The sequence below is a fragment of the Lemur catta genome, chromosome 17 (genome assembly GCF_020740605.2).
Source record: "Lemur catta isolate mLemCat1 chromosome 17, mLemCat1.pri, whole genome shotgun sequence".
Classification (NCBI taxonomy): Eukaryota; Metazoa; Chordata; class Mammalia; order Primates; family Lemuridae; genus Lemur; species Lemur catta.
This window is the reverse complement of record NC_059144.1, coordinates 20,982,457-21,041,472: the sequence shown is the minus strand read 5'-3', so window position 1 is coordinate 21,041,472 and position 59,016 is coordinate 20,982,457. Positions and strand designations below refer to the sequence as shown.

Here is a 59,016-nt window from a genome sequence, read left to right as displayed (position 1 = left end):
CTCAGCCTCTGTCCTCTGCTCATTTCTCTGTTCCTTAGTATCACTCAGCCCTGAGCTGCTTCAGCACCCCCGCACCCCCACCTGGGACTGAACCCCCCTGGCTTCCATCTCCAGCCTGAGCTCTCCTCTGGGATCCAGAACCCAGAAGTCCCGAAGGCAGCTAATACTCAACACACTCAACAGGCAGCTCTTCTTATCCAAAAGCTGTCCCTTCGCCACTTCTCATGGAGAGACACTCCCGGCCAGCAGACCCAGTAGATGCCTGGGGTCTCCCTCCAGCGCTCACTTGCACTCACCACCCCCATCCACAGTCCAGCCTCAAGCTTTGGAGACTCGACCTCCCAATGGCTCCTGCAACCTCCCAGCTCCACCACCAGTCCCAGTCCAAGCTGCCACCAACCCAGGCTGGATGACAGAAGAAAGTTGCCTTCTTGCAGGTCTCCCTGCCAACAGGCCATCCTTTCCTCACTAGAAACCAGAGCAATACTTTTTACATGCAAATTGGGACAAGTCACCACCTTGTTTAAATGCCTCCAAAGACTCCCCATTCTTCTTGGGAAAAAGCCCCAGTCCTTGCCGGTTGGCTGACCCCTCCAGCTGGGTTTCTCACCCTGCCCCCCACTCATCCCCTGGGCTCCGGCCTCATTGGCCTTCTTCCCTTCCCCAGAACGTGCCCTTTCCCTCACACTGCCGGCCCCGTGCTGGTCCCTCCACCTAGAAGGCTCTTTCTGATTCCTCCTAGCCTGGTCGATACCCGCTCATTTTTCAGATGCCTTTTGGGGGGTCCCCTCACTGTTCTCAGCACCACCCACCCATCCTTCACGACCATCAGTGTTCATAATTATCCATCTATCCACAGCTGCATCCCTGTTTGCACTACAAGCTCTGTATGGGCAGTACTGTGTCTATCTGGTTCCCACAGCCCCCGCTCCCCCCCACAACAGCTAGCAAGCACACGCAGGAGGTGCTCAAAAAATATTTGTTGCATTGGGTTGAAAACTTGCTCTTGATTCCACACCTCGCTTTCTAGCTCCCAGACAATCCTTCTCCAAACTTTTTTAATTATCTAAACTTCTGAAAAAAGGCCATCGTCACCGAGTGACTATCTATCATCCGCAGGCACTGCAGTCTGGGTTCCGCTCCATCACACCCCCGAAACTGCTCTTGCTGAGGGCTCTGATAGCCTCCTAATTACCGACTTCAGTGGGTGTTTTTCCATCCTGCCTTATTGGAATTCTCTGCAGGGCTTGATATTGTTGATCACTCTCGCCTTCTTGAAACGCTGGGCTCTCTTGGTTTCCATGACAACACCCTCTCCTTGTTTTTAACTTGTCTCTATGACGACTTTCCCTTCCCGGTCTCATTAATCAGAGCCTCTGACTCAACCACCCTTGAAATGTTAGGGTCCTGAAGATTCGATATTGTAAAGATGTCAGTTCTCTCTAAATTAATGTACAAATTGAATGCCTTCCTAATCAAAATCCCACCAGGATTTTTTAATGGAATTTAATAAGCTGATTCTAAAAATCATATAGTGGAGGATGGGCAAGAATAGCCAAGATGATTTTGAGAAAGAAAAACAAGTTGTGGGAACATAGTAGGAGGAAAAGGACCGGATTTGCCCTACTAGGTAGCATATGGCAAAGCAATAATGTAATTAAACAGCGTGGCAATGGCACACGGATAGACACACTGACCTACAGAACCAAGGAGCTCAGGATCTGACCTGTGTCTGGAGGGAACCTGCCATATATTAGGAAGGGCATTTCTAATAATGGGCATCGGTTGCCAGGAGCCTGAAGCTCCCCAATACTTAGCTCTGAGGTTCTTCGAAAAGAGCCCACCACCCAGACAGCCTCCCTCATGCTGGAATATTCTATTTTCTTTCCTGGGCTTCCCTCCTCTCCCACCTCAAAACTTGTCTGATGCAAGTACCATTTCCTTAAGTCCAGGCTCTTATTTTTTTTTTCTGTTTGGTTTTTCTATTATAAAAATAATACATGATCTTGGATGGTGAGTATATTGTATTCATTGTATTGTACTCCTTCTCTTCTGTATTTGGGAAATATGTTATTATAAAAGCAGTGATACCCAAACATAGGCAGAAAATTGGGAGAGTAATAACGCATGAAGAACTAAAAAATCTTGACGAGAATCCCAGCATCCACCGTTGAGTTCTGTGAAAATGCATCTGACAATCACGTCTCTTCTCAGGCTTTTTTAAATGCATTTGTTTATAATAAATGCTTTTATTACATATAATTTTGCACCATCCTTTTACACTGATTATATGCTGAACATTTTCCTGTGTTAGTCAACATTCTTTGTAATTATTATGTTTAATGGTTGCCTAATAATCCACTTAATGAACGGAACATAATTTGGTTAACCATTCCCCTGGAGCTGAACACTTTGATAGCTGCCTTTTTTTTCTTTTCCTTTTTTTCTTTTTTGCTCTTATAACTAAAGCCACAATGCACATCTTTCTGCACAAATTTTTAGCCATTGCTTTTGATCATTTTCCTGGGATGAGCTTCCTGCAAGTGGAATTTACTGAGTCAAACAGTATGAACCTGTCGAGGCTCTTCACACATTTTAAGCAAATTGCCTTGCAGAAAGGTTTTGCCACTTTACAGTCCTGCCAGCTGTGCATGAGAGGTCCCATGCCACCGGGGCTGAACCAGAACTGCGAGCTCTTGTTTTGTAAAGCACTCATTCGATGAGCCAAAAGTGGTATCCCTGCATTCTAATTTACATTCATTTTATTATGAGTAAGTTCAACATTTTCAACTGAATTTGCCTTTTCAACTTCATCTTTCATAAATGGACTCTTACAGCCTTTTATTGCCCCAACATTTCATTATGAAGATTCTTATTGCCTCTGTGAATGTTTTATTTATGAGAATTTTCAACACACAGAAGCTTTATATTTCCTATAGTCAATTATATTTGCATTTTCCACTACAGTTCTCTCTATTGCGGTGAATGCTACAACGGCCGCCCTCACCCACAGTTTGGATAATGAATCATTTCCAATTTTTTCTAGTTATTACTGTGCTTTTTTTTGCATTTAAATTACTTTACCTTGATTTTGGTGGCTGTTATAAAGGGAGATAAAAATTGTTTTTTGTTTCCCAAGTGGATAAAATAATGTTCCAGGCCCACGAAGTGACAAATCCTTCCATTCCCCATTAATATGTGGTGCCTGTGCTCTCATGAGTCACCGTGTGAGATGGTCTTAAGATCTGCACTAGGCTTTCCATTCTGTTCCACTGGGATGTCTTTATCTTTCTTTCTTTCTTTTTTATTTTTTTGGAAAAAATTGTTATTTTCTTTTATATTATGCCGCACTATCTGTTAGGGTTAGAACCCTTGAAATCTCGATCTCATATCAGATCAGTTGCCCACGTGCCCGACTCCCATATCCAATTTCCATTTTGCTATCTTACCTTGAGTTTCCACAGCCCTACTTTTTCCACCTATACATGTTTTTCTAGCTGTTTCTTCTCCCTGGAGCACATTGTTTCATTGCGCTCCATAGGAGCGGGCCAGTGGTGGGCACAGCCCTGAAATCAGGAGGCAGGGTCAGGAGACGTGGGCTTGAGCCCCCCTCCTGCCAGCCACGGGCTGTGTTGAGCCCTCCCCACACTGCCTGGTCTCTGGACATCTCAGCTTCCTTTTTGGTAAAATGGGGTTGTGAAGACCACATGAGGTAGAGGATGTCCATACAGGTTTATTCTTCACTCAACAAACGTGTGCTGGATGCCAGGGATACAAGAGTGGGCAGGACAGAAATGGTCTGTGAAGACATGGCCTGTGGGGAGCTTGCATTCTGTCAGGGGAATGTCCTCCAGCACAGAGGAAAGAGGCCATTGCCAAAGGAGGAAGAGCATGGAACGTTGAGGGAGAACATGCGCCAGGAACCCTGCCTGAGACAGGTGGCTGGGGAAGGCCTCTCTGAGGGGACGTTGGAGCTGAGCCCAAAAGGCTGAGACAAGGGTGGGAGGAAAGCCCTCTCCAGGCGTGAAGAGCAACACAGGCAAAGCTCTAGGAGAGCAAAGAGCAAAGAGCTTGGGGCACTCCAGGAAGGAAGGATTTGGTTGTGGCTGGAGGACAGTGACTTGGAGCACCCAAGGGAGTTGAAGGGATGGACAAGGCAGGGCAGGGGAGCCTTGCCGGCCTGGAGAAAGAGACCAGGTTTTGTTCTGAGGCCCATGGAAGTCAAGGAAGGCTGCTGATGAGAAGGAAAATGACACAATCCTGTTTGCATCTGAAGAAGTCTGGTTTTGCTTCTGCATGGCACTTGGTTGGGTGAGAAGGAGAAAAGAAGGTGGTGAGGCCATCGCAGTGAGGAGGTAGGGGACGGGAGGCGGCTGGGACCAGGAGGTGGCACGGGTGGAGGAGAGGCCAGCCTGGGGATGATTCTGGAGATAGAACTGCCAGGATTTGCTGAGATTGGGTGGGAGGGGTGCGGGCCAGGGAAGAGCCCAGGGTGCCTCTGAAGGATCTGGTTGGGAAACCGGGTGGAAGGCTCGGCCATTTGCAGAGATGGAGAAGACAAGCCGGGGTGTGGGGAGATATTTTTGGGGAGAAGAAGTTAGCATTCTGATTGTGGCAGGTGGAGCTGTCACGGAATAGTTGGCTATGTGAGGCTCGAGAGGGCAGGGCTGAGGGCATGAAATTGGAGTCCTTAGTGATCACTCAGCGTGAGAATACAGAGAAAATGGCAAGCTCTCAGATGCGAGCCTTTAGATGGAGGAGGAGCAGTCATCGAGGGGGAGGTTACCTGGGCAATGATGGTGTCATGATGGTGGTGTCATGGACTCCAAGGAGAGTGATCGGCTCTGGGAGGGAGTGATCAGCTGTGTCAGAGGCCACCATAAGGCTGAGGCCAAGTGAATTAAGGGCCGAGCAGCATTTGCTGGATTGGGCAGTAGAGGTTGTTGGGAAGAACGGCAGCAGTGAACAGGTTGGGGGAGGCCAGGAAGTGGGTAGTGCAGTGTCAACTGTGACCAGGGGCTGCATAGGACACGTCATCCTGGCCCTCGCCTCTACCCCATGCCAAGCACATCTCCTGGTGCCCAGCTATGAGATTAACCTGGTGACATTTCCATCCCCCAGCCCTGCCACCCCCACCTAGCCCAACACCTCCTTCCCTGTAATGTCACTCCCTCACAGCTGCCACAATGTCTTTTTGGTAAAAAGAAAAATTTCTGAACCTCCATTTCAGACTGAATTTCAAGCAGAAAATAATTATTCTACCCCTACCTAGCCGGCTGCCTGTTGCTAGGTGCCGAAAGGTACAAAATGAGTAAGACATGGCCCCAGCCACAAGGCAGGATGAAACCACTGCTAATCAGAGTGAAGCTGGTACCCAGAGGGCAGAGGAAAGGCCTCCTGGAGAACATGGAGATCAGGTTACCTGGTAAAATGTATGATTTACTCCTGTCCCTTCCCACCAACACAACTAATCCCTTCACCTCAACACTTAATCCTGCTGCTCCAGGGCCCCTTTCATTGCCTGTCCCTGCTCCCCCAAGTCAGCTCCCCCTCCTCCCTGCAGGGCCCTGGGGAAGGCCCAGCCCAGCGGCTTCCTGGCCCTGTGGCCTCCTCCAGCTCCCCCTCCCTCCTGCCTTCTCGGCCAGACTGGATATTGTCCCCCACCCAGCAGGGCTTCTGCCCCTTCTCCCAGAGTTGCTGTGGCCAATGTCCCCAGAGGCCAGGTCCTGGGGATGCCCTTGCCTCCCCTGTCTCTGTGCATGTGGCTACCAGGGGCCACTCTGGGCTCTGGAAACTCTCTCCTCTCTGGGCTTCTAGGACCCCCTCTTTTCCTGTCTTCTCCTCTTTCTCAGGTTCCCCTTCCCCTGTCCAGTGTCCGTGCTGCCCTGAGCTTGGGCTCCCAGCTTCTCTCCCATTGTGCACCTTCCCTTCAGTCTCGTGCACCCCTGGAGCGCTCCCTCCTCCTGGAGGCCGACTCCCAAACTGAAGGTCCAGCCCAGTCCTCCTTTGAGCTCCAGCCCGACACACCCATCTTCCTCTCTAGCGTCCACTCTTCCAGTTCCATCCCAGAGCTCTCCTCTGAGCTCCAGAAACCGACGGCAACCATCGCAGACATCTCAACAACATCACCCAAGTGAAATCCCTGGTCTGTTTTTCTTTTTTCACTTAATTATCCCCTTTAATTCAAATTCTGAATCTTTATTCCCCCACTTTGTCCTTGATTGTTGTTTGCTACTTTTGGGAATGACATCACCACTATGGCAAGAGACACTGGGCAGCTCCTCCTCCTTCACTTGCCACATCTCATCGTGAGGCCAGCCGATCTTACCCCCAACCACCTCTGTCATCGTCACCAGTGGCTCAGTCCAAGCCATCCTCTGTCATTCGGTCCACTGCATTACCTGCTAACTTTCTCCCCAATAATCCAACTCCCACAGAGCAGCCAGAGTAGCCTTTTTGAAATACACATCTTTTAAAGTCCACCTCTTACTTGAAACTATTCAATGGCTCTTAGACAAAGATCAAACTCTGATTTCTCCAGCCTCGTTGAACACCATGTCCCGCCTCCGGCATGGTTTCTACCCAATGGTCATTTCTGCTTGGTTCTTACTAAGCCACTCTCCATGTTTGTCAACGGAGGTGGGCCTGGTCCCTTCCAGGTGGTGGCTCATGATTGATCTATGCCAGCCATGCTGGGCAGGCCACTTCCCTTGCTAGTGATTGGTTCCTGCGTGGGTGTTTGATGCAAATCAGACCAATAAAAAATGGGGTGAGAGGTCTTCTGGGAAAGACTTCTTAGTCCTTACAAAGAAGTATAACGAAGAACCATTTTCTTTCATTCGTCTCTGGACGTTGGTATGGTGGATACAATACCTGGAGAGATTGCAGCCATCTTATGACCACGGTGACAGGAGCCCTGAAAAATGGACAGAACCTGATGACATTTGAGCCACCTTCCTGGCTAATTTTTTAATTTTTTGTAGAGCCAGGGTCTTGCTCAGGCTGGTCTCTAACTCTTGATCTCAAGCAATCCTCCCGCCACAGCCTCCCAAAATGCTGGAGATTACAAGCATGAGCCACCGCGCCCGGCCTGGATTTCTTTATTGACTTAACATCTGGCTCCCTCGCTGGACTGGCAGCTCCACGCGGGCCGAGACCACATCTGCGTTCGCCCACCACCGTGTGCTCTGCCACAGAGCCAAGACGAACCAGTTCACTGATTCAGGTACGGCCCTGGGACGGGGGCGGGGGGGAGATGTTGCACTCCAGAGGGTTTAGCTGAGACGGGTTTAGTGAAAGGACTCGTCACAGAGTACAGCTGGGTGCCGGGGCTGAGCAACAGCTGGCAACCATCACATTTCCAGGCATGAAGAGGCGAGGGGAGGGTGTGGGCTTTCAGAAACTGGCCAGAAGGCTGCAGCTTTCAGGAAGAGGCCCCACCTGTGGCCATATGTAAAGTGACCCCAACTGTGGCCATAAGTAAAGGAATGCAGCCACTGCCAACCCACAGCCCTGGGAAGGCAGCCAGGTGAAGCTCACTCCCCTCCCTCCCTCCAGTCTTCCCCTGGTTCCCCCACTGGCCAAACTCAATTACAGATGTTCCTCAACTTACCGTGGGGCTGTATCCACACACAACCTCCGTAAGTTGAAAATATCGTAAGTCTAAAATGTATTCAACACCCCAGTAAACCCACCATAAAGTCAAAAAACCTAAGGTGAAACTATCCAGAGTCAGGGACTGTAGAAGCCCGAGGGCAAGGCTGGGTGGTGTACAACTTAGCCACTTGGGCGCAGTCGCCAAAGACCTCCTAGCTACTCAGTTCAATGTGAGTTTTTCCTTTCTTATGCGTCTTAACCAACCTGCACAATTTGATAGTGTAGTTGACCTTGATTCCAACTTTCTCAGTGTGGGAAAGGGCACCGCAAGAGAGTCTCTTCCTTGCACTCCTCCCTTGAGGCCTCTCCAGTCACACCCGCTCGCAGGATGGATCCCAGCTCACTTACAAATCTTTTTCCTTATCATACTCGCCCTCTCTGCTGGTGCCTTCTTTCGAGACCAGAAAATTCTGGGGTCTCTCCTGTTTTCAACAGCCCTCCCTTGATCATCCACATTTTTCTTGTTACCACCCAACTCCTCCCCTAATCATCCAGCCTTCTCTAAGGAGGGGTCTGCAGCTCCGACACCTATTCATTCCGCAACCCCTGGTGAGCTAGCTGTCACCCCGTCACCCACAAAACAGTTTCTGACAAGGTTCATAATAGCCCCTTGATTGCTAGATTCAAAGGACTTTGTTAGCTTCTTATTTTTCAGAGATTTGGGGCAATGAACTGTGTTGATTACTTTCTCCTTGAAACTCCTCCCTACCTTGGTTGCCATGGCAACCCCTCTCCTAGTTCGTTGCATCTCTCAGGTCCTTAATTTTCTCTCTTCTCTGTCGCCCTCCCACACCTCAGTGGGCCCCTCAAATGTCTCTGTGACTCATGATTCTGCCCTGGGCCCTCTCCCATTCTCTCTCTCCACTCTCCGCCTGGTGCTCTCGCCCCTCCACCTCTGTCCCCACGTTGGTCCCTCCAGTCGAATCTCCTCCTGAGTCCCAGACTCTGGGGTCCAGCTGCCTGCTGGGCTCCTCGTGGCTGTGCCCCGGCCCCTCTGCACTATTTCCCGGAGACCGAGCCATTGTTGCCTCCCTCAAACTGGCTACCAAGCCATGTCCCCATCCCAAGCACCTTTCCGCCATCTGCTGAGGTGCCCAAGACACATGGGAACTGCCTTTGGTTCTGCCCTGTCTCCCACCCTAACAGCCAACAGTCATCATGCATTTCCAACCTTAATTTCTAAATTGGTCTCCCTAGCGATTTAGGGACAGTCACCTTCCAAATACAGTCTTCACACTGACCACCACAGTGATCTTCCCAAACCACAGATCAGAACACCCCACTCTGGTGTAAAACCTTTGCATGGTGCCACTGACTGCAGGGTCATGTCCAGACTCCTTGACATGGGTGGCATCCAAGTCCCTGCCGGGCCTGGTCTCTGTCCACTTCTTCAGTCCCTCCCCTTCTCTCATAATCCAGGAAGATCAAACGCCCTCAAGCTCACTCTTGCTGCTTCATTGCTGGGCCTTGCTTGTGCTGTTCCCTTTGCTTGCAATGTTCTTCCAGTCCCTTCTACCTTGCTCATTCCTGCTCATCTTTAAGAAGTCAGACCAATGGTTACCTCTTCTGGAAAGTTCTGTGTATGTCTATGTTCCACTCCTGCACTTACAATACTGGATTGGGATGGTCTACTTAAATGCTGTGTAGTAGGATAGGATTTGATATAATATTTGATGTGCTTCCTCCCTTTCCTTGCCTGTCACTGTTTTGGTGCATAACGAACTACCCCAGACTTCAATGGTTTAAAAACAGAATTTTATTTCTCATGGTTCTGATGGGTTGACAGAACTCAACTGGGTGGTTCTTGCTTAAAGTCTCTCATGCAGCTGCAGTTAGACGGCAGCAGGGGGTTGGGTCATCTGAAGGCTCAGCTGGCCTTCGTGTCCCAGAAGGCTCCTTCACTGCTGACAGTCAGTTGGGGCTCGCCGAGGCTATGCACCAGGAAGCCCACCTGGGGATCACCGCACGGGCTGGACTCCTCACAGCATGGCAGCTGGGTCACAAGAGGAAGTGTTCCAAGGCCAAGGATCTCAAGAGGCCAGGGCAGAAGCTGCAAGCTTCTTATGATCTAGTCTCACAACTCCCAGAATGTCCCTTCTGCTACATTCTATAGGCCACCAAAGTCACGAAGGCCAGCCTAGGTTCACAGGGAGGGGAATTACTCTCCTCCTCCTTATGTGGCAAGCAGTATGTCTGTACAGGGAGAGCAGAAATTGGTGGTGGCCCTCTTTGGAGACCAGCTCCTGTGGTCACTCTCTCCTGATCCAGTCAGAGCTGTATGGGAGGCTTTGGGGGTTATGGCTTGAAGGCAGTGAGAAGACAGCCAGTAGTTTCAAATAGTCTCTTGAAACCTGCAGCAGAGACAGGGTGTTGGGTCGCGGTAGCTGGGCTTTTGTAAAAAGAAAAGAACCGGAGGGACTCAGAGCTTGAAACTGATGCCATGAACAGTAAACAGGGAAGAACACAGAAGCTGTCTTTCTGCCTAAAAGGAAATAAGTCTGACCAGCTAATGGGAGGAAGGGAATCACATGGAGATGTAACTAACAGTAGATATTAGATCTCCCAAAGGAAATGTGAGGTGTCCTAGAGCAGAGGGGACTGTTGCCTGGCTCCTCCTGGGAGACCAAGACCTCCTGGCACGGGCTGGAGAGGTGGAGGAGCCCTGGTGGGAGAAGGTGCCTGACGATGGCCTGAGGGTGTCCTCCAGGGTCCTGTGTGCCCTCATAACATGGTGGCGACGGTGAGCGTGTAGAGAAGTGGGGGAATGGAGCCGATGGACTTGGAAATGCCTTGTGGTCAGGCACTCAACAGGGATGCCTTGGTTCAGTGGATGGCAGGGGACAGATGCTGGCAACCCCGGATCAGATGCACAACCCCGGCCCTGGTGCCAGGGCAAAACAGGAGCTCCCAGAACATGGACCACCCGCAGGGAGAAGGGAAGGAGCAGTGGGACACAGAGGTGCTGGAAGTGGACCAAGAATCGATTTAAGAGAGACTTAGGAAAAGTTCAGCTGTGACTGTGTTTACCTTGAACTGACAAAGATTAAGTTTGTGCTACCGAACAGAACGGGGTGGTGGTGGTGGTGGGCTGAGTAATAAAAAAGTGACCTTTCGGCGAGGCTCTGTTTGTAGCCGTTTCTGGCCAGCATCTGGGGCCATTATTGACCTTTCATTCTCTCTAATCTCTCCTGTGAGGTTGGCGCTGGACCCCCTATTTTTACCTCCGAAACTTCTCCTGGATCAACTTCCTCTCCCTGCGCACTGTCATTTACCTCAGCCTGCATCACTCCTCACCTGGACAACCGCGCTGTCTCTTAGGGATTGTCCCCACATCCAGGCTGTTGGGATGGCAGGACACATTCTCAATTGTTTTCTTCAGTTAGAACAGTGTCAGCCCTCCTGGCAAGCATTCTGCACTCCAGCCTATTTTCTTTGAAAGGGATTCACCTTCTTATTACATAACCCACCTTACTGGCCATCAGTGATTGTCCAGGTGTGAGCTTCGACTCAGGCTGGGCAGTGGGAGCCTTTCTCTCGATTTCTGGACTTGGGAACAGGGGAAGCTCATAGCTGACATTTATGGAGCACTTACTATGTGTCGGGGTCTGGGCTAAGCATTTTACAGGTGTCATCGCTTTTGACCCCCACAACACTCTGAGGCTGGTGCTGTTATTGTCCCCATTTCACAGACGAGGACACTGAGGACAGAGAATTAGACAAAACAGTGAGTAACAAGCAGCGCTGACTTGAGTGTGGCCTCTTAACCAAGCTCCAGCACTCCCACCTCAGTCTCTCTGTGGTCATGAACATGAGCGATGCGAAACACTGGCAGCCAGGAGTGCCGGAGTGTGGGCGACACGGGCCTGAGAGAGGGGGGCTGGCAGGCAGAGAAATGTGCTGACACGGAGAGGGGACAGGGACAGTTTGATGGTTGAGTCCCTGGCTCCTGGGGACCTGGAGGGCCACCTGATCCTAGCCTGGCCTGTGGTTTGATTATGGAAGCTAATTAAGTTCCTTTCTGCCTGAGCTGGTTTTGAGTTGAGCTTCTTTCACTGGCAAAGAAAAGAAACTTGACTAAATGAGAATGTGATCACACCCGTCTTCCCAAACTCTCCCCCCAGAGTGTGTGATCACTGCTCCTTGCCGTTGCCTCCCCAGCTTAGAGCTCTTAGGTTGTTTTAGGAAGGATGCTTTCACTAGAATGTAATAGAACACCTAAGAGTGGCTAAACAACAAGATCATTTATTTCAAATAACGAAAAGTTCAGAGGTCAGTGGTTCTAGGTATCTGGGCTCTGAGTGAGCAGAGAGCCATGGGTCTCCTGGCCGTCCCCTCCTGGTCACAAGATGGCTGTCACAGCTCCAAGCATCATGTCTTCACTAACTAGCACCTAGGCAGAAAGAAAAATGGCAGCCAAGAAACCTGTCCAGGTGCATCTCTTTCATTAGGAAGGAATGTGGTTCCCTGAAGCCTGCTGAAGATATCCTCTTGCAAGTCCCAAGTCAAAGTTGGGTGGTGGGAGTTCTTTAAAGAGTGTCTGCTGCACAATATTTCTAGTTTACAAGATCCACTGATGTCCCAAGTGACAGATTAGGCTTTGAGTCACTTGGAAACGACTCCCCGCCATCCTGTTTCTCCCAGCACAGTTTTTACGTACCTCTATTGGTTATCTTTTTAAGAAATCTACTTGCCCTCTTCATTCCTTGTCTCACCAGGTGTCCACAGAAGCTCTTGCCTCCTGCTACTGTCCCTGTCAGCCTTCCTACCCTACTCCCTCCACTGCTACTTCCCAACTCCTGTGTCTTTACTTTCACACTGTGATGGATGGTGATGTTGACATTCTATTCTGTAACTATGATAAAATTCAGGTCAATACAAAAATTGAATGTCAATGAAAACTGGAAACGACAAAATTCTCATTATTTGAGACAACCACGCCATGTATTTCCTGTGGGTACCTCATCTATGTATTTATAAGTTTTAAAGACAGTCTCAAAAAGTACACATTGAACCTATTACAGTGGTTACCTCTGGGGAGGAGGAAGGGAAAGGGGTGGCAGCAGGTGGTCAAAAGGGACTTCAGCTTCATCTGCAATGTTCCATTTTTTAAAAAGGAGAATGTATTCATGTTTCGCTTGTGTCATTAAACTTTAATTTTAAAAAATTCCTATTCATTTTCAGCCAATTATGCTGGCGCTGTGTGTTTGGCTGTGCTCGCGTGTTTGTGCCCAGGGAGGAAGAACATTTACTTTATGTGTGTCTGTGAATGAAGTGCCTCGATTAGTGAGTGGATGAAAAAGAAATGTAGCAAGCAAAAGCAAATAGAAAAGGGAATGTGGAGAGAGCTCATTCACAACAAGAATAAAAGCTATAGGAATAGCCCCATTAGGGAACAGGCAAGTTCTTTATGAAGAAAATAATAGTGCGTGAGCAAAGGACACACAAGACGGCCGCAATGAATGTAGCCATCTCCTGTATTCACGGATTGAAAGGCTCCGTATTGCATGGATGTCAATTTCCTCCAAATTAGTCTTCAAATTCACAAAACTTGACAGCAGGTTTTAAAATTCATGTGGGGGAGTTAATGTGCACTACTAGTTCGTTAAGATAGCTGAGGGGAAAGCACAATGGAATGTGGCATTTTACTTAACAAATATCAAAAGGTGGGATAGCAAACAAAATAGTCTGGTATTGACAGGAACAAACAGATTGGTGGAAAAAAACAGGGGCCTCCGACCCACCTAGACATGGTGACTCACTGTATGGGGGAGTTTTACTTCAGATTAGTGGAGAAAGGAGGACGAGTCCGTCCATTGTGTTGTGATAATTGGCTACCCACTTGGAGAAAGGTTAGATCGCATCGCTAGTGAATCATCAAAATATATTCTGTGAGCTAGGCTGACGCTATGGCACTCTAGCCTGGGCAACACAGTGAGACTCTGTCTCAAATAAAAAAAAAAAAAAAAAAAAAATTCTGGATGACTTAACCAAATAAAAATAAAATTGTAAAATTATTAGAAAATAAGAAAGAATATTTAAATCTTAGCAATAGGGAAGAACTAAACATAATATCTACACAGAAAAGAACAAGACTGATAAATTTGATTATGCCAAAATTAATAACTTTCTAAAAAAAAATTCTACAAAGAGTGAAAGGCAACAGACGAGCTGAAAGAAAATATTTGTCACATATTCACAAGAGTTTAATATCCAGATTAGATTAGAAAATTCCAAAAATCAATGAGATAAAGACAACCTAATATTTAAAATGAGCGAAAATAAACAGGCAATTCAGAACAGACAAAATATAAATGCCCAGTACACATATGAAAATCTCACTAGCAAATAGGAAAATATAAATTCAAAAAAGGATTTAATTTTTCACCCATGAGATTGGCAAATATTTAAAACAACTGCTTACAGCGTGGGGATTAGAGTCCTCTCGTACCTCTGGCTGGAAGTTTAAATGGTACAGAAATCATGGAGTACACTTGGGTAACATTTGTTAAAACTGAAAAATGTGGAAACCTTGACACCCAACATTCCGCTTCTCGGTCACTACCCGAGGGAAACAGTGCAGAGAGGAGGCTGTTTCGGCAATGCTGCTCACGACCTAAGAAAGCAGTTGAATGTCTGCGGGGAAGATGAAAGTATGGTCCGTCCACAGAAATGAATGCAATGCAGCCATTAAAGGAAAGAGATATATATGTCCACACGAGTATATTGTAAAAATGTAAGACTCAGTGAAAAAAAAACTTACATGAAAATCCCTATAATGTGGAGTGAGTGATTCATTTACAATACCTACATCAATACTATGCGTTACTATGGACAGAGACACACAAAACCGCGGAGGAAATGAGGTCTTCGTAGGGCAGCCAAAGGGGACTGTATCTATCTTCATATTGCTCTGTTTTTTAAAAAGGAAAACGTATTCATGCTTTACTTGTATAATTAAAGAATAATTTGAAAAGATTCTAATTTGTTTTCAGCCAATTATGCCAGCTCCGTGTGTTTGCCTGTGCTCATGTGTTTGTGCCCAGGGAGGAAGCAGGTTTACTTTGTGTGTGTCTCTGAATCGAGCACAGTGATTAGTAAACAGGCTGCCGTGGAATACGGAAAAACAAGGGCCAAATGTTTAAGAGCAGAGGGGAACCTGTTCGCAGGTGATAGCAAAATCTGTAATATCCCTAGGAATAAATTTATCAAGAATAGGCAAGACTTTAACCAGAGAAAACTGTAAAACTTTCTTGAAGGACATAAAATATGAGCTGAACTGAGAGTAGAGCAATATGCATTAGTAGAAGATGCTATATGATAAAGATGTCACTTTTCCTTAAATTTATCCATAAACTCAATGTAATCCCAATTACAATCCCAGCAAAAATTCTTCTGAAACTTGACAGGCTGATTCTAAAATTTACATAGTGGGACAAACATGCAAGAATGATCAAGGCAATTTTGCAAAAACAACAAAGAGGGTGGAATTTGTCTTTCCAGTTAGCAAAGCATATTATCAAGCCCGGGAGCAGACAAATAGATCAGTGGACCAGAGAGAGCCCCGACACAGACCACAGACCCACAGTGGGATTTAGTGTCAAACAAAGGTAGTGATTTTAAATCACAGGGGAAATGCCAGATTATCCAATAAATGGTATTGAAAAAAATTGGTTAACAATTTTGAAATTTATTAAAATTAAACACCAATATCACACCAAAAGTAAGCTTCATATGTAGTAAATACTTAAATGTGAAAATTGCAAAATAACATAAAATATAAATGCAAGGAAGAAAACTAAAGGTTTTAGGAAAAAATTAGGAAAAATGGTTATGATCTTTGTGTGCCTTCTTAAGGCAAGATAAGATTCTACATTTGACATAAAAATAAAAACTTCTGTAATAGAAGATATAATACAGTTAAAAGACAAGGGCCAGAATGGCAAAGAATATGTGCAATGCATAGAGCAGACAGGGAATTAATAATCAAGAATATATAAACCCGCAGAAAGATGGACAAAGTGTATGCACAGATGACCCAGACAAGAGGAAATAAAAATGATCAGTAAACCCGTGAGGAGACCACAGTGTGACCGGTCACTCAGAAAACACAGATCAAACTAAGAGGAAACCCTGTTTTCACCTATCTGATCTGTAAAGTTTAAAAGCTGGCAATGGTCTGGAAAAATGAGGATTCACATTTACTTGTGGAGGGAGTTTTAGACCGGCACCGTCACTTCAAAAGACAACTGGGCATTATCTAAAAACTGAAACAGTGGACACTGTAGGACCCAGAGTTCCACTTTCAGTACCTACCCCAGAGAAACATTTCAGGAAGAGGCACGTACCAAGATATTTTCTGCAGCATTTTCCGTAATAGAGAGGAAAAAACTAACTAAAGGGCTATGGATGTTCGAGAAGGGGAAGCACGCAACATTCATGTCAAGAAATATGATATGGCTGTTAAAAGGAGTGAACAAGAGCTGCTATATGAACCAACATGGGGAGATCTCAAAAATATAATATTAAGTGAAAAACACAGGATATAGTACAATACCTATAATGTTGGATAATTTATTCAAAATACCTACATCAATTCTATATATAGGGTGTCCCAAAAATTGCCATACATAGGGCAAATGGGAAATTGTAGCTAAATGTTCCTTTATTTACAAAATACTCATCAAAATTTTACAAAAATTTTCCTTTGTAGTCTCCATTTTACAAAGGAAAAATTTTATACAATTTTATAATGAATATTTTGTAAATAAAGAGACATTTAGCTACAGTTTCCCATTTTCCCTATGTATGGCGATTTTGGGGACACCCTGTATTACTATGGAAGGAGACACATAAAACTCCTGACAGTGGCTACCTCTGTGGAGGGGAAAGGGACCAGGATCCCAGATAGCCGAAGAGAACTTGCTGTATTTGTGTTGCTCTACTTTTAAAAAGGAAAATGTATTCATGCTTTACTTGTATAATTAAAGAATAATTTGAAAAGATTCTAATTTGTTTTCAGCCAATTATGCCAGCTCCGTGTGTTTGGCTGTGCCCACGTATTTGTGCCCAGGGAGGAAGCAGGTTTACTTTGTGTGTGTCTCCGAATCGAGCACAGTGATTAGTAAACAGGCTGCCATGGAATACGGAAAAACAAGGGCCAAATGTTTAAGAGCAGAGGGGAACCTGTTCGCAGGTGATAGCAAAATCTGTAATATCCCTAGGAATAAATTTATCAAGAATAGGCAAGACTTTAACCAGAGAAAACTGTAAAAGTTTCTTGACAGACGTAAAATATGATCTGAACTGAGAGCAGAGCAATGTGCATTGGTAGGAAAACTCTATCTATAAAGATGTCAATTTTCCTTAAATTTATCCATAAACTTAATGTAACCTCAACAAAATCCCAGTGGAAATTTTCCTGAAACTTGACAGGCTAATTTTAAAATTCATGTGGTGGGACTAATATGCAAGAATGATCAAGGCAATTTTACAAAAACAACAAAGAGGGTGAGATTTGTCCTGCCACTTAGCAAAGCGTATTATCAAGCCCGGGAGCAGACAAACAGATCAGTGGACCAGAGAGAGCCCTGATATAGACCTGCGATGGGATTTAGTGTCAGACAAAGGTAGCGATTTTATATCAGTGGGGAAATGATACATTACTCTGTAAGTGGTGTTGGGACAATTACCTATCCATGCGGGCAAGCAGGTTAAAGTTATATCCTAACATTCATGCATATGAAATTTATTTTTTGTCTGTGGTATAAAGGCTTAAAAATATATATATGTAAACTATAAATGTTAGAAAAGAAAATACAGGAAAAATGCTTACTACCTTCAGTAACGTAGGCTTTCTTAACTAAGACTGCAAAAAAAAAAGGCATAAAATTAAATTTGATAGATTTGACTGTATCAAAATTTAAAATTTTTCTAAGATACAAGATACCATATAATTACATGACAAAAATCACATTATAGAAAACATTTGCAATACACATAACAAAGCATTAGTATATAAAATACATAAAGAACTTCTAAAAATCAAAAAGAAAAAGACAAAATGCCCTAGAAAAATTAAAGAAATGGGCAAAGGATACAGAAAAGCAATCTAAAGAAGGAAATATAAATAGACAGCAAACTCACAAAGACTTTAGCCTTGCTGGTAATTCAGAAAAATACAAACTGAAACAAGACACTATTTTTGACCCATCATATTATTTAAAATGTAAAACTTGGAGATGGTCTGGGGAAATGGGTACACACACTGCTGGCAGGACATTAAATAAGAAAGGCACTTGGAAGAACATTTTAGCAGTTTCTATTAGAATTTAAGATACGTTTACCCCATGACCCAACGATTCCATCTCTAAGTGTCTGTCCCGGAGAAACATTTGTACATGAGCAAGAGGGGCATATACAAGGATGCGCTTACAGGTTTGTCTTCATGGAACAACACTGAAAGCATTTTAACAGTCAATAAACAACAACTAAATAAAATGTAGCACAGTCAGTTCCAGTTGCCAGCGGCCAGCAGAAAGGCGTGCTGGAGCAAGCTGCCGCAGGTGACAGGAGGAGAGTCCCGTAGGGTGCCCCGAGCTCAGGAGCAGCACCTCCAGTGTGTACACCGCCACGTCTAGCAAGCAAACAAAAACAACAGTAGAACAGAGGACATGTTTCAGTGGGCACAGAAAAACATTTTGGATAAACAGCAAATGCCTAACAGCAACTACCTGTAAAGTGGGAAAGGGGGCTAAAAGTGGGGATCCGGGTGGCCAGTAGTGACTTTGTCTGTAACGCTCTAATTTTATTTAAAGGAAAATGTATTCATGTACTAGTTGTATAATTAAAATTTAATTCAAAAATTCTAATTCATTTCCAGCCAATTAGCCCTGATTTACATATGTGCTGTGTTCTCATTTGTGTGCCCAGGGACAAAGCACATTTACTCTGTGGTGTGTCTGTGAATGAAACATAGTGATTAGCAAACTGATTAAAATTTGGAAAGCAAAATGAAAAAAAAAGGGGAAAGTTTTTCCACTCACAAAAGCAACAAAACTAACAACGTACTCAGGAACAAGCCTGCTAAGAAATGTGCAAAACCTTTTATGCCCGAAGTGGCCAGCCTTTATTAAAAAGCATTAAAAAGAAAACAAATAAGACTCTGATTAAAAGGAGACAGATACCACATTCACCGATAGGAAGAACTGATATATTAAAAGATGTTATTTTTCCTTTCAATGCAATCTCACTCAAAATTCCAACGGGATTTTTTTTTCATGGAAATTTGACAAGCTGATTATAAAATGTGGAAAAAGTAAATGTACGATAAGAACAAGATAATTTTTAACAAGAATAAAGGGCTGCTGTGGGGTGGTTGCTTACCTTACCGGGCAGTAAGACACTTTACAAAGCTCTGCTCATTCACATGTGCTGTTGACCCAGAAATAGACAAATAGACCAGCAGAACTATTCATAGGGGATTGGGAGAAAAGATGGTGTTGGGACAATAAATGGTGCTTGGCAAACTGGATATTCATTTGGAAAAAGATCAGATTAGACCTCTTTGTCACTTCATACACGAAAATACATTTCAGAAGGGTTAAATGTGACTTAAATGTGTCAGACAACTATAGATGTTTTAGGTGCTAACACAGAGTGTATATCCAGCACTAGCACTGTAGATTTCATCAGTGCAGTGCGGCAAGATGCTTTAATATCCGGTAGAGCTCCAGGCAGACCTCACCTCCCACCTTCTGCGAGGGCCTGCGGAGCATCTCCACCGGACCTCAGAGACTCCTCTTCTTCTTTCTCTCCAGCTCAACCTGGTCCCAGGAAGGGGGCCCGCCATGCTGGATGGCCTGAGGTCTGAAGTCAGCTCCTGCTACTTGTGCTCTGGGTCAATAACACATCTCCTTTTCTGGCTTCCACCTCCTCCTCTATGAAATGAGGCAACACTCTGTTTCTTGTGGGGAAATGTGAAGTTCATGTGAGATGATGAATGTGAACATGGATAAATGGCACAGAGCTTACAAGGATGAGGGGAGTAGACTCCTCCACTTTTTCTTGACCCACTCACCAAAACCCCTGCCACCCAAGACTTAATGTCCCAATGTTTCTTTCTTGTATTGTTAACTTCTGGAGAATTGTCATAGATTCTTTTTGGTCCAAAGAAGTTTGAATGTTGACTTGGTGTTTGATTCCAAGGCAGAAAATACTGATTCGGCACCCAAAGAGCTTACTGCCTGTTGCTAGGCGCTGAGAAACACACAAGAATAATAAGACACGATCTCAGCCAAGAGACAGGATAAAACTGCTGCTAATTAGAGCTGTAGTCAGTACGCAGGTCAGATAAAAGCTCCCAAAAGAACATGGAGATCAGGTTACTCTCTAAAAGGTAAATAATTTAATTTTGCCCCATTCAGTCAAATACACATTATTGCCCCAAACTAATTTGTCCACCTCCACAGTTGATCCCAGCCCCAATGGGAGCTCATTTCACTAATTGTCTCCATCTCTAATCGCTCAATTACTCTTACTTGCATAATGCTCATATGCCAGCACTGCTCTCCTTTAAGATTAAAATTAAAAAGCTGTAGATCTTGCTCCTTCTTCCTTTCTCCTCTTAATCAACCCCTACCCAAACTGCTCTGGCAAAGACCCTCAGGGGTCCCCTGATGGCCCTGTGGGGTGCCAATCAGCAGAGCTGATATGCTGCCCAATTCCAGAGCACCATGGAGATTGCGCAGTTGCACGAGGGTGGGGCTCACCGGTCGCCCTTGTTGTCCTGACCTCTCTGCACCCCCCACCCCGCTGCTGAGAGACCCCATCTTTCTGCCAAGAGACCTCCCAGCTCTTCCACTTCTTTTCAGCACTCTCAGAGGATCCTTCTCCTCTTTTCCAGTCCCAAATGTTGATGGTCTCTGGGCTCAATTTCTGGACTCTTCTTCCTCAGCCATCCTCCTGGCCTCAAAATGCCCCAGAAACCTGTCAACATCCCAATGCACATTTCCACTCAGGATCATCCCTGAACCAGTCTCTGTGATGTCTCTGGCTGTGCTCTGGAGCTGTGCATTCAGCCACTTCCTCCCCATCTCCACCTGGGTGTCTCAGCTGTCTGCCATTAGACTTGGGGTCTGTCTTATAGACCCGGCCCCTTTCCAGGGCTCCCCAGCTCCTGAAAATGGCACTGCCATCTCAGCAGTAAGGCAAGCCAGAAGCTCAGGGGGCATCCTGAACACATCTTCACTCCATCAAGCACCAAGACTAGCCAGATATGAGGATGGTGTCCATATCTGTCCACCATGACAACAAAAGCTTCCTAACTGGCCTTCCTAAGTCTACTCATATTCCTCTAGTGATTGCTCCACAGAACAGCCAGAGTCTCACATCACAGCAACGTACCAGGGCAGGTCACATCCCTGCTTCCCTTGCTCTCAGGATGTAGGTGCTGGGCAGCATCCTGGTCTCCGAGGCGCTGCACAGCCAGAACTGCCTGTCTCTCTGGTCTCACTCGCCTTCCTCCCGAGTCTAGTCCTTTGCACGGGCTGTCCCCTCTGCCCCGAATGCTTTCCCTCAATTTGCTGTATCCAGTTAACTCTGTCCCTTTCTTCACAACTTGGTTTGGAGCATCCTTTCCCAGGGAAGCCTGCCAGAGTCATATAAGTGCAGGTCCCCTTGTTGTATGCCCTCCAGCACTCGGTACCTTTTCTTCAGAGCGCCTATCAAGGTTGGAAATTGTACACTTGTGTGATTAGCTGATTATGTTTTCTACTACCATGCCAGCTCCACACAAACAGGGATCTGGCTATTTTAATTCATTCATCAAAGCATCCACAGTGCTAGGCATGCTGCCAGGCACATAACAGGTACTAAATTAGAATATGTGGAATGTATAAACTTTTTGTGAATGTGTAAACTTTTGTCACTAAACCATGGGCACCTATCACATTTGGAGGTTGATGTCAGCCTACGAACATGCCCATCTTTCCTAGCCTCAGCCTCCCCACCCCATCCTTCACGTCTCCAAGTCTTCCTTCCAGACTCCTTAAAGGCCTCGTAATGATGGATTCACGTCCCCCTCATATCTCAATGTTATTTCCAGCTTATGCCCCCGTCACTCCCTTAAAATGCTCCTATGAAGGCCACCAAAACTTACTAATCATGAAATCCAAAGGAAAAATTCTGTCCTTATTTTGTTGGAATTCTCTACTGTCTTTGACAGTGTTGATTACTTTCTCCTTCAAACGCTTCCCTACCTTGGTTGCCATGGCAACCCCCTCTCCTAGTTGTTTGTCGCATCTCTCGGGCCCCTTCTTTCCTTCTCCTTTGTCGCCTGCCCACACCTTGATCAGCTTCTCAAATGTCACTGTGAATCACGACTCTGCCGGGCCCTCTCTCGTCCTCTCCCTACATTCTCTCCCTGGTGATCTCACTTATTCTCAGGGTCCCCATCACTCTGAGTGGCAATGGCCCTGGGCCAGGGCTTCCAGTTGGATCTCAGACACCAGGATCCAAGTGCCTGCTGGGCCCCACTTGGCTGTGTCCCGGACCCCTGGGCTGCATCTGAGTCCACTGTCTGCCCCTCAAACTGGCTCTCCATACTCCATTCCCATCCCAGAGGCCTCCCCACCACCTGCCCAGGGCTCCACTCGAGACACATGGGAGTCCCTCGCTCTCTTACTCCAACAGTGAACACTCCCCAGTTATCTCTGGTTTCCATCCATCACAAGTGTCTGTTCTCTTTCTCTCCATCCCCGCCGGTCTAGTTCAGGCCTCTCCCTCTCTTATCTGGATGTCTCCTGCCTCTGGGTGGGTTACTTTCTATAATGGGCATCTTGGGTTTCTGGCTTTCTAGCATCCCTTATTCCTCTCTGAAGACCCTGATCACCTCTAGGGAAAGTTCCTGTTCCCCATCTCACATGGCTGTGGTGGGACCTGGGTTGTTCTCCCACGTGGAAGCCATGGAGGCCCCCCCTCTAGGTCCCGCCTCTCACCACCCATGTCCTGTCAGGGATGGAACGAAGGCCCAAGCTCAGCCAGCTAAAGCAAGGCTCTCTCTGGACTTTGACTTCTATCTAAATATGGAAGAAATAGAATGATTTGATGTCTGGGAGATACCATCAGGTCGAACTGCTATTGAGACCCTGTATGTAGCATTCAAGACTGTGACCCAGTCCCTACTGACTTCATTGCTTACCATTCCCTACTTCAATCCCGCTTCTCTGGGTCTCACTTTCCTGCCCTGTGAAATGGGGGTAATGGTGGCTGTCTGCCATACTGGAGGCAGAAGGGTGGGGTTATGATGACAAGACAATGGCTATGACTCCATGGTATAAACAATAAAGAGCTGTGATGACAGGTGTGGTGGCTCATACCTGTAATCCCAGCACTTTGGGAGGCCAAGGTGAGAGGATCGGTTGAGGCCAGGAGTTTGAGACCAGTCTGGTCAACATAGTGAGACCCTATCTCTACAAAAAATAAAAAAATTAGCTGAGCATGGTGGCACATAGTCTCAGCTATTTGGGAGGCTGAGACGGGAAGATTGCTTGAGCCCAGGAGTTTGAGGCTACAATGAGCTGTGATTGTGCCACCACGCTCCAACCTGGGTGACACAGTGAGATCCTGGCTCAAAAATAAAGAACGAACGAACTGTGCCTGCACTGGAGTGCCAATGCATTTCCTGCAACCCAGATAGCCTCAGCCTTGACGTTTAATTCTTTGTTTGTTGATTCCCTGGATGTTCCCACAAAGTCTTTTTGATTAAAAAAAAAAAAATTTCTGAACTTCCATTTCAGACACTGAATTTCAAGCAGAAGATAATTATGCTGCCTCTACCTAGCCGGCTGCCTGTTGCTAGTTGCCAAAAGGTACAAAATGAGTAAGACATGGCCCCAGCCACAAGGTAGGATGAAACCACTGCTAATTAGAGCTGGAGCTGGTACCCAGAGGGCAGAGAAAAGGCCTCCCGGAGAACATGGAGATCAGGTTACCTGGTAAAATGTATGATTTACTCCTGTCCCTTCCCACCAACACAACTAATCCCTTCACCTCAACACTTAATCCTGCTGCTCCAGGGCCCCTTTCATTGCCTGTCCCTGCTCCCCCAAGTCAGCTCCCCCTCCTCCCTGCAGGGCCCTGGGGAAGGCCCAGCCCAGCGGCTTCCTGGCCTTGTGGCCTCCTCCAGCTCCCCCTCCCTCCTGGCTTCTCAGCCAGACTGGATATTGTCCCCCACCCAGCAGGGCTTCTGCCCCTTCTCCCAGAGTTGCTGTGGCCAATGTCCCCTGAGGCCAGGTCCTGGGGGTGCTCTCGCCTCCCCTGTCTCTGTGTATGTGGCTGCCAGGGGCCACTCTGGCCTCTGGAAACTCTCTCCTCTCTGGGCTTCTAGGACTCCCACATTTTGGGTCTTTTTCTCTGGCCCCTCGTTCTATTTCATCAGCAGGATCCTCTTCCTGTATCCATCCCTAAAATGTCACTCATGAACTTGTCTCCGGCCTTGTCAGAACACAACCCCTGGTTCTCCATCTATCCCTGCTGGGAGGTGCCCCTATTTCTTTGGTGAGCTCCCAAGGGGCATACATACTTTCCCACTTGACAACAGCTCCAGTCAAGGTCACCAATGCACATTTTCCTTCCTTGACACCCTTGTCCTTTGATCTTGCCTCTGATTTACACAGACAGGAGGACTTCAGGTGACAGCCCTTTGGACTGTCCCTATCACAACTATTCTTATTTCATCTGAATCCAGCTCCAGCTCAGAAACTGTCCCCTGGCCCAAATTGCTCCTCTAGCAGCTTCTCGCAGGCAGGTGGCCTAGCTGCCTGCTCTCCCCTCCCCTCCCATTTTCCTCTCTCCGTCTCTCACGGGAAATTGCTCTTGCTGAGGACTAGCAGGTCCCTGATTACTACATGCAGGGGGCTCTCAGCCCCCAGCTAGCTGGGCTCTCTTTTGTCTGCTGATTGTTTTCTTCTGGAAATGCTCCACATCCCCGGGTTTCCATGCCAACACAGCCTCCAGGTGCTTTTTATCTCTCTGGCTATTTTTTTTTTTTCCGCCTTTGTGGGCTCCCCTTTCTCTCTGCCCACCCCTTAAATAGGGGCAAGGCTCTCATTTCTGGACACCCCCCCGCCCCTTCTCAGCTGCCACATTCTCCTAGGGCCAGCTCACCCAAGCTCATGGCTACAATCAACATCCCAACCCAAAGCTCTCGTTTAAATCTCCTGCTGGGATCCAGACCCTCTGCCTAGCTCTTTGCAGGCCACCTCCACCTGGATGCCCACCTCTGACTCAACTTGTCTCAGATTGAGCTCAATATCCTCCTCCAGCCCCCCAAAGCTGTTCTTTCCCCTGAGTGTTCTCCCATCCACCCAGTCTTTCAAGATAGAAACAGGAAAGACATCCTTGACTCTCTTTAACCCCAGCAACCAACTAGTCAGCAGGTTTTCCTAACTTTACCTCCTGGATCTGATCACTTCTCTTCATCCTCCTGGCCTCTACCCTAATCTAGGCCTTGCCTTCTTTACCCAGACCAAGGCAATCATCTCCTCATTGGCCCTCATACCTCCAAATTTCTCCAAGCAACCAGAGTAATCACCCTAAAAGAGAAATCTTACCATGGCACCTGCTTTGCAAAATGCTTCAGTGGCTCCCTGTTGTAACTGAAGACCCAACTCTTCAACTAAACATACTAGCACTGTATGAGCTGGTTCCACCTTGTCCACCCCCAGACTCTTATTTCGTGCTTCAGCAACCTCAACTGCCCATGAGTTCATCCATGATGCTTCTCTCCTGTCTCTGCCTTCTACCTGAATACCTCCCCCTCGCCAATCACCTCTTCTGGGAACCTCTGTGGATGCTCCCATAAAACTCCACACCTGTACCACCAGCCCCGCTGCCCCATGCTCCCATGTCCTAAGCATATCTCTGGCCTGCTCCTTCCTGTGTATCATTTTAGTATGTTTGTGTGTCTTTTTTTTATCTCTTTGTACACCTAAGAGCAGGGATCATATCTTACCTTCATATTTGAAAAACTAGCACCATGCCTGACACAAAATAGACACTCAATATATGTTGTATAAAGATGTAGGCCATTTACCCTCTCTTGAAACTTTCATCTTTCTTCTGCCATAATACTTTCCAAAAAGAGTACACCAATTCACATTCCCCCAACAGCATATAACAGTGCCTGTTCCACTGTATCCTCATCAACACTGGGTATTCTTAAACTTTTTTTTTTCTAATTTGTTGGTGAAAACTTGTATTTCCTTATTGTTTTCGTTGTTGATCTTTGGTAATTAGTGAAGTTGAATATTTTTCCAAAATTTTTTTTAGTTAATTCCATTTCATTTTCTGAAAACTCTGGGTGACTTTACAACCTTCTTTGTTTTACTTTTACTGTAATAATTTTGGGTGTGTTCATTTATATATTATACATCTGCAAATATTTTAACCACTCTGCTTTGTGGTTGTTTGTGATATTGACTTTGAAAATATTTAGTTTTAATGTAGTCAAATTGATTGGCCTTTGCCACCTTGATGTCATTTTGTTGTTTTTTAGCTTACATGGGCTCCCCCATTCAGACAGTTGTTAAATATTCAATTACTTTTCTCCCTAGTTTTTAATGGGCTCATATCTCCTTTTTGCCCTTTTAAAATAATTTTTGCATTTGGGTGTGTGCTTCGAGGTGAGATTGGAATGGACTTTTGTTTTCTTTCTAGTGAATCAACAGTCTGAGCCTCAATTTTGGACAAGCCTTCCCCTCTTGGCTCTAGCTCCGAGGTAAACATGTTCCTGGCTGATTATGGCATTTATGGCCGTAGTCTTCTCAGAGAATACGCCACCTGGACAGGGAACTGGAAGGCTGCAGGAAGGTATGATTCCAGGCACAGTGACAATGAAATACAGGGGGGCATTTAAGGGGTGGGAGCAGAAAGCCTTTCTGGAAGCCCTGCCAGGAGAGTGTGTAGAAAGATGGGTCACCAACTTTGCCAATATGAATGGCTAAATCTAGTTGGCATCTGCCAGTCCTGGAGGCTTCCAACTCTGCAAGGAAACATTACTTAGGAATCACAAAAGAAGAAAAGCCCCCTCCCCACTCCTTACCTGCACCAACCTACCTGTATAGACTCTGCCAGAAGATTCCATCATCAGCAGAAAAATCATCTCAGCCAGCTCCTGCCAAGGTCATCTTCCAGGAGGCTGTGGCCATCATCACAATTCTTCCGTGCTCCAAGATGCACACTTGACCCACAGCCTGGGGTCACCATGCCCTTTATTCACTTACTGCACCAGGGTATCTGAGGATGATGCTAGAGCTGGAAAGGAACTCGGGGATTATCTGGTCCAACCGCCTCATTTCACAGATGGTAACACCAAGGCTCAGTGAAGGGAGGTGACTCACAGCCACCCAGCAAGTGAGTGGAAAGCATCCTTGCCGACTCTGCCCACCTAATCTTGATGATAAACATATTTGGACCCTGGTTCTGAAAGGATTACATGGTGAAACTGTATATTGTTCAGGGAAGTGGTGTAGTGTGTAAAAGACACAGCGGAGTCAGAGGGGGACAGGCCGATTTCTGCCAGTTCTTGCTGGAAGACCTGGAGTTTGTTCTCTTCTCTAAGAAATGAGGATCATCAAGAATCCAATATGATGGAAGCAAACTCACCTAATAGACTGGGGGATGAGTTTATTTAGGGCTCCTCAAAACTCAAGACCCTGAATGGGGAATACCTTGAGTGTGTGAGATCCCCTGCCCCCAAACCCTTCAAAGTGTGCAGAACTGTGTCCACAGGAAGGGTTGGTCATCCTAGTCCTGATCATCATGTAGATATCAATTCTGAATACCCCAGCAGCACCACCTAACTGGCCAAAGGATGAGATGCCTGGCCCCTTCTATCATCGATAGCATATAAAGGTATTTTTCCTCTTTGATCCAATTTCCCATTTCAGATGTTTATTTCACATCAGCAAATATTTATTTAGCACCTCCCAGTGATGGCTTGAGGACAGATGAGGTCACTCGCCAAGTGCTAAGCCTCCCATGTTTGGGTGAGTGGGTCTTTGCACACTTGCTGTTCAAGGCTAAGCCCCCACCTGCCCATCCAAGTTCAGTCCACTCCAGGCATCTTGGGACACAGGCCATCACTTGCTCATGTTCACTGTTGGCCTTTGTCTTCTTGATGTCATTTCATTGCTCTTTAGCTTAGAGGAGGTACCCAACTCAGACACTTGTTGAATATTCAATCCTTTCCCCCCCTGGTTTTTAATAGGCTCATACCTTCTATTTGACTTTTAAAAATAGTTAGCCTCTCTCCTCCATGGCTCCTTCCCCTCTGAAAAGTTAGGTGTTCCAGCCCTCCAGTCCTATCTAAGCCCCGTAACCTCCCTTGTGCCTCTAGCCTGGCTCTCCGTCTGCAGGCAGCTCTCCACCTCCTCCTTCCCCTCGTGGCTGCAGGGAGGACAAGGAGAGTGGTGAAGGTGAGGCTGTGCACAGCAATGGAACGGGGTACAAATTCCAGCTCTGCCCGCCATCTTGGGAACCTCTTCTGTATAGTGGACATAACCATGCCAACCTTGGGATGTTCTGTGAAGTCTCAGGGAGAGACTGCTGGTAAAATGTCTATCAGGGCTGATCCAGAAAAGCACTTGCCAAATATTAGCTAAATAAAGCAACAACAGTCCAAATGGGGACTTCCACTTCTCCATCTCTCTCTTTCCCTTCATAGATGGAAGCAGCAATCTGTCCCCTCATCTCTACTTCTTCCTCTCATTTTCTCCTTTTCCCACAGTGATGTGATCCCTGCCTCTATCACTCTGCTGACCCTGACATGGAGGACAAGGCACTGACCAATCCAATGACCCCTTCTTGGTTCTCTTGCTGGTGGTGGCTGCCACTGGAGACCTCATATTCTTTCTCAAAAACCCTCCCCTAACACCTTCTCCTTAGGCAATCTTCTGGACTCTCATGTGAAAGGGGCCATCTCTTCAGGGAGGACAGGTGGGGTCATCTGGCTGGGCACCTGGAGAAGCAGAGTAGGAACACATGGGGTAGGTGGGAGCCAGCTTGCGAAACACTCTGATCGCCCCATTAACAGACAGAACTCCATCCTCTAGGTGATGATGAAGGACAAAAGTTAAGTCAACAGCCGTAGAACATGACCTAAGCTGGCAAGGAAGCCCAATGGCGGCCATTTGCACGATGGGTTGAAAGGGACAGGATTGAAAGCAAAGAGGCATCTGGTGCAGTCTTCAGCTAGAGAGGACTGGATCTGAATTAAAAGGAGGAGATGGATAAGGGAAAGATTAAGGGGCCAGAGAGGCAAGACTAGAGGGGCAGTGTTGTCATGACCGTGGACAAGGAGGCCCCATCCAATCTTACTGGTTCTGAACACCACATGCAGCCTGTTAGGGGGACACAGCTGCGAGGACCATGAGTCGCAGTAGCTGTGCTACGGGCCTGTGATCCCCAGTTCCTGTCAGTACAAAATGGAACCATATGGCATTCATAAAAATGGCTCTGAGTGTGGAAATGAGAACTGGTTCCTATTTGACCAGTAAGTAAAAACAAACAAAACCAAAAGCCAACTACCAAGAGTCGGCCTCCCAAATGGCCTAGCCCATCTGTAAATAGCAGTCTAACCCCACAGTACTGCAGCTGAGAGTCTGGGCATTGGACTGAGATGGATCCTTCCTCAAAGTGGTCTGAGGGAACGGGGCCAGAGGAAGGACTGGAATCTCCGTGGTGTGCTCCCATGGTGTGTTGTGGTGGGGTGGGCTGTGGGAGGGCAGGAGAAGAGGGAAACGGGAAGATGAACAATGCAGAGGGCCAACTAAGTTTGTGGTCAGACCCGGGAATCCAGGGCCAGCCTGGCCTAGCTGTGAACCCTCGGGTAAGTCAGAGAACCTCCCGGCAGAGCTCTGGTTGGCTCTCTGTGAAACTTTAAATCTCTTGCCGTGGTCCATGCCCTGCAATCCTGCTAGCTCACCTGCCTGCCAGTGTTTGGGGAAGTGCTCATAAAAGCAGGAATGTTTGGGAAGTCCCACAAATGGGGTTGGGGTGGGGGACAGGTAGGGAGAGGGGAGTAGGGGGAATCCCCTCAGTTCACAAGCGATCAGGAGCCCACCTCCATCCAGGTCTTAGGGGGTGCCTACCACCTGGCCGGGCTACTCCCAAACCACACGTGGACTGTCGCCACAGGGAGGATGCCAGGTTGTGGAGCCTTTTACAAACTTCTTCTCACATATCTGTGTTCAAAATACTAGTCTGGAGGCTGGAAAATAATCTCTGTCACTTCAGAGGTGCCAAGAGACTTGGGAGGCAAACTGAATTCCTTTCCTTCTGGGAAAGACTGGGCCACCGAATTCCTTAGGGAGTCTAGCAATTGATTGATTGAACCGTCCATCCATCTACCCACCAGGCCAGCCAACCAGCAGGTACCATGTACTATACCAGGCCTGGTCAGGCAGGTTCTGTGCCTGGCCAAGGGACAAAGACTAAGCCCCTCTCCTCAGGGGTTGTGCAGAGCCTTGAGGGCCAAGCTAACGAGTTGGGACCATAGGCAACAGGGAACCACTGAAGGGCTTTTGTCTGTCTTCCTCCCTCACAGACCCTTCCATGTCTGTCTTGGCTCTAAGCTAAGATCCTTAACAATTCTACACCAAAGAGATTTAAAGTTTATTCTTTAATGCAAAAGATCCTTTGATTAAACACTTAATTGTCTTAACGCATTTTCTTTCTTTTAACCGATATCTCTAAGATTGAGTAACAAGAATCAAGTTCACTGATGTTTCACAGAAGATGACTTTGGAAATGTTAAAGACTTTCTGGTCCAGCCCCATCCTTGGATTATAAATGGGGAAACAGAGGCCTACAGCAGAGTGAGTAGAGAAGAGCAAGTCACACTGGAAGGGGTGGGAATGAGGCCCAGGGCCTTAGCTCCTGCCTCCCTGTCCCCTCCTTGGAGGGCTGCCACTACCAGTGTGGGACAGGGGATTGGCAGAGGGTTTCACTTTGGAAGAGGTGGTAAGCTGTCCAAGTGCAAGCTACCCAGGAAAAGAGGTGAGAGGCCAGAACCACTCAGAGGATTAGTCTTTGCAGAAGGGTCATGTTCAAACCATATCTGACAAAATGCTCTCAAAGTTATCCCTGCTCTGATCCTCATGGAGAGGTGGCTGGACTGGCAGGGATTACTCTGAGAGAGAAATCCATGAGGGTCACTGGGAAAGGTGGTGGCCAAGCAGGGACTCAAACCCAGGACTTTGGCGTCCCAGGAAAAAGCTACATCTTGGTGTTTTCCTTTTTAGGTTTATTGTCTTTTCAGAGAATGTGCAAAATAATTAAGGGACTTCACACTGAGGTATTGACATATGGTCTCCCACGCAATCTCTCTGCCTAACTCCACTAAAGCCCTGACGACCCGGTATTGTAATTATCTGCCTACAAGACTGCCTCGATGCCCTCCCTCCTGCTGGTCTGAGCTCCTCAAGGAGGGCATGGTCTTATTGTGCACCAGCATCGAAGAGCTTGGCAAGGAGCCTGGCAAACACTCCTCCCACGAATGAATGAGTGGGAGAGTGATCAGAGCACATCCTAAGAGGCCTAAGCCCAGTAAGCGCTGGTGGTAGGGGGCCAGAGAACAGAAGAAATAACATATGTGGAGACTTTGCCTTGCGGCAGATGCTGTGGTGGGTGGCATGGTATCCATTTTACAGTGAGGAAACTGAGGTTCAGGGAGGTGCAGTCACAAAGGAAGGGCATGACACCTGGGGTTCTCTGAAGCCTCACATCAGGGTTCTTTGGTCCTTCGGTTTGAATCCCTTTCCCAATACCCAAAGGGAGACCAAGGGCTTCAGTCTGAGGCCTTCAGGTGCTGCTCGGCCCGCTGTTTGTGTTCTTCACCTTGAGCCTGCTCTCCAACTGAAGTTTTGCTCAACATACTTAATCCCCTCCCCCGACCCTGAAGCCGGCGGACCAAACTCTGTCCTTCCTGGAGCTTTCAGGAAGACACTAGGGAGGGGGGTTGCTGGGCTGAGGACGGACAAGCCCCTCAGTCAGGATCAGCTCCCATCACTTGCCGAGGAGAGCACTTCTTAGTTCTTTCCTCTCCTCAGAACAGTGACATTTTGGTGGGGTGGGGAGTGAATTTTGCACTGGATGCTAGGAGACTGGGTTCTGGCTCTGCCAACCGAATGGACACAGGCGACAACCCTTCTCTGGCCTCCTTTTCCCGTCGCTATTCAACAGGGGTTGGCTTTCCTTCTGTCATCTCCCACTGCCTCCTCCTTCCCCAGCCTACCCTGTCTCCTGCCATCCCTTCCATGCTTGATCACTCCTTGGACCCAATTCTCCCATTCCCAGTGATCTAGACGGGGCGGCAGCCTTCTCTACCACCCTGCTACTTACCACTCAAATGCTGTCCTGTTCCTGCTGGAAGAATCCCACCTTCAACGTTGTTCTGACTGGCTCACGCCTCAATCCCATCAGATCCTTGTTTGTGATGGTTCCCAGTCAGTTGAAAACTGAAGAGTTCTCAGAACTGAATTTTGGGGCCTGCCATCAGCATTTCAGCCTTAGACCCCCTTCGTATCTCCCAATAGTTCTCTAGCTTTAAGCAGACTGACCCAAAAAGCCTTTTTGGGTTCTGATTCTAGGGCAGCCAAATACTGATGGTCCTTGATTTTACTTTCAGCCCAGTCTCCTTATCTGTAAGCACAGAGATGCTCGATTACATGGTAAAAAAATAACCTTTCGTTTATTACTTCACTCCTCAAACATTTATACTCATCCTTCAGGTCTCCACCCGAATGTCGATCCTCCCAGGCCTGCATTAGATCCCCTCTTAGACTCTCGCTTTTAGCACCTGCCACAGTCCATAGTTGTATAACCCTGGGATGCTCAATGTCACCCCCTTTCCCATTAGTAGGGACTGTCTACCGTGTCCACTGTGTAGTCCCAAGGCCTAGTCTTGCATGGGATTCTGACAAATATTGGTGGAATGATTAATAATGCAAGCCCCTCTGGGAGGCAGGAGGAGCCCTCATGGGCCACACCATCTAGGAACTCAGTCACTAAGGAAGAGGAAGACTATCTAACAATAGCACTCAGCAGAAGGCTGAGTGAAGTGCTCTAGGCAAGTGGATCTCCAGGGAAAAGGAAGAAATCCAGGAAAGCTTCCTGACAGAGGCAGTATCTGGGCTCGCATGGTACACTAAGCATAAAGTACATGCAGGCTAGCCTAAAAGTGCACAGCCACCTATTCAGAACTCCGCTGCCTTTCTAAGACTCTGGGAGAAAGAACTCCCAGGATATTAGGGCTGGGAAAACTGTTTGCTCCAAACATATTTTACCTATAAGGAAACTGAGGCCCAGAACAGGGCACGGACCAGTTCCTAAAGAAGCCCAGACCTAGGCCTCATGGGGTCTTGTGGTAACTAAGTACCACGTGGGCAGCCATTTCATAGCAAGAGCCGTAGTGACCAATGGAATCGCAGAGTGTGGTTTTTCTAAGGCCTGGTGCTCCTACTCCTTTCCTGAAAGGCAGTTCAGGGGGCAGGGCGCTCTGCTAGGTGGGAAGCATTGTTAGGCATACAGAAAGCTGATTTGGCAGTCACCTTGGGGTGGGGGGTGCAGGCTCCCTGCTGGAAAGGGCCACAAATCTTTCAGAGGGAGGCCTGTTTGTGACTTGTAAGCCCTCTTGACCTAAAACAGAGAGCTGCTTTCTGAGGGAGAGCAAAATAAGCAATAATCTTGGCTTCACTTATCATCCAGGTGCCTCCGCAGGAGGGGAGGAACACAAAAGGCTTTTTTGTTTGTTTGTTTTGTTTTTGGAATTTGCAATTGTCTATTTTGTTAAGTCTTCCCACTAGGCTAGAATCCTGAGCTCCTGGAGAGTCAGGCCTGGGTCTTGCCCCTGAAATCCCCAGCAAGCCTAGTACAGGGTCTCAGTGTTTGTTGAATAAACCGTCCTTTTCGTGTGGATGCCTCCTTAGCTTGTCAAGACTTTGCAGAACCACAAAATACATCCAGGAACCCACAAAAGAAGAATTCAGAGACAAAAGCACAAAGGAATCAAATAGGAAAAATACCCAGCAGATATGATCGATAAAAGTTGGGGTTCTTTCAAAATACTTCTAAAACAGACAAGTCTTTGGTAAGTTTTGATTAAGAAAAGAAAGCATTGATAAGCAACACTAGAAATAAAAAAAGGGATAAAGTGACGATGGAGATTTAAAAGAGCAGGAGAAAACCACACACTTTATAGCAATAACTGAAAAATCGAGGTAGGTAAAACAGGTGATCTACTATGAAATTACCAAAGCCCTTCACAACTGTTACCTCAATAAATCCTAACAAGAGCCCCAGGCCTTGAACAGGCAGTGTTCCTACTATGCTTTCTAGAAGAAAGGAAGAGATTCAGAGGTGCACACCAAGCACAGGCTCCTGACAAGCTAGCCCTCTGTCTCAAAGGTCATGGCCATGGAGCCTGAGCACACCTAGATATGGAACCAAACCACTCCTGCACTTCTACCATTGCCTTAAGTCTGCTGGTTGGACAGCCAGTCTTATTTATTTTTCCACTTGAAATGTCATAAGGGGTTTCACTTTATTTTTACTTCAAAAGCAGCACCATAAAAATCCTTGATGATTAGAGCTCCAGCTGTCTTAAGTTGTTTGTCAAGGGATCGGTTACTCAAATCTCCTATGGAGAGAAACAATTTCAGGCAAGAAGCCATGGGAGCTGAGAAACACAAATGTCTCATCTCTGAAAACTTTCAGACTCCCTCCTGTTCACCGCCTGGCCTGCCCCGTGCTCCCTCTCCCCTAACCCCACCATCTGCTCTCCAGAGAGCGTATCAAATTTTTGGGCTAAGGTACTCTGGCGCCAAGGACTCAGCCCCTCCATGCATCCCCCTGCCCCCTACTAACTCAGAAATCCAACACCAGGACCCAAATGGACTGCAGCCACATAGAAACACAAAGTAAAGTTTATAAAGCTTTATTAAACATTTCAAACAGCTGTGCAACGAACACACCAGAAAGAAAAGCTCTAGAACAGCAGTCCAAACATTTCACAAGTGTGGCCTCGCAGCCTCACAGTCCCATTCCCTAGATGGACTGCCTCCAGTTCTGTCTCTGCCTGGCCCACCTCCCTCTCCCCTCAGGCAAAAGAGAGATGGATGGTTCGGACTGGAAGGACCACCATGCTGATCCCCAGTGGGCAGGGCCAGGAGAAAGTCTCGTTTGCCAACACTGTTACTGAAGCGCAGAAAAAGAAGTGACAGTCACAAAGTCTTCCTGTGTATTCTTCATAATGTACAGTCTATATGCGCAGGAACGGAGGAGCTCCTGGCGGGAGGACGATGACCACTGCTCCCCTCTGTCTTGTCTGAACCACCTCGGAATCCAGTGTGCTGGTCACTCTGCAATCCCCATGCTAAATAAAAACTGTAGCGGCACCTACTATATATAGCTAGCTACTACTAAACCTCAAAATCAGAACACATTCGATACAGCTTTTTTAAAAGGAATATACACACATGTATTTGTATATACATACACACACACAGGGCACATCAAAAAATATCCAAACACCTATCAAGGGACTCATGGCTGTTACGAAACACACAAGTACTCTCCCACTCTCTCAGCTAGGGACCGTTAGATCTACATGAATACACAATACTTCAATCCCGTAGAGCATGCACGGGAGACACAATGAGGCCCCCCTCCTTGGGACAGCTGAGAAAGACAGGAGGAAGGGCAAAGGAAGTGGGGCTGGGCCAGCAAGCAGGAGCCCAGACACCAAGTGAAAGAGCAACATCTATCTGTTGCTTCCTTTCTTAAAAATGAAGGGGAGAAAATATTGGGAGATTCGTGGACAACAGTCAAGACATTTTTCTGTCTAGCCTGCTGAACAAGGAAACGAGGATGAAAAAGCGAGGCTCTTGGGCGTCAGCAATCTCTTCAAATTTGAGATAAGTGCAAAAATGAGCCCTGTCTTAGACAGGCGCTCTCCTAAAAGGAAAGGGATAGAAGAGAAGGGAAACCAGGAGAGGGACGAGGAGTCACTAATATTCTGAGAAGGAAGGAGATCCTGACAAGGAGGGGTCACAGAGGTGACAATGACACTGGCATTTTATCTGCCCAGGTCACTCTGGGGCAGTTGACCAGGATGGGTGCAGATTCTTCACCATTATGAGGGCAAGGGGGGTGGCCATCCTACCAGCCAGGACCAAGATGGGGACAGAACACACACAACCACAAGACCACCCATGACTACAGGACTCTACAATAAAAGCACTGGCCAGTGCCATTATTCACATTATAAGGATAAAACATCACAGGCCAAAAAGGCGCCATCAGGAATGTGGCACCCGCGGGGCTGCGGGATTTGAAACTCCAATGCTTTATGACCTATGTCAATGCCTCCCCTCCCGTCTTCTGCTTCCTTGGAAAGCTAACAGAGTGGGCTGTTAGGTGCCCACAACACCAGGGTCATGCGCCGATTCTGGAAGCGGGGAATCAGAGCAGTGGTACAGGAAACAGTTTCCCCAGCAGCTATAGCAGATGAGGAACAGCGCTGCCAGGAAAACCAAGGCACAAATTGTGCAAGGCTTCCGCTCCAGGAGGAAGCTGAGCAGGTAGAAGCCCATGAACATGGAGTGGCTAAACCACAGGGCGGGGTTGAGGGGCTTGGGGATGAGGAGGACAGGCAGCAGCCACTGGAGGCAATACATGATCTCTGCCGGGCAGGGCCTTCGCCAAGGCTGCCAAGCACCGCTGCAGGAACCGACCTAATGCGAGCCAGCGGGCGCAGGCGGCTGCCCTCCGCTTTCTTCAACCCTCACTCTCCAGGAGCTGAGCCGCTGTGCTCTCTGGCTGTCAGCCCGGGATCACCAAGGCAGCAGGGATCCTGAAGGGAGAAAGTCAACACAACAGACAAACACACAAAGGACAGACAGACAGACAGACAAAAACAAACAAAAAAAAAACAGGAACAGAATGTATACTTATTTGGGAAGATGGATCATGGTTAACAACAGCAAATGTGAATGCCCTTTCCTCCCTGCCCACCCATGGAAGTTCCACTCCTCTCCAAGTCACCAGTTCGGGAAGCCTCCTGGGATGTCTCCCCTGGGCTTCTGCTGGGGGCTCGGGCAGAGGGCTCTCCGGCACGGTCTGTACAGTGGACTGGCTTTGCCTGGGCCCTGCCCGGCAGAGATCATGTATCGCCTCCTGGGGCTGCGGCCCGTCCTCAAGGGGCCCAGACCGCACAATACCGCCCTGTGGTTGCCACAGCACGGCCATGGGCTCCGTGCTGTGCCCCCGTGTGGTAAGGACAGGGTTCTGTATCTATTATCTCTCGCAGCAGTAGGTGCTCAGGCAACGAGTGGCGAGTTAAAGCAGTTAGCGGCGCACTGCGGGCCCCCAGTACAGGCAAGGGATCTCTGGGAAGCTGCAAGCGGCGGCAGCACCACCAAATACTTTGTTTTAAGATGGCAGCCTAGGCCGAGCTTGCTTTTTTCCAAGTAACCCGGCGTCATTTTGCCAAAACCAGCCAACTTCTTGGAAAGTCAATGCAGAGAAAAATCACTATGCCACTTCATCCAAACTGAACTCGCTTGGATCATTACACTTCCATCTGCTGCTGGCACTGTAGAGAACCTGACCTCCATGAGCTTTTAATCAAAATTAATTTTCTATTCACATAAGAGTAAATGCCAGTTGGCCCCCGTGTCAGGCAGCTTGCTAGAGAGGTGCTTGGCGGGCCACCGGTATGCCGAGGGCCACGCTCAGAAACGGCGTTTGGATCTTCCTGTCCGGAAAACCCGCGATCGCGATCCGCGCGGGACCCGTAAGACGGGCGCTCCGAAAGGGACCCGCATCGCCTGAAAACCGGGCTTGCGGTAGCCACGATCCTCCCGCAGCGGTAGCCACGGTCCTCCCGCAGCGGTAGTGGAACCGCGCTCCTTGCTCCAGCCGCTCAGCGCAACGGGTACAAAGTACCCCACTGGCTAGGGCAGACCTACCAGGCCTGGGGGAGCGGAGCAGAAGACAGAGGTTGAAGCAACCTGTTCTGCCGAAAACTATCCCCGACACATTCCGACTACTTTTCTAAAGCTCATTCCTCCCGCGCGTAGAAAGGGCGCGGATCCTTCCCGCATCCCGCCCAGAGTAGATACTCGGAGACTACCGCTTTTGCGCCCAGAGCGCAGCGTCCTGGCTCAGCTCCCCACAGTAGCCACTTCGCCTGCAGATCCTGATCTCCTCCGAGCGCAAGAAGCGGGATGCGAAGAATCAGAGAAGCGTTACGCACTCAGAGACTCTAATGAAGCAGAGGACCTGGGCTTAAAACTCACACATTGAATATTAGGAAGAGTGCTGAGCACGGGCCTGTGATGCCAAGGCTCCTGAAAGGGGCACCGTTTTTTCTCTACAGGGCAGATAATCCCTCCCTAACTTCGGTTTTCCACCCATGCCTAAAGTGGGGTATAGGGCAGCAGCGGAGATTGGGCTTAAATGTGCAGGCTCAGAGAGAAGGGCGCAGCACCAAGAGGTCTGCATCCCCTACCCTCGCCCCACGCTCTACCCAGAGTCACGGTACCCTTTCATTCTACACGAAAATTCAAAAGCGAGCACGGCGGAATCTTCTGGAAGGGGGCAAAGATGGAACTCAGGAGGTGGGGGTCGGTGTGGAAAGAACAGATGGATTATTTTTTTCCTCTCTTGGCGAATGAGGATCGCCCCCAGTCACCCCTCCTCATGAAGCCCCCGCCAAGCGCGCATGCGCACTTGGGTGGCGGGCGGGTACTTAAGGCGCGGCCGCCGCAGCTGCGGCAGTGCGCCCTACAGCGGACTCCGAGCGACGAGCAGCCCTCGGCGAACCCTCGCTCTCGACCACCCACCCAGCGCTCTCGGAACCATGGCGGCAGTGGCAGCAGCCTCAGCTGAGCTGCTCATCATCGGCTGGTACATCTTCCGCGTGCTGCTGCAGGTAAATATGCTGGGGTTCCGGGTGGGAGATGGTTCCCAGCGCGTGTCCCCTGAACCCGCAAGCCCGCGTCGCGATTGCCGCCTCCTATTCCGATTGCCGCGATCCCTGCCCGCCCAAGTGCCGCCGCCGGCATCGTGCGTCCGCCGCCCATTCCCTGCGCCGTCCTCTTAGCGCAGAACTTCCCCTGTGCGCCCGCGCCCGGCTGGGGACAAAGACTCGGGGCGCGGCGGGCGACCGCTGCGGACGACCAACCGAGGCTTTTAGCGACCTACGTGGTAAGAAAAACCCGCTACACCCAGACTCGACCCCGGGAGGGAGGCGGGGCGCTTCTGTTGCGAGACTTTACAGCTCGCAGAGCAAAAATTTTCCGCCTTAAAAAATTGCGCATTGCGGGGAAATTTTCTTAAAAAATATACATATATATAAAATGCTTGCGGGGGTGGGATGAAAAATAAGTTAGAAAAAGGCACTTCTCAGAAAAAAATAAAAATCACTTCGCAAAAAAACCCCACAACGAATTAGAGGAAAAATTAACCAAAAAGAAAAAAAGAAAAATGCGCATTGCAGGAAAATAAATCAGACAAAAGCACTTGGTAGAAAAACACATTAGATAAAAAGCGCATTGCAGGAAAAAAATAGACAAAGGATCTAACTTTAAAAAAATGAATAGGAGAAGAACACTTTGAAGAAAACAATTAGAGGAAAAAGCTCTTCGCAAGAAAAATGGAAGGGGAAAAAAGCGCTTCCAAAAAAGGAAAAAGTGCTTTATGGAAAAACAAATAGAAGCAAAAGCGCTTTGTGTAAAAAGAAATCAGAAGAAAGCGCTTTGCCCATAAAATCATTTACCCTAAAAGCTCCCTTTGCAGGAAAAATTCCCTGCTAAAGGAATTCTTTGCCAAAGGAGTCGCGTATTTCCTTCAAGGTGTTCCTGGAATGCTGCATTTACTGGGTAGGATTCGCTTTTCGAAATCCTCCAGGGACCCAGCCCATTGCAAGAAGTGAGGTATACCTAAGTTGTGGGTCCAATCAGCTTGCCGCCATGCCGCGCTCAGCACAGTTGGAGAAGCTCCAGCTGCCCTGACTCGTGGACAGGCTGTGCTCGCGCCCGCCTCTCCAGCCCGCACTGGACAGGCGGGCGGAGCAGGGGCGGGGGCGGGCACGGCAGCTCGCAGACACGCTGCGGGTGCTCTTTACTAAGGGCGGGTCCTGGGTTTCTCACACAGGTGTTCAGGTACTCCCTGCAGAAGCTGGCGTACACCGTGTCGCGGACCGGGCGGCACGTGCTGGGGGAGCGCGGGCCCAGAGCCCCCAACTGAGGTCCCAGCTCCCACCCCTGGGCGGCCACACCATCAGATGCTCCTGTGCATCTCAGCTAGCATGGGAGCCAGTGCCGCACAGGAATGGGGGGTCCCCCGTGTTCCCCTGTCAGAGGAGCACTTGGCGGGGTCAGTGAGGGGCCGGTAGGCCCCCGGAGAAGCAGTACCGACAATGACGACAATACCAGATCCCTTCCCAACCCCTTTGCCCCATCCCACTGCGGGCCATGGTGGGGGAGGAGGGGGAATGGGGGAGCAGACCCCTGAGATCCGGGCATAGGCACCACATTCTGATCTGGACCAAGTCGGGACAGCACCATCCCAGCCCCGCAGCCACGGCCATGCCAGCAGGCCGCACCACGGAGATCCAGACACCACACCAGCCAGCAGAATGGACATCCCGACATCGCCAGCCGAAGCCTTGAATCTCGGTGCAGCAGAGAACACCAACTGCGTGCCTGTGTGGCGGGACTGGAGGGCGCGGGTGAGAGGGGAGGAGGGTTAAGAAATGGAGTGGGGCCCTCTCACTGTCCCTTGCCTATGGCATGTGCATTCCAACATTGCTGCCTATGCTCCCTCAATCCCCTCATTGCCTCCCAAGCCCACCCCACCCCAAAGAGATGTGTCACTTGATTCGGACCTATTCAACCAGTAAATGAATCCCATCTTTACTAAAACTGAAACGCCTTCTCCGAGCCCCCGGCCTCTCACTGATCTTGCTTCCCTGGTTTCACGCAGTTGTGGTCAATATTGTAATCGCTAATTGTAACAATTGTTTAGGTGTGCTTTAGTAGTGTCTCCCCAGCTAGATTGTAAGCTCCTGAAGGACAGGGACCACCTCCAGAAAAAAATAAAAAAAGTACCTCCCCCATCTCGCACAGTGTCCCAGGACCCTGCGGGGTGGTGGAGGCGCACCAAAAAATTGTCTCTTGTGGCTTCCTTTGCAGCATCGACACGCACTTCTAAGACTGGGAGGGAGGAAATGGGGGGGGGAATTGGAGTAGGCACACTACTCGGGGGAGGGAGGAAATGGGGGGAATTGGAATAAAGTGGGCTCCTAACACACCCAGCCCCATCTCAACACTGTCCTGAGATAAAGGACCATTTTCCCCTCCCCCAAAATAAAAACTGACAACTTCACTTGTCCCGGAATAAGGGACTACTTCCCCTTCCCCAAAGGGGTGGGTGCCTTCACTTGTAGTCCTGGGATAGGGGACACAGCAGATAATCATTATGGGAAAGATGGGAGGAGGGGTAAAATGGTGGGAAGAGCCCTCAAAATGGAGTACTAGGGCCCCCAGGGGGTGATTTCAGAGCACAAAGCCTTACTCCAGGTCTCCATCCAAGAGTCCCAAGGAAATACGTAATGGGCAGGGTGGACACTGGCCTGGACAATGGGTATGGGATAAGAGGTGTGGTGTGGCACCTCCTCCATCCATCTTAACACTCCAGGGCCCACAACTGCCAAACCACTCCAAGGGCAACCTGCCTGGCCCCACCCTGCCCCATAAACCTCTCTCCCATTACTGGGTTCCTTGCTTTTCCCAGCACTAGCCTCCTTATTCTTAGGGACGCTTACCAGGTCCCTGGCCCTGGGCTCTCCCCTGCCATCATGTCAGGGTGGGTGGTGGGCTGGCTGCTCGGCTTCAGAGTTCTCTTCCCTCTCCCACTCCTCAGTGAGGTGGGGCTCTTCTTACATGGGGTCAGCTGACTCTCACCAAATGGCCCTGCCGCCTGTTCAGCCTTGTCTCTGGCTTTATGTGTCCCTGTCACTACACACCTGTTCCTGGGTCAACACCAAGGGAGGGAGTTGGAGGGCCATAAATCTCTCTTCCTGCCATTTCCTCAAATCCCTTAGTCACAGTTGTCACAAACACTTCTGGAGCACAAAGTACCTCGCCCCCTTGAGCCTGATCATGTTCCCCCTCCTTAAGCAAGCCTCTTAAGTTTCTCAGCCCAGTCACCAGCACCTGAAGGCACCTACAACTTCGTTCAGCATCAGAGAATTATGGGGGTGTGGGTGCAGATCTTGGTTTTGCCATCAATAAACCTAAGGAACCCAGAGAGGTCACCCTCCACCCCTCACCTTCAGTTCCCCTCTGTAAGAGGGCCTCTAAGATCCCAGTGAACCCCAACATACTAGAAACACTCTGCTGTCCAAGGGGCAATCAGGACTTGGATATGGAGTGCAATCTGAGACTCCATCTTCCTTAGGCTGTGTGGCTACAGCTGCTACCATAACCTGAAGGTAAGGCAGGTCTCCTTTTGCCCCAGACTGACTCATCAGCAGGCAATGCCCACAATCTCTCCCTTCCGAAGCCCGTATCTTGGCAGCCCTCAAGACTGGAAGTTTCTGTGGTTTTCCACACTAAACCCACAGAACCGTGCACATATTTCAACATGTGTTCTCAATGAAGGCTGACCCTCCCCTCACAGCCTTTGAAGGGTGTGCCCATGGCCCCACTGCCTGAGATGCTCTAACATCAGCCAATGTGACAAGGTAGCTGAGTTCAAGGAGGAAGGCCAAAGCACAGCATGGAAAAGTCTGACTGCTCTGGACACAGTATTTTCTGTGCCCACCCCTTAGAAGGCAAGAGGCTGTGGGTAGTCTCAAAGCTTTCCAGATGATCTTGGCAAAGCCCTTTTCCTCCATCCATCCATCAGGGCTCTGAGTGTGGCATGGTGAGATGACAGAAATCCAGGCAAGGGCTGCTCTGGTGGCCTGCACCTGCACGGCTGGGCTTGAATGTGCAATGTCCACTTCCCACTTTCATCCTCTACCCCCAAACGCTTATGTTCTGGTAGCAAACAACCCACCAGAGATGACAAAAGGAATGTATTCACTTTCCATCCTGTGGAACGGTCCATACATATCTTGTTTATAAAGTTTTCCCACAAGCTATACCATTAAAACATTTTATTCTGAAAGAGAGCAGTGGGAGGTATTGAAAATGACTAGTGTTTTATTGCAAAGCCCTTAGTCACAGCACTAAATGTCCCCTTTCCCTAAACCATCACTGCTCCCACAAGACTGCCTCCACAAGGCCAAGGACAGAGCAAATGAGTTGTGAGGGGCGTGGAATGGCCTTGTGGGATCCAGCAACAGGTGAGACCCCTGGGACTAATCCCTGAGAAGGATCAGTTTCTTAGCCTAGAGTTGAAGTTGAGGGGTGGGGGTGGGGCGTTAGGTACCACAACCTTCAGAGGAGTGGGGTGCTATGTGACACTGTTACCTCTATCTGTGGAGTATCTGAATTTGACTGAGGGAAGGGATGTCTGTTCTCTGGGCGGGGCAGGGCAGGGGCAGGTTTCGTGAGCTTCAGCTATAGGGCCAGCAACAGCTTATTACAGGAGAGTTGGATGGGGGAGGTTTGCTGTGAGCCATTCACTATTTTGAAATACGTTTTATCTCCTCAGGAACCAACACCCCAAAGGGAGATTCTGAATTTGCAGTTAGCTTCTTCCCCAGAGATTTAAACATGTGCACTCATGCACACACACAAAACAGTAGTCTAACAACAGTCTCTTTTTCCCTGGTGACCTCTGACTTCCTCTATGTGCCCCAGAGAAATGTTGTCACCATCTTCTCTGGGAATGATCCCATTTATCCTCCTTTTCCCTCCCACAGGGCCCAAACCCCAGCAGGATCCAGATTCCTGAGCATTCCCAGAGCAGGAAGTCAGAGAGGCAGGCAACACATGGTCCTTGGTATATCACCCAGTGACAGGCTTGAAATGGAATGCATGTGTTTCAAAGATAGGAGAACAACAAGAAAAGACAGCTTAACCCAGATTCCTCTTTGAAACAACATATTACAGATAAAAGTTAAACTGTTTTTGGCAGCAACTCTAACAAGACCAATTTCAGATATGGATTTGACCTGGTCACTGGAAACCAACCAGGCTTCCAGTGACGGAATCTTTTAACAGATTTGCTCAACATTAATTAGGCTCTGATTTAAAACAAACAAGCAAACAAGATCTAACAATTGACATTGGCACTTAAGCTGGAACTTTTTTTTTTCCTGCCGGCTTTGGTGTTGCCGTCCAGAAGGCTGAAGGGATGGTTGGACCATGTCAGGCAGGGCAGAGAAGCCGTCCCAACACACCAGTTCCCTGAAGGGGATAAAAGACGATCCGAACCTATAAACAGAAAGGCCGTTTCTTTCCTATGACAGACCCCAGTCTCCCAACATTTAGCGTTGAAAAGGGACACGGACGCCTGTAAGGAAACTAAAGAAGATTTGGAAAGAAGGAAAAAGCTACTGTCCCCCATCCCCCATTCTTCTTTTCCAGGCCATTAGTGTGCCAGGCATTCCGTTCCTTCAGCTGCCCTTGAGGGCCACTCCCCACACATATTGGAAGAAAGGGAACGGGTGTCCCGACTTGAGGTAAAGTTAGAGGGAGTAGGAAGCGCCCGCGACTGGAAGCAGAGCGTCAACCTATCACCCCAGACACGGAAGTGGGGACCCGGGGCGGGAGACCCTTTTCTACTCTTTTTCCCACACCTTCTGATTTAAAAAATGCCACTGAAGTGGTGGCAACAGTGACAGGCCTCCCACAAGGTGGACTTCCTGCCGTGGGATCTGGGGCTGAAGAGGCGGTGGTCGCGCTCCCCAGCCCCGCGCCCCCCGGCTCTGCCTGCCTTATTCTGGGAGGGCTCTGACCTTGGAGGCCGGAGCGAGAACCTAGGAGTCCAGGGACCCACCCTTGGGCTGGGAAGAGACCCCTAAGGCCCAGGCTAGGGCCAAGCAGGGCGATCACTTGACGCCGGACAGGGGTGCTCCCCCTCCCCCCTCCCGGTGTGTGCGGAAGCAAAATCCCAGCGTGGGGACCCGGCGACGCCTAAGGTGACCCAGAAGGGACAACATGGCGGCGCGGCCGCATTGAGGGCTTCTCATCCCGCCCCCAGCAGGCTGATGCCACGGTACCTGCGAGCCCTGCCATGGCGCCGCTGCCACTGTCGCCGTCGCTGCCGCAGCCTGCCTCCACCTCTGCTTGCCACCGACGCCGCAGGAAGCCGGGGAGACGCCCCCTTCGTCTTCTAGTCGAGCCGGCCGAGGACCCCTTCGGGAATCGGGCTGTCTACAGCGACGCCTGATCAGAGAGCGCAAAGTGGGAGGGTCACCCTCGCTCGATAGCCGCTTAATATCCGCCACAGAAGACCCTCTGAGGACTTTCTGTGTACTTTTACAAATGTCTGGGAGCGCTGAGGTCTTCAAACCGCAATAATTTCTAATCAGGCGCGGCTGGGCAGCCCCGAATCACGGGCCATGGACCCCTCATGCATATGCAGCAGATTGTGATCTTTACTCATTGAGAGTCGAGCGGGCGTACTTTAGCCCCGCGTGGGTGAGTCGCGGGTCAAGGTGTGCCCCGCGGGTGGCCCGTCAAAGCCCGGAAAACCTTCTCGTGGCTCGAAGTCTACTCCCTCCCGGGCCCTCTCACGAAGGGGCCAAGGCTAGGAGTGAAAGATCGGGGCTCAGAACTTGCGACCTGCCTTGGGTCAGAATCCTGACTCCTCCCCTTGCCCTGTACCTTGGGCGAGCAAGTCCACCCCTGCTCTCAACCTCCTCACGGCTGAGGAAATGCCGACCTCTGGGTTGTTACGGGCACCGATGAGTCAGCGTGTTCATTCATTAGCTAATTAAGCACATTCCTCGAGCGCTTACTATGTAAAAGCGCAGTGCTAAAGCCAAGGGAGTAGTGTGGGTGACCTGAAGGCGCTGCCAGTCTAACAATCACTAATAATTTTAATCAAATCAATACATAGTTACGTACCATGGGAAGGGCTGCGAGGGAAACTAAAGAGTGTTATGAGAAACTAATGGAGTCCCAGTGTAGGGTGGGAGGTGAGGGTGGAGCCTCCTTGGGAAGATGGCATTTAGGCTAAGAAACCAAGGACGATTAGGAGTTGTGCGCCCGCAAAAGTGAGGAGGGAAAACGTCCTAGGCAGAAAGAACAACTGGTCCCAGACGTGGAGTGGGAAGGAGCAGAGTGAGGGTGAGAGGTGAGCAAGAAATAGGGCAGGTAGCGCTCCATAATGAATTTTGCTTTTACCTTGAATGTCAAGGGAAGCCATTTCCATCAGGGCAATGGTAATCAAATTTGGGTTTCTTAAAAGGCCACCCTGGCTGCTTGGCTTGGAAAGTACTCAGCAGTGGGTGTGGGGAGACCAGTCAGGAGGCTTTTACAGCTTTCCAGACATAAAGTAATGGTGACTCAGACAGGGTGGTACCCTGGGGAGATGGAGAAGGAAAGGACATAAGATTGGACCTGAGTGGGTGCCGATGGGCAATGACACCTAGCTGGGATTTAGCCTTGAGGTGAAAGAGCCCTTGACCAAGGTGATGATAAAGCCTGAAGAAGGAACAAACTGAGAGGGAAGATCAACAGTTTGGCTTTGAGAAGTTAAGTTTGGCGTGGCTGGGCAACATGTAGGCCGACAGGGTGAATAGATAGTTTTACATGAGCTGAGCTCCCCAGCTGGGAAGGGAGGCTGGGGCTGGAGATAGAAATTTGGGTGCCATCAGCACACAGCTCATGGCATCGGATGATAACCCAAGGGAGGGACTAGAAGAGTGGGCAGGCAGAGGAGGAAAACCAGGAAAGGAGACTGAGAAGCAGTGGCCAGTGGGGTAGACTGCTCAGCAGGGATGATGCTGTGGAGAAGAGAAATGGCACCACTGGGTTTGGGAATAAGGAAGGTTTGTGGACTCTATCCTTTATATTGCAAGTTAAACAAAACAAAACAAAACCCCCAAAACCCTAAGTCAATTGGCTTAAAAAATAAGTAGCTTGCCATTCAGTGGCAGATGAATGGTGTGGCTTGACCATGTCATCAAGGACCCATACTAGTTTCATCTCTCTGCTGTCTTTTTGTTGGTTTCATGCTCATGGCCACAACACGGCCACCCAGTTCTTGGGGTCACATCCAAGTCAAGGAGATGTCGATTCCTCATCTAGCTGAGACTCAAATAGGCCTGGATGTGGCCTCTCACCATCCTGCTGCTTATGGACTAGGGGATCAACGCATCCGTGCTAGGGACACCTGGTGTCCGACACTGGAGGGAAAGAGGAGTCTTGTAATGGAAGCTCTTGTTTAGAAAATGAGAGGGAGCTAAGTGCTGGCAAGGATGTGGAACAACTCAAAATTTTTGCATACTGCTGACAGCACAGGGACTCGGTACAACCATTTTGGGAAACTGGCAGTATCTTCTAAATCTAAACATACACCTGTACTACTTTTTTAATTCTTAAAGAATTTATTTAAGAAAATAGCAATTTATAAATTGGGAAGTACCAAATCCAGTACACCTGTGCTGTGACCTAGAATTTACCCTCCTAGGAATTTGCCCAAGAGAGATGAGTGTCTGTGTCTACGTAAAGACTTGTCCAAGAATGTTCATAGCAGATTTATTCAGAGCTCAAACTGGGAATAGCTCAATGTCCCTCGACAGGAGAATAGATACACAAATTGTGGCGTGTTCATCCAATGGAATACTGTGTGGTATATAGTCATATAAAAGAATAAACGACGGATACATGTAACACTATGAATTAATCTCACGTATAGTATGTGAACTAAAAGAAGCCAGACACAAGAACAGTACCTGCTGTATGATTCCATTCATATGAAGTGTAAGGGCAGGCAAAGCTACTCTACGGTGATAGAAATCAAAATAGTAGTTACCTGGGTCAGGTTGGGAGTAGGGAAAGGAGAAAGAGGGACTTTTCTGAGGTGCAGGAAAAGGACTGTATCTTAATCTGGCTGGTGATTACATGAGTAAAAATTCATCAAGCCATGCCTTAAGACTAGGGGGCTTTGTGTACTGTATCTATGTTAGACCTCAAGAAATATAAAAGAAAGGAAGGGGCCCCACCATCCCATGGCATGTGACATATGCTGCCAAGCAAGGATCGGAGGTCCATTTTGGGGGTGGAGGATGTTATCTTCCAGTAATTTCATGCCGGGTCTGGGCATTGACAAGACCTCAGTGGCCAACCCTTTTCCCCTTGGGGCTCCAGAAGGCTGGAGAAGGTGAGGCCAGGTCTTCTCACTCACATGGAGCCAGCTGCTGCCCAGCTGGTGCTTCTCCTCTCTGCGCACAAGACTGCTCCACCCGCCGAGCTCAGTTCCAGGTGGTAGAAACAACACCGACACTGGCTTTGTCTTGAGGGACCTGGAAGGTCTTTCTGCCTTAAACCTTCGCTGAGCAGCCTCAACTTCCTGCCAAGGCCTCCCCAACTTGCCCCTACCCACCAGACACCCAGACGCACCCAGGACTCCTGCTCTCTCCTGCTCCACACTCCGCCAATCTTGTTCATTTCTCCTGAAACCCCCTTAAGGCCTCTTCTGTCTCCACTGGCAAAGTTCAATCCACAGGCAGTAACTGTTGAATGAATGGTAACTGAATGACTGAAAGGCCAGGCCAAGCTTTCTCATTTGTCCCCTAAGCCTCTGATTTAGCTGGTAACCAAATGGAATTCATTTGGAATTGGATGGCAAATTTGGGGCTAAATGATAGAGTATCAGGAAATGGTTATGTTATGAATAGAACAATGTTTTGTGAAATCACAATACCTACTTTCCTGTACTATCATTCTGTTTGACAATTACCTTTTTTTGAAAATCAACATTATTTCCTTACCAAGACAGCTTCAGGAAATTCAACCTATAATGAACCAGTAGTTAGTTATTAAAACACCAAAGAAGCTATGTGATATCAAAAGTTTTAAGATGTAATAAGAAACATTGTTACCAACATGATCAAAGAAAGAAGTAAGCTCTGGGATAACACAGACTGTAGCCAGAGTGCTGAGGTTTATTCTACATTTACTAGCTGTGTGTCCTTGAGCAAGTTAATAAACCTCTCTGTGCTTCAGTTTCCCATCTGTAAAACAGAGAAAACATTAGACTTTACCTCATATGGCTGTTTGTGGGGATTCAATGAGTTCATTTTTTTGTTTTGTTTTTTGAGACAGAATCTTGCTCTGCATTCAAGCCAAAGTGCAGTGGCACAATCATAGTTCACTGCAGCCTCAAACTCCTGGGCACAAGTGATCCTCTTGCCTCAGCCTCCTGAGTAGCTGGGACTCTAGGATTGCGCCACTGCACCCAGCTAATTTTTAAATTTTTTGTAGGGACAGGGTGTGTTATGTTGCACAGACTGGACTCAAAGTCCTGGCCTCAAGCAATCCTCCCACTTTGACCTCACAAAGTGCTGGGATTACAGGTGTGACCCACTGCGCCCAGCCAATGAGTTCATATCGTAAAATGCTTAGAATAGCACCTGTCACATAGCACTCATAGTTACTTGTTATTACAAATGGGTAATAAAAGTATCCCAGGGACCGGAAGTGCTGTGGGACCCCTGGTGGGGAAGGCCCCTCCCACCCATGCCCCGTAAAGCTCCAGGAAAACTGGGTTCAAATCTCTGACCTGCTTTCTTGACCTTTGGAGTTTTCCCAACTCTAAGGCCCTTTTGTTCCAGACTTCTTGGGGCTTCTTCATTTGGGAAGCAAATGTTATTTTAGCCTAGTCTGTGGCGACACCTAGTGGTAATATGGGGAACTTATTATTCTTAATAATCTCTCATCAATTTACTAATGCTGTATTAAGCTCTTAGTAGGTGTCAGTGTTACATGAACTGTCTTAGCTAATTTTAACGTAATCCTATGAAATATAGGCTGTTATCATCCTTATTTTATGGTAGAGGAACCAAAAGTTCAGAAAGATGAAGTCAGTTGCCTCAGGCTACACAGCTATAGCGGACAGATTTGAACCCAGGCTACACGGACCTGAATTTTTAACTCCTTTATGCCAGGTTTCTGGATGAGCCCTGGGAAAACATGATAAATCATATTCCTGCCCCTGTACAGGACATAACTCTAGTCTGTAGCTATTTTGGGGGGAATAAATGAGCCTCAGACCCCCATGCTGGGATAATCTGTAAAATACCTCCCCAGTCTCCACTGGAGAATTTGGAATGCAGGGAGAAAAGTCTTTCCCAGAAGATTATGGAGATCCTGCTAAGGACTAGCTGTGAGACCTAAATTCCAGAGTCCCAACTGTCGATCCTTTATTCAGCCATCCCTACAGCAAACATTCGCTGAGCACCTATCATAGGCCGGCCACATGCCAGGCTCTAGAGATATAGCAGTAAGCAAGACAGAAAGTGTTCGTGACTTCATTGAGCTCCGTGGGGACTACAGACTAGCAGGGACATGGATCTGGACGCCAGACCCAGGAGGCCAGAGTGGCTCCAAGTCCTAGAGTGCTGGATGGCCCAACCCTCAGCCAAGGCTCAGAGAAGGAAGCTGGAGCCCCAACCCCCAACTCTGAATCAGCCCCCACTGCATTGAGCCAGCAGAGCTCAGCAGCCTGAATTCAAGGACACGTCTGGGGTCCTTCAGAGCATTTCAGTCCTGTCTCCAACACACATGTACTGTGTGACCCTGGGCAAGTCACGTTACCTCTTGGAGTATCAGATTCCTCAGCTATAGGGTCTGATCATGGTACTTCTACTTCCCACCTGGGATGGTTGTGACACTTCTATGCATTTGTGCAGATGTAGCAATTGACACAGGGCACAGCACACAGTAAACACTGAGGAAACAGAAGCTGCCCTTGCATCCTCTGGGATCCCACATAGTCCTTGGGTCCTACAAGAAAGATCTCTAATCCCACTCATTTTGTCAACCATAAGAAAAACCCTGAAAACCTTTTTTATGGTTTCAATGATCAGGTTATAAACTCAACCTCAGAACTCACTGAAAGTATTTTGAACACAATGAAGAGACACTTAAATGATTGAAAGTTCTTTTAAAGTATTTTCCCAAGCTGAAAAGCAGCTGCGAGTGGCTAAGAACCTTTCTCCCATCATTTTGTGGACATTGACAAATAACCTGGCACACTCTGTGGAAGCATAGATTCTTGAGACTGCTTCTGAAGGCTTCCAGAAACAAAAATTTGTTGTCCAAAAGTCATGACGTCATTTTAATAAGGAATTAATTTTCAGTGTCCACCCCTGTCAGAGAAGGGGGTTAATATCAGTCTTCTAAACTCTAGACTCATATGTTCAACTGTCTACTGGATACCTTCACTTGGATGTCAAATCCAACACGTCCAAAACCGAAATCCTGATCCTTGCCTCCTTACCCCTCCACCAAATCTGAAGTCTTTCCCCTCTCAGTTGATGGCAATGCTATCCTTCCATTTTCTCAGGCAAAAACACCTTAAAGTCATCCCTGACTCCTCTTTCTCTACATCTGGTCAATCTCTGTGACTCTACCTTTGAAATATCTCCAGACTCCAACTAATTCTCACCGTTTCTACCACTAATACCTTGGTCCAAGGTACCATCATCTCTCACCTGGGTTATTGCAAATACCTCCTTACTGGCCTCCTTGTTTCTAGTCTTGCTCTGCCATGGTCAAGACCCAGCAGCTAGAGTAATCTTGTTAAACATAAGTTAGAGCATGTCAATACTGTCCTCAAAATCCTCAATGTCACTCTGCTTCTTCCGAGTTAAACCCTAAGTCCTATAAAACTCTCCGTGAGCCGGCTCCCTGCTACCTCCGACTTCATCGCTACACCACTCCAGCCTCACTGTTGTTCCTTGAAGATCCCAGACGTGCTACCCCTTTACGAGTTTGCACTGGCTGTTTCCCCTGCTGGAATGTTCTTCCCCCAGATATTTGCATGACTCCCTCCCTCACACCTTGTAAGTCTTTGCTCAAGTATGACCTGTTGAACACGGCTGACCCGGACCCTTCTATCTGAAACTGTGACCTACCCCCACGCTCAAATTCTTCTCACCCTGCACTGTATTTTTTCCCCTGTAGCACTTATGGCCTGGTAATATATATGCAATTAATTTATTTAGTGTGTTTATTGTTTACTATCTATCGCCCCGCCTACAATGTAAGCTCTGTGTGGGCTGGGGTGTTTGTCTGTTGCATTCACTGATGTAACCATTTTTTCTAGCAGAGTGCCCAGTGAAATAGTGTAGGTGCTCAGTAAATATTTACTGAATGAATTGAGGACTTTCTGGGTGGATATACATGTGAGGAGAGGTTCTCATTGCTGGATTTTTTTTTTCAGTCTATAAACTAGAATTATCTTATTACTTTCTTGCTTAGAACTGCATCTTCATCCAAAACTAAGCAGCGTTGGGATGACAGGCATGTTTGGATTGATCATAAATGTTTCTTCATCCTTACTGAAAAGCTTATGTTCTAATATGCTGTACTCTTAAATTTAAAAAGTAAGTTGTATAAAAAATAAATGAATAAATCCATACATACCAGCAGCAAATAATTGGAAATAAATTTTTAAAAATTCCGTTACACTAGCATCAAAAAAATAAAATACTTAGAAATGAATCTAACAAAAGATGCCCAAGACCTGTGCGCTAAAAACATTGCTGAAAGAAATTAGAGAAGACCTAAATAAATGGAGAGATAGACCATGTTTATAGACTGCATAACTCAATATTAAGAAATTACTTCTCACCAAATTGATCTATACATTAAATGCAATCTCAAGCAAAATTCCAAAAGGCTTTTGTAGAAGTTAATACAATAATTCTAAAACTTATACAGAAATGGAAAGGACCTAAAATAACCAAAGAAATTTTTACAAAATCAAAGTTGGCCAGGCGCAGTGGCTCACGCCTATAATCCCAGCACTTTGGGAGACCAAAGTAGGAGGATCGCTTGAGGCCAGGAGTTCAAGGCTGCAGTGAGCTATGATTAGGCCACTGAACTCCAGCCTGGGCTACACTCCAGCCTGGATGACAGAGCAAATTGTTTCTAAAAAAACAACAACAAAACGAAAAAACAAAAATTGAGCAAATTGTTTCTAAAAAAACAGCAACAAAACAAAAAAAAAAAACAAAGTTGATTTACTCTACTTGATTTCAGGACCTACTGTAAAGCTACAGTAATCAAGACAGTTGGTATTGGCAAAAAATATAAAGTATAGATCAGTGCAAGAGATGCACCCCATTTTTTGGGGGGGGCAGCATTAGGGTTTCCATTGCATGGATGAATTGTGTTATTTTAAAAAATCAACTTTGTTGAGGTATATTTTACATACAATAAAATGAACCCATTTTAAGGATACAGTTGAATGATTTTATTTTTTGAAGTTTATTGAGGTATAATTGAATTCGAATAACATTCACATAATCAAATTGTTCAATTTTTGGTATATGTATATGTCTGTGAAACCATCACTACAACAAAGATAATAAAACTTTCCACCAATACTTAAAAGTTCCCTCATGTCCCTTTGTAATCCATTCTTGCTTTCGGCTCTGTCTTCAGGCAATCACTGATATGCTTTATGGAATTTTACAAAAATGAAATTGTATTGAGATGATGATTATTATTTTTTTTAGTTTGCATTGATTGAACCAGGCTTGCATTCCCAGGATAATAATGTATTATCCTTTTTATATTTTGCTAGATTTGATTTTCTTATGGATTTTGCATCTGTGTTCATGAAGAGTATTGTATTCTTATTTTTTTTAAATGTCCTCAGTTTCACATCCAGGTGATACAGGTCTTATAGAATAAGTTGGGATGTGTTACCTTCACTTAGGTTTTCGGGAAGAGTTTGTGTAAGTTGGTATTATTTCTTTTTTTTTTAAATTTCAGAATATTACAGGGATACGAATGGTTTGGTTACATAAATTGCCTTTGCACCACCCAAGTCAGGCTTACAAGTGTGCCCATCCTCAGACAGTGTGCACTGCACCTGTTAAGTGTGAATTTACCCAACCTCTCCTCCTCCCTCCCACCTGCCTGACACCGGATGAATGTTACTTCCATATGTGCACATAAGTTTTGAGCAATTAGTACCAATTTAATGGTGAGTACATGTGGTGTTTGTTTTTCCATTATTATGATACTTCATTTCAAAGAATGGGCTCCAGCTCCATCCAGGATAATATAAGAGGTAGTTCATCATTTTTTTTAAATGGCTGAGTAGCACTCCATGGTATACATATACCACATTTTATTAATCTACTTGCATATTGATGGGCACTTGGGTTGTTTCCACATCTTTGCAATTGTGAATTGTGCTGCTATGAACATTTGAGTGCAGATGTCTTTTTTATAGAATGTCTTTTTTTCCTTTGGGTAGATACCCAGTAGTGAGATTGCTGGATCAAATGGTAGTTCTACTTTTAGTATCTTCATACTACTTTCCATAGAGGTTGTACTTGTTTGCAGTCCCACCAGCAGTGTATGAGTACTCCTATCTTTCTGCATCCATGCCAATATTTGTTGTTTTGGGACTTTTTGATAAAAGCCGTCCTCACTGGAGTTAAGTGATATCTCATTGTGGTTTTGATTTGCATTTCCCTGATGATTAGAGATGTTGAGCATTTTTTTTTCATATGTTTCTTGGCCATTAGTCTATCTTCTTTTAAAAAGTTTCTGTTCATGTCTGTTGCCCACTTTTTAATAGGGTTGTTGGATATTTTTCTTGCTGATTTTCCTGAGTTTTATATAGATTCTGGTTATCAGCCCTTTATCAGATATATAGCATGCAAATATTTTCTCCCATTCTGTAAGTTTTCTATTTGCTCTAGTGATAGTTTCTTTGGCTGTGTAGAAGCTTTTGTATTTGATCAGGTCCCATTTATTTATTTGTGTTGTTGCTGTGATTGCTTTTGGGGTCTTCTTCATAAATTCTTTGCCTAGGCTGATGTCTATAAGAGTTTTTCCAACATTTTCTTCTAGAATTCTTATGGTTTCATGCCTTAGGTTTAAGTCTGTTATCCATCATGAATTGATTTTTGTGAGAGGTGAGAGGTGTGCATCCTGTTTCAGTCTTCTACATGTGGCTATCCAATTTTCCCAGCACTGTTTATTTTTTTATTTTTTATTTTTTTGAGACAGAGTCTCGCTGTGTTGCCCGGGCTAGAGTGAGTGCCGTGGCGTCAGCCTAGCTCACAGCAACCTCAAACTCCTGGGCTTAAGCAATCCTTCTGCCTCAGCCTCCCCAGTAGCTGGGACTACAGGCATGAGCCACCATGCCCGGCTAATTTTTTTCTGTATATATATTTTAGTTGGCCAGATAATTTCTTTCTATTTTTTAGTAGAGACGGGGTCTCGCTCTTGCTGAGGCTGGTCTCAAACTCCTGACCTCGAGCAATCCACCCACCTTGGCCTCCCAGAGTGTTAGGATTACAGGCGTGAGCCACCGCGCCCGGCCTCCCAGCACTGTTTATTGAATAGGGATTCTTTAACCCAGTATATGTTTTTGTCTGCTTTGTCAAAGATCAGATGACTATATGAGGATGGTTTTATATCTGGGTTCTCAGTCTTGTTCCATTGGTCTGTATCTCTGTTCTGGTGCCAGTACCATGCTGTTTTGGTTACTATAGCCTTATAGTATAGCTTGAAGTCTTGTAAAGGGATGCCTCCCAATTTGTTCTTTTTGCTTAAGGTTGCTTTGGCTATACAGGATTTTCTCTGGTTCCATATGAAACATAGAATTATTTTTTCTAGATCTGTTAAAAATGATGTTGGTATTTTAATAGGGATTGCATTGAATTTGTATATCACTTTGGGTAGTATAGATATTTTAACAATGTTGATTCTGCCCATTCATGAGCATGGTATGGTTTTCCATCTGTTTATATCCTCTGCTATTTCCTTTTTTAGTGTTTTGTAGTTTTCCTTGAAGAGATCTTTCACCTCCTTAGTTAAATATATTCTTAGGTATTTTATTTTCTTTGTTGCCATTGTGAAAGGTACTGAGTCTTTAATTTGGTTTCAGTTTGACTGTTGTTGGTGTCTATGAATGCTACTGATTTGTGTACATTGATTTTGTAACCTGAGACTTTTCTGAACTTACCAATTCCAGTAGTCTCTTGGCAGATCTTTGAGGTTTTCTAGATATAAGATCACATTAATATTGTTGGCAAAGAGCGATAGTTTGACCTCTTCTGCCCCCATTTTGATGCTCTTGATTTCCTTCTCTTATCTGATTGCTCTGACTAGGATTTCCAGCACTACGTTGGATGTAAGTGGTTATAGAGGTCAACCTTATCTGGTTCCAATTCTAAGTGGGAATGCTTTCAATTATTCCCCATTCAGTATGATGTTGGCTGTGGGTTTGTCGTGTATGACTTTTATCATTTTGAGGTTAGTCCTGTCTATGCCTATTTTGTTAAGTGTTTTTATCACAACAGGGTGCTGAATTTTGTCAAATGCTTTTTCTGCATCTATTGAGAGGCTCATATGGTCTTTGTTTTTACTTCTATTTATGTGGTGAATTACATTTATAGATTTGCATGTATTGAACCATCCCTGCATCTCATCTCTGGGATGAAGCCCACTTGGTCGTGTTGGCTTATTTTTTTGATGAGCAGCTAAATTTGGTTTGCTAGGATTTTACTGAGAACTTTTGCATCTATATTCATAAGAAAATTATTGGTCTACAATTTTCTTTTTTTGTTGTGTCCTTTCCTGGCTTTGGTATCAAGGTGATGATGTTGGCTTCATAAAACGTCCTGGGGAGGATTCCTTCCTTCATGATGTTGTGGAATAATTTCTGCAAGATAGGTACCAGTTCTTATTTGTAGGTTTTATGCAATTTGGCTGTGAAACCATCTGGTCCAGGACTTTTTTTGGGGGGGGGGAAGATATTTTATTGCTGCTTTAATTTTAGTACTTGATATTAGTCTGTTCAGAAATTCTATTTCTTCCTGACTGAGCCTAGGGAGGCTGTGTATTTCTAGGAATTTGTCCATTTCCTCCCAGTTTTCAAGTTTATGTGCATATTTTTATAGTATTTGGAGACGATATTTTGTATTTCCATGGTATCAGTTGTAATTTCTCCTTTTTCATTTCTGATTGAGTTTGTTAGAATCCTTTCTTTTCTGATTCTGGTTAATCTAGGGAGAGGATGGTGAATTTTGTTCAACTTTTCAAAGAACCAACTTTTTGTTTCATTGATCTTCTGTATAGTTCTTTTATTATCAATTGGCATTTAGTTCTGCTCTGATCTTGGTTATTTCTTTTCTTCTGCTGGGTTTGGGATTGGTTTGCTATACTTTTCTAGTTCTTTGAGATGATTCATTAGATTGTTGATTTGTGATCTTTCTCTCTTTTGAATGTAAGTATTTATGGCTGCAAATTTTCCTCTCAGGACTGCCTTAGCTGTATCACACAGATTTTGATAACTTGTGCCCCTTTACTGTTCAAGGAATCTTTTAGTTCAAAGAATCTTGATTTCCATCTTAATTTCCTCCATGACCCAATAGTCATTCAGCAGTAGGTTGTTTAGTTTCCATTGACTGTGTAGAGATGAGTGTTTCTGTTAGAGTTGATTTCTAATTTTATTTCACTGTGGTCTGAAAAGATGCATGGTATAATTTCTATGTTTTAAAAATTTCTTGAGACATATTTTGTGGCCTAGGATGTGATCGATCTTACAGAATGTCCCATGAGCTGATGAGAAGAATGTATATGCAGTGGTTTTGGGGTAGAATGTTAAGTAACTGTCTGTTAGGCCCATTTGTTCTAAAGTTCTGTTTAAGTCCATTGTTTCTTTGTTTATTTTCTGTTTGGAGGATCTGTACAGTTCTGTCAGAGGGGTATTGAAGTCCCTGGCTATTACGCTGCTGCTGTTGATCATTTTGTTTAGATCAAGTAGGATTGCTTTATGAATCCAGGCACACCTATGTTATGTGTGTAAATATTTAGAATTGTTATGTCTTCTTATTGAGTTGTTCCCTTTACTATTATATAATGACCATCTTTGTCTTTCATAACTTTTGTTGATTTGAAGACTACGTTATCTGATATGTTTATCTTTTCAAAAAGATTGATAGGTAGGGCCACCATGCCTGGCCCTCTCTTTGTCCTTGATCTTTGAGAGTTTGATTATTATATGCCATGGGTTGAATATATTTGGTGATCTTTGACTTTCTTTTACCTGGATATTCATATCATTCTCTAGATTTAAAAAGTTCTCTGTTATTTCTTTGAATAAACTTTCTACCCCTAGCTCCTTCTCTACTCCCTCTTTAAGGCCAGTGATTCTTAGATTTACCCTTTTGAGGCTATTTTCTAGATCTCATAAGCATTCTTTATTCTTTTTTCTCCTTTCACTGTGTATTTTCAAATTGCCTGCCATTTAGCTCACTAAATCTTTCTTTTGCTTGATCAATTCTGCTGTTGAGATACTCTGACACATTTTTCAGTTCATCAATTGTATTTTTCAGCTCCAGGATTTCTGTTTGACTTTTTAAAATTTCAATCTCTTTGTTATGTTTCTCTGGCAAAATTCTGAATTGTTTGTGTTTTATTGAAGTTCATTGAGCTGCCTCAAAATAGCTATTTTGAGTCCCCTGGCTGAGAGGTCACACATCTCTGCCATTCCAGGGTCGGTTACTAGTACCTTATTTGGTCCATTTGGCGAGGTCATATTTTTCTGAATCTTCTTGATGCTTGTGGATGTTTGTCACTGTCTGGGCATTGAAGAATTAGGTATTTATTCCAGTCTTTACAGTCTGGACTTGTTTGTACCTGTCCTTCTTCGGAGGACCTTCCAAAAATTCAAAGGGGACGGACTGTTGAGTTCCCTAAGCCTGTGGTCCCTGCTGTCATTTCAGCACTGGAGGGCAGCCTAATTCCATTTATGTTGTGACTCTCTTTCACCCAACCAGAAGGTCACTGCAGCTGGCACTGTCCTGAGTTGCACCTGAAACCCACAGCCTCCCATATCAGCACAGTATCAAGGTTTGCCTGAGGCGGGCCACTCTGCCTGACTACTGCTGCTGTTTATTCAAGGCCTGAGGCCACTTTCATCTGCCAGTGGTGAAGCTGGCTGGGACTTGGGTGTGTCCTGCTGGGGTGGCAGATTCCCTTCTGGCCTAGAGTGGGTCTAGAAGTGCCATCTGGGAGCAACAGACTAGAATTAGGGACTTCAGGGTTCTGCCTGGTGCTGTGTTACACTGTGGCAGGGCTGGCATTGAATTCTGATGTGAAGTCCCACAGTCACTTCCCTCTCTCCCTACACTAATCT

At 46.9% G+C, this 59,016-nt stretch overlaps 2 protein-coding genes and 2 long non-coding RNA genes across 6 annotated transcripts; 1 reads left to right on the top strand and 3 right to left on the bottom strand.

The window, feature by feature from the left end:
- Positions 1-9,394: 9,394 nt before the first annotated feature.
- On the bottom strand, positions 9,395-11,842 carry LOC123622359. The gene is made up of 2 exons (XR_006729482.1): positions 11,441-11,842; positions 9,395-11,354 (listed from the first exon to the last, which is right to left on the bottom strand). It is a non-coding gene; the product is annotated as an uncharacterized LOC123622359 (long non-coding RNA).
- A 6,010-nt stretch (positions 11,843-17,852) lies between these two features.
- LOC123622358 lies at positions 17,853-21,546 on the bottom strand. Its single transcript, XR_006729481.1, has 2 exons — positions 19,400-21,546; positions 17,853-18,289 (listed from the first exon to the last, which is right to left on the bottom strand). It is a non-coding gene; the product is annotated as an uncharacterized LOC123622358 (long non-coding RNA).
- A 13,086-nt stretch (positions 21,547-34,632) lies between these two features.
- On the bottom strand, positions 34,633-45,058 carry LOC123622356 (BLCAP apoptosis inducing factor). Its single transcript, XM_045528611.1, has 2 exons — positions 44,894-45,058; positions 34,633-36,565 (listed from the first exon to the last, which is right to left on the bottom strand). The coding sequence occupies exon 2, from the start codon at positions 36,387-36,389 to the stop codon at positions 36,126-36,128; it is 264 nt and encodes an 87-aa protein (XP_045384567.1). The 5' UTR covers positions 36,390-36,565; positions 44,894-45,058; the 3' UTR covers positions 34,633-36,125.
- On the top strand, positions 38,455-40,885 carry NNAT (neuronatin). Of its 3 annotated transcripts, none has more exons than XM_045528614.1 (3): positions 38,466-38,647; positions 39,570-39,650; positions 39,871-40,885. In XM_045528614.1, exons 1-3 carry the CDS (start codon positions 38,576-38,578, stop codon positions 39,961-39,963), a joined length of 246 nt encoding a protein of 81 aa, XP_045384570.1. In that variant the 5' UTR covers positions 38,466-38,575; the 3' UTR covers positions 39,964-40,885. The 3 variants fall into 3 exon arrangements, with proteins under 3 accessions (XP_045384568.1, XP_045384570.1, XP_045384569.1); XM_045528613.1 differs by having other exon boundaries at positions 39,570-39,645; positions 39,871-40,123; XM_045528612.1 differs by lacking the exon at positions 39,570-39,650 and having other exon boundaries at positions 38,455-38,647.
- Positions 45,059-59,016: the final 13,958 nt, after the last annotated feature.

Excerpts from the sequence above, each read along its gene's own strand:
- LOC123622356 (XM_045528611.1), bottom strand. The coding sequence starts at position 36,389 with ATGTATTGCCTCCAGTGGCTGCTGCCTGTCCTCCTCATCCCCAAGCCC.
- NNAT (XM_045528613.1), top strand. The coding sequence starts at position 38,576 with ATGGCGGCAGTGGCAGCAGCCTCAGCTGAGCTGCTCATCATCGGCTGG. Across the intron at positions 38,648-39,569 it reads TCTTCCGCGTGCTGCTGCAG|GTGTTCCTGGAATGCTGCAT; the intron begins GTAAATATGCTG and ends ATTTCCTTCAAG. Across the intron at positions 39,646-39,870 it reads GACCCAGCCCATTGCAAGAA|GTGTTCAGGTACTCCCTGCA; the intron begins GTGAGGTATACC and ends TTTCTCACACAG.